Below are 72,089 nucleotides of genomic sequence, written 5' to 3' on the forward strand. Positions count from 1 at the left end.
ATTATCATATACGAGTGATGAATAATTGGTAGGAAACACAGAGTTGAAAAAGTAGTAAAAAATGAGCTGGTTAAAATATTGTGGAATTTCCAAATACAGACCTGATAAAGTCTTGCCTCGTAACACTCCAAATATAACTGTGATTGTAAAAAAAAAAAAAAAAAGAAGTCTGGATAATTGATGTGAAAATACCAGGGGATAATAGAATAGAACAAAGAATTGGAGTAGACCACAAAGTATGAAGATCCGAAAATTGAAATTGAAAGATTGTGGCATAAACCAGCTATTGTGGTCCCATTGGTTATTGGCACATTGAGTATCATACCAAACACTCTTGGAGGACACTTAGAAAATCTGCACATCGACAAAATTTCCATCTGTCGATTGCAAAACACCACACTACTTGGATCTGCACATCTACTACAGTGGTACATTATGTTGTTCTAGTTTCTTGAGAAGAACACAATGTGGATGACAGCCAACACTAGTTAAAGAACTGGCAGCTTGGCTTCACGTTGTTGTGATCATATAACAATAACAGATAATAACATGACTTGATAATGGCTAAGAGCAGGAATATTGAAGACAGAGTCTGAGGTGCTAATTCTGGCTGCACAAGTCCAAGTCTTAAGAACAAATGCATACGAAGCCAGAATTGACGCCACATTTTATAACAGTTTTGTGAGAAACTAGCATTTATTTCCATTTTTCAGCAAAATTGACTCATAGCAAACTATTGTTTTGCTTAATGGCTACAGCATTCACTTTATGATGTGGCATTTGCTTAATGACCATCTCAAAAAAGTTGTAAAATCAGTCAGTTAAGGCACCATGAGTACAATCCAGGGCTGGGCTGCTGGGGGTTTGCAGGGGTTCGGGAGAGCCCCTAGCTAAGATTCTGTGCAGTTCGGGGAACCCCCAAATCCCACTCCTGGCTGGCCCCACCCGCCCCTCCCTGGAGTCCCCATGCAGCCTATTTTGGATGCAGGGCACATGTGGAGGCTCAGGAAGGGCAAAAAATGGGCCTCCCAGAAGTTCAGGAAGGCGAGAAATGGACCTGTTTCCAGCTTCCAGAGAGCCTCTGGAGCCCGGGGAGGCTGTTTTTGCCCTCCCAAAGGCTCGAGTAAAGCCTTCAGAGCCCAGGGAGGGCAAACACACACACACACACCATCGTGGTGCAGGAGGCCGACTAGGCCATGCCCACCATGGCCACGCCCACTCAGCAACCGGGCAGGGAATCTTTTGCTAAAATTTTTGAAGCCCACCCCTGCTACAATCCCAAAATATCTGGAGTACCACTAAAACATGGTTGGTATTGACAGAATCACCATCAGCCAATTGCAAAGGGCAATTTTACTTGGAAGAACTGATGTCCTGTGAGGGTACCTTTAACACCATGAAACACCTGCCTGATAGGGAGATAAAAATGCCAAATCCAGTCCAAACGTCAGACTGAATGTGTGACCAACCATAAAAATTTATTGCTGGAATTAAAAAAAAAAAATCAACCCTACTACACCCTAAGATAGCATGGCCAAATTTAGGTGTTGCAGATTCTATTCTGTTCTATTTGTATGAAAATCTCTATATGAAAAGAAAAAAGAAAAGAACAATGTTGGGTGCTTCATCAAAACCTCTCCATCTAGTGCGCCCCAGAAAGAACTGTCCGCAGACACATGCCATAGGATTGCCCTCCAGTCCTGTTGGATGCAGAAATGGGTTTGATCAGTTCTCCACAATGAATATCGTATCACATCGAAGAATCTGTTGCACTCCAATTGTATGGAATTATGGCTGCTGTCAATCAGGCAGTTGTCTACTGCTTTGACTGCTGCCTTTGCTTTTATGGAGAAAAAAATGATAGCACATTAATAAATGAATATCTGTATGAATTCCGCGGAGTTGTGGAGATGACAATGCTGTTCTTTTTGCTTTCTCCTTCTCCCCTCCCACAATTCTGACCTGCTGTCTGACCCTTTTAAGTTATATGTGTTCTTGGTTTTACTTCTCTCTCTCTCTCTCTCTGTCTCTCTCTGTCTCTTTTTCTTTCTTCTTTCTTTCTTTCTTTCTTTCTTTCTTTCTTTCTTTCTTTCTTTCTTTCTTTCTTTCTTTCTTTCTTTCTTTCTTTCTCTCTCTCTCTCTCTCTGTGTCTCTCTCTCTGTGTGTGTCTCTCTCTGTGTCTCTCTCTGTGTCTGTCTCTGTCTCTGTCTCTGTCTCTCTCTCTCTCTCTCTCTGTCTCTGTGTGTCTCTCTGTCTCTGTGTCTCTCTCTGTCTCTCTCTCTTTCTTTCTTTCTCTCTCTCTCTCTGTGTGTCTCTCTCTCTCTGTCTCTCTCTGTGTCTCTCTCTTTGTCTCTCTCTCTGTCTCTCTCTCTCTCTCTCTCTCACACACACACACATAGCACAAGACTCCACAAGGTCCACATGACTGTGAAAGAATGCTTCCTTTGTTTCAATTTAAGGAATTTAAACAACATTACTTGCCTTGTATATATCTTCCATTCAAAAGCCCAGGACTGGATTTGGACTGGATTTGCCATATCGACTTGTTTATGGCTTACATTTAATAAAGTAGGTTAGTTTTAATTGTTGATATCTATTGTAAACTATGCTTGATTTATTTTGAAAGAAAAATAGGAAACAATATAGAAATAATTTAAATATATGAAGTCATCACTCTTTCATCATTAGGGAAAGAAAAAGATGGGTATTTTTTAAAAAAATATTTTCATGCACAGGTAGTCCTCAATTTATGGCCACATCTGAGCCCAAAATTTATGTTGTTAAGTGAAAAATTTGTCCAGTGAGTTTTGCCCCATTTTACAACTTTTCTTGCAGCATTTGTTAAGTGAATCTCTGAAGTTCTTAAATTAGTAACAACAAGGCTAAAGAATCTGGCTTCCCCATTAACTTTGCTTGTCGGAAAAGGTCACAGAAAGGGATCATATGACCTTGGGACACAGCAATGGTCATAAAAGTGAGTCCATTGGTGATCCAGCAGTGAAAGCAAGGAACCCTTAAGACAGAGATTGAAGCCAATTTAGTTGATTAAAGATTGACTGGTGTTTTGGACTTGTTCTGATAAATTTGGAGTTGATTTAGACTGATTATTTAGGAATTTGGAGTTTAACTTGATGGATTTGTGATTTGTAAAAGAAGAACAACAGTGGAAAAAAGTAAAGACAGGACTGAACCCAAGAATGGGAGTGACATTTTGAGACTATACAGAGAGAAGAGAAGCTGATGTAACAGACTGTTATTAAACAAAACGTGAACGGACAAGGAAAGGAAGGTGATTGAATATTACTGGACTTCTTTTCATAGAATATAACTAATGAAATGACATTTTGATTAAGGTTTGATTGAATTTATTAAGAATTTAAAAGTTTAAATGACATGAAATTGTGAAGACTGGTGAAATACTATTTTGATGTTTATTGATTGATTGATTGATTATTAACAACTAATGAAATAAATAAGGTTTTATATATATAAGTAGTGGAATATAGAATTGTTTAAAGGAAACTGAACTTTACAGTTAGATAAAGAATATAGTTGATATACCATAATATAGTAATATAAAATAGTTGTAGAACAATTTATAGCAAGTATATTTTAGGATATTATATTACACCCTCTCTCTCTTTTCTTTCTCATTTTGATATTATCCTTCCTGCCATCCCTTTTGCTCCTTCCCTTCTTTATCTTCTTTAATTTTGGTGATTCAGTTAGTTTCAGATTCTATAAAAGATTGAATCAAATCTGAATAATTTAGAATATCATAAGTTGGAAAAGATATTTATATTCTAAGGAAAACTACTGAATAGAATTAATAACAAAAGAAAAATTAAACAGTGAATGGTAAAGTGGGAAGATATCTACAATAAAGTTAGGAATATGACCAGTACTACAACAGTGAACTTGAAAGGGGAAAAAAAAACCGATGTCTGGTTCATCAATGTCTATTGCATCTCCAGCAGGCCAAAAAACAATAGAAGGAATGTTGAACACGGAAAAGATGAGCAACGCAGCCAACATGCAGACAATGCAAGCAAAATTAACAGCTATTCAGGAAACGATGCTTAAAATGCAGGAGACAATGGTAAATAACCATACAGATATGAAGATGGAAATGGGAGAAATGAAGGGTAAGATTCAAAATTTAGAGGAGAAGATGGGAACGATCCAACAGACACTGGAGAAGAATGAACAAAGAATAAAGAATATAGAAACCAAAGCTGAACAAACGGATAAGAGATTGGAAGGGATGGATAGGAAAGTAATAGAGATGAACAGAGATTTAGAAGATTTGATTATCCATCTTGAAATGGAACGTGCAGCATTCTATTTGAGGTTCCAAAATGTATTGGAATCCAAAGATGAAGACCTGGGAGACATAATGTCCCACTTAATAGCAGAGACATTGCAAAGGGACCAGCAGGAAACAGTGAAAGAATTAGATGAGGTCTACCGAATCCATACAAACTACGCCAGATGAAACAAGCTGCCTAGAGAGGTCCACATCAGGTTCGCCAGAAAAAAATGTAAGAGATATTGTATATAGAATCACAAAGGATGAGCCGATGGTGTATAAAGAAAAAGAGATCATGACCTTGAAACAAATTCCGAGGTGGGTAAGAGAGTTGAGGAAGGACTACAGATCTCTGGCAATACTCCTGAATAAACGAAACATCTGGTTCCAATGGCTGGTGTTGTGGCAAGAAAGAAGAGTAAAAATTGATAGTATTGAAAAGGCGCAAGAACTTTACGATCAGTTGATGGAAATAGAGGAAGAGGGGAGCAGCAAAAAAGAGTCAGAAAGCAAGAGTCAGGAGGACCAACAAGAAGATCAGCAACAGGGAATACAGGAAATGGACCAAGAAGAGAGAGGGGGGGGGAAAGAGAGAATACCCAAGGAGAGAAGGACTAAGAGTAAGACCCCAAAGAGAAGCAAGAACAAACAGAAGATTTAGGTAGACTCAGAATTAACAACGGAAGAAGAGTTTAAATTACTCTCAATAAACATCAATGGATTAAACTCCCAGATCAAGAGGAAGCAAATATCAGCCAAACTAACTAAACAAAATGTCGATATCATATGCCTATATGAGCTTCAAAAAGACCCCAAAATATGGAAGTTAAGAAAGAAATAGGGATGATTAGACATGAATAAATTTGATAGATATTGAGGAAAATGCATGTAACTTAAAAGCTCTTAAACATAATTTCTTTGAATCAGCAAATAAACCAGGAAGGTGGTTGTCCCATAAATTAAAAATAGAGAAAGAGAAAAGATTAATTCAGCAACTCAAGGATGAGGACGGGACAGTGTATTATCAGATGGAGGAGAAAAAGAGAATTGCGCAAAGGTATTTTGGCGAGCTTTATAAGCAAGAAGAAGTTATGGAAGAAAAACATTAGATACTACTTGGAGGGAAACGGTCTGAGCCCAATCTCAGAAGAAAACAGAGAAGTACTTAATAAAGAAATAACATTAACAGAGTTACAAAAGTCGATACAAAAACAAAAAAATAACAAAACACCAGGCCCGGATGGTTTACCAGGCGAACTATACAAAAATTTATCTGAAAGATTTGAACCAATATTACTGGAACTATATAATGAGGCATTAACGCAAGCTAGACTTCCAAGGTCCTGGTCCAAGGCATACATCTCCTTAATTGCAAAAGATGGCACCGATCAACAGCTAATTGCGAACTATAGGCCAATCTCGTTGCTAAATACGGATTATAAGATATTCACGACAATATTAGCAGAAAGAATGAAACCAATTTTGAGTGAACTTATACATATAGACCAGAATGGTTTCCTGCCAAATAGACAAATTAAAAACAATATTAGGACAGTACTAAATTCGATTGAATACTACGAAGCTCACCCAGAAAAACAGGCAGCTTTAATTTTTTTAGATGTGCAAAAAGCATTCAATAATCTCAATTGGAAATTCGTGCTATATCAAATTAAAAAGCTGAACTTTGGCACTAATATAGAAAAAACATTACAAGAAATATACTCAAGTCAAAAAGCAAGTGTATTATTAAGTGGAGATCGCACTGAAGATTTTGAAATTGCAAAAGGAATGGGACAAGGGTGTCCATTATCGCCTCTGTTATTTATCTTGTCTTTAGAAGTGTTGCTAGCTGCAAACCCAGAGATTCATGGAATTAAAATTAGAAATGAGGAATATAAAGTTCAGGCATTTGTCGATGATTTGGTATTTATAGTGGAAGATCCAATGAATTCGGGACCAATATTGTTGCAACAAATAGAAAAATTTGGGGAAGCGGCAGGATTTAAAATAAATAAAAATAAAACTAAGATGATAAAAACTGTACAACAAAACAGAAAGTAGAATTAGAAAACATAATATGACTGCAAATAGTAAAAAAGGTGAAATACCTGGGAATTTGGATATCACCCAGATGTTCATCATTAAAAGAGGACAATTGTGTTAAACTGATTAAGCAAATCAGAAATTGAAACTGTCTATATTAGAAAGAATAGCAACGTTGAAAATGAATACTTTACCAAAACTAATATATCTATTCCAAATGATTCCAATTAAATTAGGGAAATCTTTTTTTTACAGAACTAAATAAAATGACATCCAAGTTTGTCTGGTTGGGCAAGTGGCCATATATTAAAATGAAACTATTACAAGATAATAGGAGCAGAGGCGGTCTTGGACTACCAGAATGGGAGCTTTATTACCAGGCAGCGGTGTTGAGTTGGATTGGGTTAAATTAAGAGACAAGAGAATCTTAACATTAGAAAGACATGACCTCTTGATAGGTTGGCATGTATTTTTGTGGGAAAACAAAAGTAATATACATACCTATTTCACCTAATAAGAGACTCATTAATTACAATTTGGAAAAAAAATCAAAGGTAAACACTATATGGAAATCCCACAATGGCTGTCAACCATGGAAGCCATAATACATCCAAATAGATTAGACCTATGGAAAATGGTAAGCTATGAAGAATTATTAGAAAGTCAAGGGAAATTAAAATCAATCCAAGAACTGAAGGAAAATGGAATTATAATCGATTGGTGGCCATATTTGCAAATTCAAAATAAATATAAAAAAGACTGAAAAGATTTTGGATTTGACAAAGGGCAGAACCAATTAGATAAAATATTAATGGAACTGGAACAAAAACTTATAACTAAAATATATAAATATTTATTAGATTCCAAAATGGAAGAGGAAATAGTCAAAAGTACAATGATTGCATGGGCACAGAATTTTGGATACACTATAGAATTAGAAGAATAGGAGAAAATATGGAACATAAATTATAAGTTAAGGGTATCTGCAGCATACAAAGAAAACATATATAAAATGTTTTATATATGGTATTTAGCTCCAACGAGATTGGCAAAAATCTACTCCAACATGAGTCCCAAATGTTGGAAGTGCAAAAAAATTGATTGTACATTTTATCACATGTGGTGGATGTGCCCCGAGGCCAGGACTTCCTGAATTAAAAATTAAATTAAATTAAAAATTGGTTAAAAGAGATCACTGGCTATCAGATTGAGCTCAGACTGGAATCCTTCCTTTTAGGAATCATCAAAGAAAGATTACCGAAAGAAGTAAAATACTTACTGTTACATATTACAACAGCCGCCAGAATAGCCTTTGTGCAGGTATGGAAAATACCAAATATCCCCAATGAAGAACTAATAATACACAAAGTAACAGAAAGTGTTGAGATGAATATGCTAACAATGAAATTGAAAGAGAAAGACGACTCTGAGTTCTTTACAATTTGGAACAATTGGTATAAATGGCTAACAAACAGAACCAAGAAGTGAGACAAAATTGTTAATTGAAACAATCCTTAAGAAAGTAAAATAAAATTTTGTAAATTATATAAAGATATAAGAATAGTAATTAGAGCTAAAGATATTATTTAGTAGTAGACAAATGCAATATAATGTATTATGATAGTTAAGCCAAAATCCTGTATAGATAGATGCCAAGAACGTTGTTGATACCATGATGTTTTTTTTTTAAAAAAGTGAGTCCGTTGTCAAGCATCACGTGTAAATCATGTGACCATGAGGATGCTGCAAGTGTCATAAGTGGGAAAAATAGTCATAAGTCACTTTTTCAGTGCTGTTGTAACAAAAGAAGACCCAGATGATCAGCTGGGTCTCAGAAGGCAGAGAATAGATGGAGGTGGGGCCAGTCAGAGGTGGTATTTGCTGGTTTTCCGAATTACTCAAAATTTCCACTACTGGTTCTCCAGAATTGGTCAGAACCTGCTGAATACCATCTCTGGATTCATTTCTTCATATAAGGGAGTGGGGGAAATGAGAGGAAGGCAGGGTTTTGTGATTGATAACTCTCACTTCTAATTACCATAATTAGAGTCCATAAATGCTATATTTTTTTCTTGGCTCTTCAACATAGATGGAGGAAAAGTTTTGTGTGTGTGTGTGTGTGTATGTGTGTATGTGTGTGTATACAAGGAGTCCTTGAGTTATGACCACAATTGAGCCCAAAATTTATGTTGCTAAGTGGAACATTTGTTAAGTGAGTTTTGCTCCATTTTACGACTTTCTTGCCACAGTTGTTAAGTGAATCCTCACAGTTATTAAATCAATAACATGGTCGTTAAGTCAATCTGGGTTCCCCATTGGCTTTGCTTGTTGGAAGGTCACAAAAGCTGATCACGTGACCCCAGGATATTTTGTCAGAACAATTCATTGGGGAAGGGGAAAAATCAGTGGGACAGTAAAATGATAGGTCTAATTAAACGTTTTGCATGATTATATAGCTTGGTGAAGATAATTGTCCGCCTGTTTTATGAGTGTTGGGGTTAGCATTCCTTACAAAATGATAAATATAACATTGATCAGTCTGACCATATTATCTTCGCTCTGGGCACACGAGCTCTTCAGGGCCCACACATGAAATCATGTCCATTCCCTACCTACATGCTGTATGGAAGGGAAGAAAGAATTTGGCTTGACAGAGGGAAAGCAGATGTGTGCTCAAATCGGGGGGGAATAATATTCAGCTGTGTCCACTTTGGATCTAGCCACACCCATCACCACTTTTGCCCAGTGGCATACAACCTGAAGCCAATGACCCCTTAGAGAATGCATCCCATCTATTTGCTAAACTAGTCATTCAAAGCTCCTTATGGAAAAGAAATGGTTGTTTTCCTGGCTTCATTCTGGGAGATTTGCTACTACCATAGTTTCATTTTACTTAACATTAACACTGACCCTTACTATTGAAAAAACAATTTGTCATACCAATAAAGGAGAATATTTATAGCTCAGGGTTGAAATGAGGGCTCCTTAGTGCTCTCTCAGCCTTCTTGCTTTCTTGCAGATGTTTCATTACCCAAACTAGCACTGATGGTGTTAGCTAGTTTGGGTAATGAAACGTCTGCAAGAAAACAGCCAAGCCCAGAGAGCTCTGAGAAGTGGAATCCTAACTGAAATTTGGCTTTTCAAAAGAGACATCGTGGGATGTCCTGCCTAAATGGTAATGAATGTTTAGCCCAACCTGACCTTGTTGAGCCCTGATAAAAGAAGCAAATATTACCATCTACTGTAAATATGAGTTCTGTGTCAGTACAAGAATGGTGCTATCTTTGGAACTGACTTTTCCTGTTTGAATATCTTGTTAACAGCCATGCTTCCTCTTGAAGTGATCATACCTCGGAGGGCTTCTTCTGCTAAAGAAGGATTTGCCTAAGTGTTCTGGCCCAGTTCCAGCCTGGATAATTACATTCAGCCTAATTTATTAGTTTTATTAGGGTGTTTGTATTCTCCCCTTTGCATACCTCAATATTGTACCAGCCATGCCGCTAAAACACGGCATGCTGGTGGTGTAGAAGAGAGCAAAGGCAATTCCACTTAGATATACAAATAAGCCTTTAATGATCTCTGATTTGTGAAGCTGTTGTAAGCAGAGCAATTCTGGTGCCAGCATTGTTAGGAGATGAACTGAAACAGGAATAAAAGTGAATTTGTGCTTCCATTGAGGTTGCTCTTAAACATCAAAGCGGCCATAAATCAGGCTGCCCTGTTCCAGTGTGCTCAGCCATTATCCATTGGCATCTTTTTCAGTCTGATGGTGATGGTTTATCTGTGAAGTCTGATTACAGGGAGATAGGCCCAGAAATTGAGAGAGAAGGGAGAGTATCACAAAATATTGCACATGTGTATATGCCAAGCATAGGTCCTAAGTTCCCCATACTTAGAGCCAGAAACTTTCTTTGACTGAGATTTATATCTCAGAAGTACAAATTTGGCGGCTCCAGACAATTAAAAATCCCTTCCTTCAGATGTACCATAACCAGACAGGACATGAAGGCACTTTCTCTCTTTAGGAGATTTCCATTCTTCCTATGTTTACATGAAATCAAGTCTCCTTTAAACTGAGAGCAACGCCTGATGACTTCGTACAGCCTGTTTAGATCTATTTTCTTGGCAATAACATGGAACTGGTCTGCCACGGGAAACTGCTGGGTTTTGTTTGCTTTGTTTGTTTGTGCTATTTCAATTCAACTTAATTCAATTCAAAATTCAAACTAGGCCCAGCCCCTTGATTTCCAGATGATCTCCCATTCAAATAGTCTGACCCTTGCTTAGCTTTTCAAAATTAGCCAAGATCAGGGAAGTGGTGGAGCTGAGTTATACTCAACGTAATTTGTGGTAACAATGATATTTGGGGGCCAGCCATGTGGGAGGCATGTTGAATTTCTGCAAGTTGGAAAGGAACCCTCTTTAACATAAAATATGAAATTATATATAAAATCTTACAAAGTTGTTTTATTCACACAAGTGGTTCAGCACCAATCTCCATCTCTTTGAAGCGAGATAGTTGGGGTCCAGTATAATTTTGTTGATTCCCCGCATGCATTCTTTCTAAGCCAAAGGTAAAAGTGCATTAGCAGTTGATTATTTTAATTCACTGTGGTAATCCATTCTTACTACTTCCACCTAAATAACAAATATGGGTTATATTAGTGTATAGATATGTACGATGTGATCAATAGCTTTTGTCGGAGTCGTATGAATGTATGAATGTGCTTCTGAGCATTTTCTGCAAGTTGAGTTGGAAAATGTGCCTAGGCTTACTTTTAATAACTGGAATTTGATGAGGCTAGAAAAGATTGCATTCTTTGGGGACTAGAAGGGTATTTCAAGTATCTTATAAAGTATGAGAGAGATCTTTAAATCTTAAAGATGTGTTTCCTAAATAGTTAAGAAGGGAATAAACCAGGTTATACATAATGGTGATCCATAATTTTTATCTCATATTGTAGAATAGAGAATAAACTCTGCTTTATTTGACTTTTTTTCCTCCTGCTTGATTCTGATTTTCAGTGGAAGTGGCTCACCAAATTAGAAATAGCTTTTTTTAGTTTATTGATGGTTACAATCACAGTGAGATCTCTACTTTTTCATTAAGCAACAGTCTTAAACCAGGGATAAACTGTACCTTAAGATTCTGTTTTGTTGAAATAATAACAAATTGTGGATCTCTGTTTGATAGAATGGTTAAAAAAAGTACAGGTGAAACTCGAAAAATTAGAATATCGTGCAAAAGTTCATTTATTTCAATAAAGCAACTTAAAAGGTGAACCTAATATTTGAGATAGACTCATTACATGCAAAGCAAGATAGTTCAAGCTGTGATGTGTCATAATTGAGATGATTATGGTTTATAGCTCATGAAAACCCCAAATCCACAATCTCAGAAAATTAAAATATTGTGAAAAGGTTCAATATTCTAGGCTCAAAGTGTCCCACTCTAATCAGCTAATTCTAACACCTGCAAAGGGTTCCTGAGCCTTTAAATGGTCTCTCAGTCTGGTTCAGTAGGAAGCACAATCATGGGAAAGACTGCTGACCTGACAGTTGTGCAGAAAACCATCATTGACACCCTCCATAAGGAGGGAAAGCCTCAAAAGGTAATTGCAGAAGAAGTTGGATGTTCCCAAAGTGCTGTATCGAAGCACATTAATAGAAAGTTATGTGGAAGGGAAAAGTGTGGAAGAAAAAGGTGCACGAGCAGCAGAGATGACTGCAGCCTGGAGAGGATTGTCAGGAAAAGGCCATTCAAAAGTGTTGGGGACTTTCACAAGGAGCGGACTGAGGCTGGAGGTCAGTGCATCAAGAGCCACCACATGCAGACGGATCCTGGACATGGGCGTCAAATGTCGTATTCCTCTTGTCAAGCCGCTCCTAAACAACAAACAATGTCAGAAGCGTCTTATCAGAACTGGTCTGTTGCTCAGTGGACCCAGAGTCTGGAGGAAGAATGGAGAGGCACACACTGCAAGATGCTTGAAGTCCAGTGTGAAGTTTCCACAGTCTGTGTTGATTTGGGGAGCCATGTCATCTGCTGTTGTTGGTCCACTGTGCTTCATTAAGTCCAGGGTCAATGCAGCCATCTACAAGGAGATTTTGGAGCACTTCATGCTTCTTTCTGCAGACGAGCTTTATGGAGATGCTGACTTCATTTTCCAGCAGGACTTGGCACCTGCCCACACTGCCAAAAGCACCAAAACCTGGTTCAATGACTGTGGGATTACTGTGCTTGATTGGCCAGCAAACTCTCCTGACCTGAACCCCATGGAGAATCTATGGGGCATTGCCAGGAGAAAGATGAGAGACATGAGATCAAACAATGCAGAAGAGCTGAAGGCCGCTGTTGAAGCATCCTGGTCTTCCATAACACCTCAGCAGTGCCACAGGCTTATAGCTTCCATGCCACGCTGCATCGAGGCAGTAATTGCTGCAAAATGGGCCCAAACCAAGTACTGAGTACATATGCATGCTTATACATTTCAGAGGTCCGATATTGTTCTCTGTACAATCCTTGTTTTATTGATTACATTTAATATTCTAATTTTCTGAGATTGTGGATTTGGGGTTTTCATGAGCTGTCAGCCATAATCATCACAATTATGACAAATCACGGCTTGAACTATCTTGCTTTGCATTTAATGAGTCTATCTCATATATTAGGTTCACCTTTTAAGTTGCATTACTGAAATAAATGAACTTTTGCAAGATATTCTAATTTTTCGAGTTTCACCTGTAGATGTAGGGTGGCTGATTTGCTTAGTTACTCAAGCTTTTCTGAAGTATTAAACAGAAGTGATTAGCTATCATTCACCATAATGTTTGTTTGATCTCGATAAGCCAGGATTCTATAAAAAATGCCTTATAGTAATATCTTTGTTTTTAAACATTTAGTATCCAGCTAATCCCTTCAGTAAATGGTGAGAAGTATGTAAAAAGAAAAGTGGAAAAGAAAATTGAATTATGCTTGAACTCAAGGAAATTCCCATACTTATGATTGACCGGTCTACTTATTTCACCTGTCCATCATTTCAGAATGACACTCAGTAGGTGCTACTGAAATTCATGAAAATATTCTTGTAATCCATGATCATAAAACAGCATGTCGCTGCACTTATTGTTTCACCTTCAGGATAAGTATGTACAAATGTGTATAGGATTGTGTCCACATTGCAGGGAAGAACTTTGTTTAATTAATTTCAAGAGCCAGAACTCTTCAATGGGTTAATTCTTCTGTCAGCTGCTCAAAAGCGGGTCAATTAATAATCAATATCTCAGGCCAGATTTTAAAAAAATTAAGAAGAAAACAGACTGCACAACTAACAGTTTGGCACAAGGACGAAGAAAGAAGTGGTGCCAGATGACTGATGAGCATCCATAGTTTTTAATTAATTGGGTTGAAAAATGTTACGTGTCAGGTTGAATTTAGGAGCTCACTCAACTGTGATTTTTAGGAATGTCAGAAACACATATCCCTTTCCGTGTCTTACCAACATCCTGAAGACTGCCTTGAATATAACAGGTAGAAAAGAGACTGACCAGTCATAAAAATTATAATGGCCTAGAAATGTTAGCACTATAATGAAAATGTCATTTTCATTAATGGAAATGTGTTTTCCCCCTTAAAGTTTTAGTTGATTAACTTTTGTGGTTCTGAGGAGATAACTCAGCGAATTATCTAAATAAAGGGATAGTTAGGCCGAATATAGAGAGTGTAAACTTTTAATGCATCAGTTTTCTCACTTAAATTTGGACAATTGGAATCGCATTAAACTCACAGATTGAACAGGATGTGGATTGTTTGTATGCCGCTCATCAGCAACAATTTCCACTCTTGCTGTGCTGTGCCACACTCTTTACAGGAGAGAATTTGTAGAATATCTTTGTTTAAAACAAATGCCTGTTCCTGTCAACCTTCTGTTAATAGAATCGGTTCTGATATACTCTTTGTTCATGCCGTTTGGTGCTTCAGTTTGAAGAGGGCTTTGTATTAACTTTTTTAAAGTCACATTACAAAGGGACGTTGAGATTTCTCAACAGGACTTTTTTTATTTAAAGAGAAGCTTTTGATCTCAAACCTGCTGAGGCCCAGTGAAATCCCAACCAATTCTCCAGTTACTCCTCACTATTGGAATCTGAAAAGACCCACCTGAAGGATTTAACTCACTGTATGGCTTCTGCCGTTCTTTTTTTAGATCCTTCTATTCATGTGAACCTGGGGGAGTCTCGCTAGGGCACCCTTTCTGATCTGCTAAGTAGCCGAAGGTGCCCTTTCCATTTGCTGGATTCCCGAGGAAATAAAAAGCAGGGGGACACCAACCCATATACCTTATTTCCTGCTATCCTCACTTAAAGGGAAAAGGCAGGGGGTCTGCTTAAACATCCTTTGCTACCTAAATGCCTTTTGGATGTGGAAGCGCCATAAAAGACCTTCCATTGCATCTATTACCCTACTGCGGTGCATAGCAAATTAGATTTAAAAGCCTACTTTTTTTTCCCTTCCAGCTCTTCTGTCATTTCCTTTAAATTTTCAATTTAGTGTCTAGTGACAGAATGTTCCATAATGTTCTTTAGGACTATGTAACACCAATTATGCTAACTGTGAACATGATTTCAAAAGAATTAGAGTTGTATTAAGTTATAGACAAACCATTGGGGAAAAGGTCAGGTTGGAAGCAGGAAAAACTGAAAGAAAGAAAGGGGGGAAAAAGAAAATAGAAAACCAGGGCTAGAAACTTAGTGATGTACGAGTTTCTTTCAGCCCCCCCCCCCTTTCTCTTCCACACTCCTATATTTTGTCAAATGTGCACAGCATGGATTTCTTTTTTGAAATAGTGTTGGTTAATTAGATGAGAGTAAGCCATACTCCCTTGTTATTTCACATCTACGCATTTTTCCATTAAGAGCTACTGTTGACTATTACTGGTTGTGCCAAAACATTATTTTTAGTTTTGAGTCACTGAGTAGCACAAATGATTACCCAGATCTGCTTTGTAGATAAAAGATCAGTTACTGAACGCCTTGAAAGAGTATCGTAAACTGAAAATTAGGCTGGATCTTTTTACCAGGGAAGCGAGACTTTTGCGGTGTGGGCTATATATTATACCACCCTCATGCCCCTCCCCTCCCACCTTCACAGAGACAATCAAAAGCTGGACATCTTTTTAGAGCTGACATCTTTTTAAGGCAAAATTCAGCTGCAACACAAACATTCCACAAAGCACAACATGTCCTCTCTCTCTCTCTTTTCCTTTGTGCAGCACACACATCATCTGATACCATGGTGTAATTTGAGAAATTTAAAAACTTAGACATCGACATCCATGTGAATCGTAGATTGCTATCCACTCCATATAGCTTAGCTGTGATTTTCTTTTTTCTAAAAAAAAAAAAAAAAACACCCAAAAAACCCCAAACCTGCAATCAGTCTCTGTAACTTCTTCCCATAGTTTTTATTTTGCCTGCTTGTTTTTAAAACCGAAAAAAGCTGTCAGTTTCCTTTACTAGATCATATCACAAGAGGCAGCCACAGCTGTGTATTCAGTGGGGTTGGTAGAAATCCACCCTGGCTGTTCTTTGGAAGGACAGATAGTGAAGCTGAAGCTCAAATACTTTGGCCACCAAATGAGAAGGGAGGACTCATTGGAAAAGGCCGTGATGTTGAGAGAGATCGAAGGCAAAAGGAGAAGGGGACAACAGAGGATGATGAGAAAGTTACAGGGGTGGGCTGCTGGGGGTTCGCAGGGGTTCAGGAGAGCCCCTAGCTAAGATTCTGTGCAGTTCTGAGAACCCCCAAATCCCAATCCTGGCTGGCCCCACCCACCTGCCCCACCCCTTCCAGGACTCCCCACGCGGCCCATTTTGGATGCTAATAAGTGCACAGCATGTGCAGAGGGAAGGCAAAAAATGGGACTCCTGGAAGTTCAGGAAGACCAGAAACGGGCCCGTTTCCGGTTTACAGAGAGCCTCCAGAGCCCAGGGAGGCCGTTTTCGCCCCCCTGGAGGCTCGAGGAAAGCCTCTAGAGCTCAGGGAGGGCAAAAATGCCCCCCTGGCTGTGGTGCAGGAGGCTGACTAGCCACGCCCACCATGGCCACGCCCACCCAGCAACTGGGCAGAGAACCCCTTGCTAAAATTTTTGAAGGCCACCTCTGGATGGTTAGATAGTGTCATTGACACAACAAACATGAATTTGGGCGAACTCCAGGAGGCAGTGGAGGACAGAGGGGCCTGGCCTATTATGGTCTGGAGTCGCAAAGACTTAGCCACTACTGTAAACAACAAGATAGTTTCTAAGTTATAAACCAGGAGTGGACATTCTTTGAGTTGCTAGAGACCCCACTTAAATCTGCTTAAAAGCCACAATAGCTATAATGAAAACTAAGCAGCAGCAGCATCTCATATAGTTTGCTGAGTCAAGAATTTGGGGGCTTTTTGTTTTAAGTTTTACCATTTTAAAACAAAGATGATGTGCCTATGTTGTTGCTTCTATTACAGCAATGGCCCCCAACCTTTTTTGTACCACGGCCTGGTACAAAATCTACAAAATGATCTACGGACCAGTACCGGCATCAGCACGCACGACCAAGGCAAAGCGAGCCGAGCAACCAGCCAGCCAGATGTCCCCCGCTTCTCCCCACCTTCAACTCCTCCTTTGTACCTTCTCGCGGTCGATGGGCTTTTCGGGCTCTTTCTTAATCTCCTCCTGAGTAACGCGAGACTCCACTGCCATTGGGATGGCTCTTCATTCAAAGCCGCCGCCCCCTTTTCGATGAAACTAAGCACCCAAACACCGCTTTCCAACTGACGACCAACATGCTCACCCGGAAGCACTTTCTCAAGCGCCGTCGAAACAAGATGGCGGCGCCCAAGCAAAATAGGTGGCCTGGTACAAAATGATCCACGGACCGGTACCGGTCCGGGGCCTGGTGGTTGGGGACCCCTGTATTACGGTTTTGAAGTTTACTGCATCTCAACATGGGAAGGGGCAACACTGTAACTTTGAATGTAGCTTTTGGGGGGGGGGGAGTTTCTTTCTTGTAACTGTAAACTGTTGCTAAGCAATTGGTTATAAATTGAGGATTGCTTGTTATTCAGTTTCCAGGCTGGAATGTGATGGGAATGCACTCTCCACCATGTACTTCTATTCTACAATTTTCGGCAGTTGTCTTCCAATGGAGATCTGCTCTTTATGAAAAGGGATGACAGTAGCAGGAGCCAAACATACAATTTTCTTACACAGCATATATATCCTTCTCTCCACCCCCACCCCCACCCCAAAAGCACTTTCACAACATTCACATAGAAGGAATGGAAAACCCACAAATTTGGAAACATACTTGGAATGAAACCTACTAATCTAGCTAGTTTTCTAATGATGTCATTCTAAAGATTGATTGATTCTCCTATACAAAGATCATGCTAAATTCTTGTAACAATTTACTGCTTTAACTTTTTTTTTTGTTATTTATTTTATAATGAAAAAGAGTTGTGGTGGTACAATGGTTAGAATGCAGTGTTGCAGGCAAACTCTGCCTATTTCCTGGAATTCAGTCCTGACTGGCTCAAGGTTGACTAAGCCTTCCTTCCTACCAAGGTCAGTAAAATGAGAACCCAGATCGTTGGTATGTAAACCACTTATAGAGGGCTATAAAGCAATAGAAAGCAGAATATAAGTCTAAGTGCTATTGCTATTATTTTAGCTACCACTATCACTATCAGTAGCTGGGTGGCTGAGACGCTGAGCTTGTCGATGAGAAAGGTCAGCAGTTCAGTGGTTTGAATCCCTAGCACCACATAACAGAATGAGCTCCCATTACTTGTCCCAGCTTCTGCCAACCTAGCAGTTCAAAAGCATGTAAAACTGCAAGTAGAAAAATAGGGACCACTTTGGTGGGAAGGTAACAGTGTTCTGTGCACCTTCATCATTTAGTCATGCCGGCCACATGACCACGAAGATGTCTTTGGATAGTGCTGGCTCTTTGGCTTTGTAATGGAGATGAGCACCGCCCCCTAGAGCCAGAAACAACTAGCATCTATGTGTGAGGGGAACCTTTACCTTTAACTATCACCTTACAAGATTGGGAGCCATCATTAATTTAAGCTGCAGTGTGTTTTTACCTACTACCTTGTCAGTTAGTAAAAATGACCAAACATTAATAGACAAGTTGAGCTATTACTGTCATGTATACAGACAAATAGTGTACATAATCTTTGGCTAAAGATGCCACCTCTTGATCATTTTTGCCTTTTATTGCTTTTTATCTTTATATTTCAAGAAGGAAGACCCTGTATAGAAGATCCCAAAAAGGAAAAGCAAAGGAAATTCAGATGAGGGATAATTTAATGGTGTTAAGGAAATGGAATAGAAAGTATTTATAGCCCCAAGTGGAAAGACATTAAGTCCTGAAGTCTATCTGCTCCCTGGAGTAGTTCGGTTTCGAGACTAGATTGTGGTGGGAACCAATTCTATTCAATTCTATTAATTTAATTGGGGTAGAAAAGGCCATGTTTGATTCCAAAATCTTAGTGGAACACACTTCATCTCACAGAGATTGAGATCCTCTACTCCTCTTACCCCACTTGAATTTAAAAGGAAGCAAAGTTTGAACACAACAAACTTATCCCAATCTAGCAGCTCCCAGCCCTGTAAGTGAAAAGGTTATGGCAGCTGTAAACAATGGGAATGGTAATCAAACCATCTGGTACTCATCAGATTGGTAAAAGAGGTAGGACCTTTTTAAGGGTTTTGTTTTTCTGTTTTAATCTTTGGTGATACTTTATTATATGCAATCCTGAAATTGGGATCTAAACAGATATAAAGTTGCAAAATAATTGAATAACTAGCTATTTACTCACTATCCTCTAATGAATTTATAAGTAATAGTTGGTATGATTTAAGTATAAAAGTATAATCAAGTTAAGATGTATCAAGGGATGTAGTATTAAATTTATATATTTATATTCCAATAAACTACTTTTAAAGGCTACCATGTACTGCATAGTAGGCTGTATTTTCAGTTCAAAATGTTTTATAATTAACTCAAATCATAATATAATCATTTACTGGAAACACTGAGAATTGGGACATATTGTAAAACCTTATTCAACAATATCTTATATTTTAAACTTGAAAACAGGTACTCTTTAACTTGGATGATTGGTAAAGTTAATTGTGAAACCTATCTTACAATTATTCCTTTACTCCAGGAGTCTCCAAACTTGGCAACTTTAAAAGTTGTGCACTTCAACTCCCAGAATTCTGAGAGTTGAAACCCACAATTCTTAAAGTTGCCAAGTTTGGGGACTCCTGTTTTACTGTAGTATAGTATACCCTGCACTGTATCACACCACTCCGTGTGGCAGCTTCTCCATTGCTGATAATTGTGCAGGAGGGCAGAGAACATCTCCCAATTTCCAAAGAGCAAAAATGGTTCGCATTTTGTATTGTCCACAATGCAGAGCAAATCTTGATATGAGTCTGCCAAAGGAAAAAGAATACATCTCTGTTCCCAGCTTTCTGTTGCTAGAATTGCCTTCTGATCTTTAGTAGGAATTTCACTTTTGGTCCTTTGTAGCCTCAGAAAAGATGGAGCGATCATTCAACTTATCAATTGTGTATTCTATGTGTACCAAAAAAGATAATGATGCTTTCCTATCTACTGCTTGAGGGTTTTTAAGCACTTTAGGAAGGCAAGATGCATATATCAAAAGGTTTAAACATTGTATGGCAAACTGAAAGACTGTCTATCTACCTTCCAATTCCATTTAGCTCACTCCTGAATGCTAAGCATTTGAGGCTTATGGAATTAGTACATATTTTAGTGATTTATACAGCTATCCTTTCAGTAGTCCAAACATTTCCAGTCTGTAGCAGATTTTGAACTATCTGCTATCATTCAACGTGTAAAAAATTGATATGTGGAAGAAGAGAATTACACCTGGATTTGATATTTTTCCCCTTTCCAATCACAGCATATAAAATTAGCACACTTTGGAATGAGATTGTTGTCATTTGCATAAATAAAATTCACCCATGAAAGCATTTCTCACACAATTGATCTTTTTTTAGTTTCTGTGGAGAGTGGCTTTGTGAAAACTGTGCATCTTATTTGGTACCAAAATGAATTGTTTGTCTCAGCCAAGAAACAAAAAGGCAAGGATGGCAGCATTTCAGCTATGTTTTTTCCAGGCATAAACCTTTAAATCTTTTAGCCTTTGGCTATAAAGCAAATTCTAAGACAAATACTGAAACCTGTTAAAAGCCAGGGCATACCTCTTTGCCTTGTGTATGGTAGATTTTCCTGTGTTTTTTTTTTTTAAAAAGGATTCCTGTGCAGTTACAAAAATGAGATCTGTGCAAGAAATGTGATATATCACTGGGTTCCTTACCAAAACTTGGCTGGCTCTAAGGCTGGCACTTTCATTTCAAGGGGAAAAACCCACAAGAATAAAATGCAGGTCGTAATTCTGAAAACAAACCCTCATTCCAAAGGTCTGAGTTATTCTGAAAGGTAATCAAAGGCAGTCTTTATAATCAAGAGATTGTCAAGTAAACGGCCTCTGAGCAAACAAGTTAGCAAACATGTATGACTTCAGCCTCAGAGCAGCATCTGGGAAGGAAGAGCTTCATGCCAGCTTGTCTACTACCTAAAGTTTCACAGAATGTAGAGTTAAGTTTTTAAAAAGCCAATCCATTGGAGAATGAAAGTGAATATATGTGTCCCAGGATAAGATTGCAGGATCCAATCTGTTTCAGTCACTGGAACCAGAGGTTTGTCTTCTGAGCTTTTGGAATCATCCTTGGGGGACTTCTCTCTCACCAGAATGTGTCTCTCTAATTGGGGTGGTTATGGTGAGAGAATTCCCTGAGAATGACTCCAGCACGAGTCCAAAAGCTCAGAAAACAAAACTTCTGGTCCCATATTTTGGGCTAAAATTCCACACGTGGTTGGAAAAAATGACAAAAAAGCATATAGATTTGAAACCAGAGATATTTTAATTGGGAATTTTACCTGAAATATATAGTAAAGAACTGAAATACCTGATTGTAAATGTATTAACAGCGGCTAGGATTGTATTTGCTAAAAATTGGGAAAATGAGAAAATACCATCACAGGGGGAAATCATTAAGAAAATATTGGAATGTGCTGAAATGAGTAGATTGACATTTGAAATCAGAGAACAAGATGATAAACAATTTTATAAAATTTGGGATCTATTCTATCAATGGTTAGACAATAAAATATAGTAATGAATTATGTAGATTCTTAGAAAATAATAAATATATAAAGATGTATTCTTTTCTTATTATATCTACAAAATGATTCTAGGATAGATTTGAGATGATAATATGAACTGTCATAAAACAAATTAAGTAAAATATGATTATTTCGTAAAACATGAATGAATAAAAATATAGTCAAATGATTGATTAATAATGATATAAATCTATTTAATACTTGATTGAAAATATGAGAATATATACAATGTAATTGTAATTGAAGACTACGAAATGGAAGCACAAAACAATTTGTAAACCAACGGCACACTGTATGTATATATATGGAAGATGGATGATTTTTTATGTTTTGTTTGTTTATGTTTGTTTTAAAAACCAATGAATAAATAATAATTTTAATAATAAAAAAGTTAATAACAATAACAATAACAATAAAAACTTCTGGTCCCGGTGACTGACCCAGATTGGATCCTGCAATATATTGGAGAGTCAGTTTCGGGGTTGTGTGAAGGTCCTGCCCTAGAAACTGGGAGATGGTGAGTTCTAGTTTCATCTTAGTCACGAAAGCCAACCGGGTGACTTTGGGCCAGTCATTCTTGTTCAGCCCAACCTACCTTACAGGGTTGTTGCTGTGGGGAAAATAGAAGGAGTGTTCATCACCTTGTGTTACTTATAAAGTAATAACAGCAGGATAAAAATCGAATAAATAAATAATGAAATATATGCCCCAATGCTGGGTTGATTCCATCCAGAATATCGTAAGATTCATTCCTACTGATTTCCTTGAGGTCATTGGAGTGATGGCCAGAAAGCTCACTTTATATCCTCCCACTGTGATGGGGATTCATCTGACTTTGATAACATTTTCTTTTGATATGATCCCAAGAAATAGTATGACTTCTTTGCCAAAACAATAGTTGATTTTGATATAAACAAGGCACTCCAGTGGGGTGTGGAATTGCAAGTGTGTATTATTAAGTCATGCAGGAATTGTTCACATGACCAAATCAACACTGCAGCCATATCAGACATAGCTTGTATCCCCTTGGTCCACATTCTTCTTTGTCTCATGATGCAAATTGGCCCTGTCTATAGGATCTGACAGAGTCAAGGACGGTGAACTGAGAAATGCAGGGAGTTCTCTGCTGAATCCCTATTCCCTCATTGATCCTTTAGGATTGTTATGAGGAAGTGCGGTATTCACTGCTGAGATTCCTCATTAAGTTGTCAGGAAACTGCCTGCTTGTTAACCATGGCCACCCTTTCGCCTCATTTTTCAAAACATGGTTGAGGTTAAACGTTAAATGTCTTCAGTGAAGGACACCTGTATTTGCTAGTCCCTTTATGTGACTGAGGAATGGGGGGGAGAAAGCTTTATAGCTGTATAAATTAGCATAATTAAATCCACATCCATTTGAAAAATAAAAGAAACCCTCTCAATCACCTCTTTCCCCTTCACATGCAGATAGTGGCATTTATCCAAGGTGCTGAGACACAAAGGGACTTTTCTAACTGTTGAAGACCTTGCTGGAAGAAAGAGCAATAGGATTGGATATTGGCCCTTGCTTCATCTTTTAAACTAATGAAAAGGATTAGGGGCTTTTCTCTGCCTCAAAAAGGGATGGGCCTCCGAGAAGGGAATTCCTCTGTTTCTCTTTGCGGTTTACTCCAACACCTATGTGGGTGTGTGTGGGTGTGTGTGTAAGGGAGGGTGTAAACAAAGGCTGACATTATGATTTCCTCTCTTTCACCAATCCATTGTCCTGACAACAACTATCACCATGATTTCCTCCTCCTCCTCCTCCTCCTCCTCCTCCTCCTCCTCCTCCTCCTCCTCCTCCCCCCCCCCTTCTTTTAGTTTTACAGGGGAACCCTTATGACCCCAGAAATGCCACCAGGCTGCTCTCTATGGCCTTTGCCAAAGAGAATTCCTCCAGATAAAAACTGACATGGGGTTCAGGGGTTAATTTCTGGAACTGGCACATTTGCATACAAATGAAAAATGATGGAATTTTGCTTCTCCTAAATTTTCAATGTCATCAGCATCAAACAGCAGTCAAGCGGCTCCCTTGCTGTTTGAAGAATATTCATTACTTCAGAAGAAGGGGCACCTTGTTTGTATTAATCTCCTCTGCAGGTCAATGACTTAATTTGCTAAACTTCATCTGAAGAGCCTTTCACTTTTGGTCTTCTCGGTTATTCTTTGTTATTTTTTTCCGTAACTGGCTCTTAAGGCTTTTCTTTTTAAAAATAAAAGTATAACCTTTCCCAGTGAAGCCTAAAAGAGGGAAGGATGGATTTAAAACAAAATAATCAAACTGATGAACTGTCCATCACCTTTTCAAATGAACTCTCATGCTAATCGTTTTCTACTCTCTCTGGGTATTCATCCCCAAATATGCGTGACCTAGATATGATCCGTACAATGCACATATATGTATGGATATGTATTGTGCATGTCTGTGTACACATGCATACATCAATATAAAAGCTATTTTAATTTTAGTCGGATCTCTTAAATATAAATAAAAATGCATTCGATCCACTATCCTGTTTACTCAAATATCTATTTAAAATGTATCTTAAAAAAAAAAAAAAGATTAACAAAATTACATTTTTTGTCAAGGGCTAGAAAATGTGTGATTAACAAGGTGTAACAACAGTAGATGGTGAGTGATCCTTAAAGACAATCTCAGTGTCCATTTGAGCTTCTTCTGGAAAGTCTTATCTAAAAAAGGCTATAAGATTTTTTTCAAATCTGGGATGCTACATCTTTATTTCTAGAAAGAATCTTCAGCCTCTGAACGTGCCTGAAGTCAAATAAATTGCTTAGAACCAGTTTTCCAAACTTTGCAACTTTAAGACTTATGGATTTCAACTTCCAGAATTCCTCAGCCAGCCATGGCAACAGAGGAATTCTGGGAGTTGAAGTCCACAAGCCTTAAAGTTGCCAAGTTTGGAGACCCCTGGCCTAGAAGACTTCTTACAGTAATTTAGGTTGAACTGTCAGTCAGGGAGTCAGACTTTGTATTAGTGGCCAAGTGATGGAGCAGTAGTGGTGATAGTGGTACTGCTATAGTTGGCATGTCACATAAATGCCCACAGTATAAATCAGGACATACCAGGGTACCTCTATTTGTTTGGTTCTGAACTTTCTTCTAGGAAACAAAGCAACGCCAATAAGTCCAGAAACTAGAAGAATGAAATAAGGAAAAGAATATGACTGGGATACTCTAACCTGAATAGTTACTTGCATTATCAAAGCATAAGAAATCTTGAAAAGCACTTTTATCACCAGGCGAATGTTGTCAGAATCCTGAGAATTTGGACTACTGAAGCCTTTTGAGCGGGGGTTTACTTTTGAGTCAGTTTTGACACCTGGTGACTGCCTGGAGAAATCTTTGTATTTTCCAGAGCAAGATTTCAGATACGGTTTCCCCTTGCCTACTTCCTGGAGCTGAGAGAAACTGATTGGCCCATGATCACCTACCTGGCTTTGGTGGCATTAGAATTCACTGCCTCCTGGTTTCTAGCCTGAGACCATTAACCACTACACTAAATTGGCTCTTTTATTGAAATATACCATTCTGTATAGTATTTCCATATCTTTAATCCAGTGGCAATAGCAAATGTTTGATTTTTAAATCTGAATATCACTGACAAATGTCAAATTCAGGCCTTGTGTTACCTTTGAAAACCTCAGGTATTCTTCCCCAGCTATTCCTCAGAGTTGAAACAAACAAATTGTTGGTTTTTAACATTTTAACTTTTGATGCTCAATGTTTTAATGCTTTTCACATTCTAATTGTTTTATATTGTTATGTTGTGATGTTGTAAGCTGCCCCGAGTTGTCTGATAGTGAGATGGCAGCATATAAGTAAAATAAAATTGTGTGTGCATGTGTGTATGCGTGTGTGTGCGTGTATATATATATATATATATATATATATATATATATATATATATATATATATATATTCTTAAGTTTTCGGTACTTACATGTATGGCATTCAGCTTTGTTCGGGTGTCATTGTAGTTGTGCTTTTAAAGTTGTAGCAGTTTCAGCAGAATCTCATCTGCCATCATCAGGCTTCTGTATGATGAACACTATACAGAAGCCTGATGATGGCAGATGAGATTCTGCTGAAACATTGCTACAACTTTAAAAGCACAACTACAATGACGATACAAACTGAATCTACATCATACATACATACATACATACATACATACGTGTGTGTGTGTGTGTGTGTATGTATGTATGTATGCATGTATGTATATGTATATAATAAAATAAACTAATATAGTAGTGTGATGTGATGCGATTAAAATAAAATATAAAATCTATCTTCTTTATATATATATAAGAAGGGATTAAGAAGGAATTTTTTTTAAAGGTCCATCAGAGCATTAGTCTTTCGTATATTATTATTAACACGCTCTGATGGCTAAGGAGTTCTACTCCCCCTCCCCACCTGAAAAGAAATCTGTTCCAAATGCAAAACACAAGCAGAGGAGTTTCAGTTTCAGTTTTGTTTCACAGCAGCAACCAGCTTTAGTACAGAACAGTTGAGCTAAGCCATGCCCAGGCTCCTCATTGTCTCCTTCTTGCTCACACAGCAAATACTGTTTCACTTTCCAAACAGCCCTAAACTCTCCCACACACTGATAGGACGTTAGCCAGATGAATACTGATGGATACTAGTAGGCAGAGGCAAAAGTTTTTCCCCTTATTTTCCTCCCCAGAAACTAAGCCCGAGCACATTGTTTCATAGCGAAGCATGGGTATAGAGCTATAAAATAATAAAATAAACTAATAAAAATAAAATAAATTAGAATAATAAAATAAAATATAATAATAAAATAAAATATAATAATAAAATAACAAAATAAATGAAATAAAATAAATAAAATGCTGGTTGCTATGTACATTCTGCCTCTCCAGCAGCCAAAACAGAGGTAGCTTTGGAGGCAAAGAGACCCCTGGTCAGATGAGAGGGATCATCCTGTAGTGCAGTGGTCCCCAACCTTTTTATGCCGCGGCCCGGTACCAGCATCAGCTGGGCGCCGCCATCTTGTTTGATGAAAAAGTACTTCCGGTGAGCTCACCGGAAGCACTTTTCATCAAAACAAGATGGCGGTGCCCAGCAAACCAGCGCCCGGTAGGATTTGTTCCACGGACCGGTACCGGTCCGCGGACCAGTGGTTGGGGACCCCTGCTATAGTGGATACACCACAGACAATACTGCTACCCTTCAAAAAGACCTTGACTATGTATCAGAATGGTCAAACAAATGGCAACTTCAAATCTCAACAAATAAATGTTTTGTCTTACATATTGGCAAAAAAAATCAGAAAATAAAATACAGGCTGAATAGTCAAGACCTTGTTGATGATCCAAACTCTGTCAAGGACCTTGGAGTACTCATCTCAAATGATCTAAGTGCTAGAGCCCACTGTAACTACATAGCCAAAAAGGCGTTAAGAGTTGTTAACCTAATCCTACGTAGCTTTTTCTCTGGTAATATCACACTACTAACGAGAGCGTACAAAACATTTGCTAGAGCAATACTTGAATACAGCTCATCAGTCTGGAACCCACATTACGTATCTGATATTAACACAGTTGAGAAAGTCCAGAAATATTTCATAAGAAGAGTTCTCCACTCCTCTACTCGTTGCAGAATACCTTATGCCACCAGACTTGAAATTCTAGACCTAGAAAACCAAGAACTACGCCACCTTCAGTCCAATCTAAGTATAGTATATAAAATCATACATTGCAATGTCCTACCTGTCAATGAATACTTCAGCTTCAACCATAACAATACAAGAGCACACAATAGATACAAAACTCAAGGTAAACCGCACCAAACTTGATTTCAGGAAATACGACTTCAGTAACAGAGTGGTCAATGTCTGGAATACTTCCCCAAACCCCAAAGACTTTAACCTTAGATTGTCTACTATTGACCTCACCCCTTTCCTAAGAGGTCTGTAGTGTCTACCATCCCTGTCCTATTGTTTCTTTTTTATTTTTATTTCTTTTATTTTTCTTATACGTATCCATTTCATGTATCCATAACTATGTTTATACTTATACCTGTTATCTTATAATTGCTTGACAAAATAAATAAATAAATAAATAAAAATAAATAAATAATAAATAATAAATAAATAAATAAAAATAAGTGGGCCAATTGGAATGTGGCAGTGGTGGGATTCAAATTGTTTTGCCTTGTGTTTGGTGGATATGGCTTGGTGGGCATGCTTTGCCTAACGCTGGCGTGCAGCTTTCCCCACACCAGCTAAGACCTGAAGCTGAGAAGATAATGAAGAGAAAATTGCAGGGGCAGGTGGGAGGGCCGATTCTGTGCTTTTCTCTTCCTCTTCTCAGCTGAGGAAGCTTTTTTTCCTCCACTCAGGTGATCATGGGAGGCTTTGATGACTACCGGTTTGGCTGAACCGGTCCGAACCGAGAGCATAACACCACTGAACCGTGGTGTCATTTAGGAGCCTTTTATGTACAACACAAAATGTCTGCCCACATGTGATTGGTTAATGTTCTGATGGGGGGAGGGGGAAAATCTTTCTAGGCTCAAATTATCATACTTCAATACATTAAGTGAAGACCCAACTTTCTGAAAAGGGTTCTAATGGTGGGAAAGATAGAAGGAAAGAGAAGAGGATGACCAGCAGAGAAGTGGATGGACTCAGTTTCAAGGGTCCTGCGTGTATTACTGAAAAATTTGAAAGAACAGGTTAGGGATAAATCATCATAAATCTATCTGTGTGGTTGCTAAAAGTTGAAAATCACTTGATGGCACAAAGTCAATCAATTAACATAAAAACAATATTAACAATACCATATAACCTCAAATTCATTAATAGTATTAGAAGAAAAAGGGTAGAAAAGCCTAAAAGTGATATTTTCATTAGAAAATTCCAACATATTAAACAATAATGCCTAGAGGGGTTTTCTTTTTATTATTATTTTGACAAACAAAAAACAACAACCCTCCCATCTCACCCAGTAGACCCCAATTCAAACCCTGGCAAACACCACATACTCTCTTGCTGCAAATCGCATCTATCTTTCTTCTAGTCTGGTTTAATTCTTCTCGCTTGCTAGTTCCCATGCCTGAAAAGTTGACGATTCTTGAGGTCTTGATATATTCCAAATACAAAGGGTTTACAGCCAGAAGAACATATGCATCTCCAACACACAGTGGTCTCTCCAGAATCTTATGAATAGGCCTATTGGGTTGAGCCCAAATCTGGCAAGAGGACAGAGGAATTAATGTCCCAGCCTATCCAAAGATCATAATGTGATTACGAATATAGCAGTAATTCATTTTATTAATTATGTGTGCATACTAAACTTATTTTTCTCAGGCCCAATAAGATTTAATATTCAGGGTGTGGGGGGAATAAGGCATAACCATCTTCCCTGCAAAAGGTTTCAGATGGGAGACAGATCTATTACAAGCACCTCAAGCTGGCACTCTTTGAATATAGCATTGTGGACTACCCTCTCTCTTAGGTTAACAAATATCAGCCAGCATCTAGGAATTCTGGAGGTACTACAGAATTTGAAGGCATCTAGTTGCAGGATGCGGTGGCTCAGTGGCTAAGACGCAGAAAGGTTGGCAGTTTGGCGGTTCGAATCTCTAGCACTGCATAATGGAGTGAGCTCCCGTTACATGTCCCAGCTTCTGCCAACCTAGCAGTTCGAAAGCATGTAAAAATGCAAGTAGAAAAATAGGGACCACTTTGGTGGGAAAGTAACAGCATTCCGTGCGCCTTCAGCATTTAGTCATGCCGGCCACATGACCAGGGAGACGTCTTTGGACAGAGCTGGCTCTTCAGCTTTTGTAATGGAGATGAGCACCACCCCCTAGAGCCGGAAACTACTAGCACGTATGTGCAAAGGGAACCTTTACCTTTAGTTGCCGAAAGCAATCAGTAAGAAAGCTTCATAAAAACCAGACTGATGTAAAACATTGTCCTTCCTAATTTGCAGAGGATTAACTGAATTATCACCAGAGGAAAAAACTTGTCGGATGATGAATTCTGAGGCACGTTTAGGAATTTTTGTTGTGCCCCCAAATCTTCAAATTGGCAAAGCCGGCAGAAACTTTATCAAGTTTTAACAGTTTTAGACCTTCTGGTGTTTTCCTTTTTTAAAATAAAAAATAAACCAAACTCAAATGCCCTAAATATTATATTTCAAAGGCCAGGTATTCTGTTTGGTCAAGAAGTGTTGCAGTAATTAGAATCTGCTTTTTTACCTCAAACATTGTGTAGTAAATATTGCAACAGCCTAATTAGAAAATTGGGTACAATATTTAGCCCTAATCCCTATGTGCCAGAATTGTTTAACTGTGGAGGAATTGGAGCTTGCTTGCTCCCAGTGTGTTCAAAAATTCAAACTTCAAAGGAAATTTCTATCTCCCAATTCCAGCTCATGAGCACATTGGAAGTATAATACGGAAAAGCTTAACAATCCCTGCTGAGGGAAGGGCAATTTGACACCAAGACTACTGTGAAAACTGCTATTGCAATACTGGTAGGCAGAAAGTGCTTATTAGATAAATACCGCTCAGGTCCTGGAGCAAAATGTACCAGAGTTTTCTGGAAAAAATCTGAGTTGGGTAAAGCCAAAGATAATGGAACAGATTTTAAAAGTATAGCAAAGAACTTTGCATTTCTCCTTCATTGATTTTCCTGGTTGCTTTTGGGTTTGTTTTTTTTAAACCCAGATATTCAGCCACGCAAAACTTCCAGAAAGTTTAATTTTAAGGTCCAACAAAATCTCTTGACTGTATTTTCATTTAATGGCAAGCCATGCAGCTTTTCCAGAGTTGGTTGGTATAAACTGGCATGCCTTTTGACATTTTACAGCAAGTTCGCAAGATGTGGTTAGCATTCTCACAATGACACCATCGATCGCTTGATCTCCTTCCACCAAAGTATGTTTCAGGTAGTCCTCAACTTATGACCACAATTAGAAACATTTTTTTTGTTGCTAAGCAAGGCAGTTGTTAAGTGAACCATGTCTGATTTTACACAGTTCTTTGCAACGGATGTTCAGAGAGGCACTGCAGTTGGTAAATGAATTTCACAATCCTTAAGCGAACCCAGCTTCCCACCATTTGACTTTACTTGACTGGGAAGGTTGCCAATGACAGTCACATGACTCTAGAGCATTGCAACTGTTGTAAATACATGCTGGTTGCCAAGTTCCAGAATGTTGATCACATGGCCATGAGGATGCAGTGATGGTTGTAAGTGTGAGGACCAGTTATATCATTGTTTTTCAATGCCATTGTAACTTTGAATGATTGCTAAATAAATGGCTGTAAGCAGTGGTGGGATTCAAACTTTTTTAATACTGGTTCTGTGGGCGTGGCTTGGTGGGCATGGCTTGGTGGGCGTGGCAGGGGAAGGATACTGTAAAATCTCCATTCCCACTCCACTCCTGGGGGAAGGGTACTGCAAAATCCCATTCCCTCCCCACCCCACTAACCTGTTTTCCAGCTCTGTTCTGTGCAGGGCAACTAAAGAAGACCCAGCCAATCAGCTGGGACTTGAGGCAGGGAATAGATGGGTGTGGGGCCAGTCAGAGGTGGCATTTGCTGGTTCTCCGAACTACTAAAAATTTCCGCTACCAGTTCTCCAGAACTGGTCAGAACCTGCTGAATACCACTTCTGGTTGTAAGTCAAGGATTACCTGTATAGTCATCTAAAGTGACCTCTCCTACACCAAATCAAAATGGTGTACTAGTTCAAACAGAGAAGAAAGGTGGAGGACAAAACACATACATTTCTGCAATTTTGTTTTCAATAATAATAATGTAGTCATTTCTTAATAAATGTAAAACTTGTTCTATTTAAAAGCTTTGAACCTTGCATTTCTTGAACATGGCAAAGTCACACGTAGTTATTAACTCTCAGCTTTAGATGGCATGTTATACCAAGTGTCTGTCAAGATGAGGTAAAGCATAAACTCCAGATTATTTCCTTTTATTTTGACTCCATGGGGCTTAGATACAGGAAGGGAAATGTAAGATGTTTGAAAAGCAAAAACAAAACAAAACAAAAAAAATTCTGCTGATTTTAAGTCTTAGCCTCTCAGTGGTATAGCACAGAAAGGGGATTTTGACTTGCAAAATCTTGTAAGCAGCCACACTTAGGAGAATGTATGTATACAATTGTTTAAGGAACACGGGGTTACTGACACAGATGCCAATTTGGTAGGGCATATGGAACATTTACACTTGCCTTTTCATTCTTTCTTGCTACAGCTGGTGCTGATTTAGTATGTGAAATTTTACTAGCAGGAGTGCTAATCAAGGCAGAGATTCTGTGAGGATTTAGTCATTTATGTAAAGAGGAAACTATGGGGATCATTAAAAAGTAGGCGATTCTCTATGGGAGGAACATTATCATTATCAACCTCATTTTTAAACTAAAGAGGGAGAGAGAGAATGGCCTTGTAAGTATCATTTGAAGAAGGAAAAACTGGAGTCTTCTGATGCTGGCAGATAATTATCGAGGAAAGTTTGGAGGTGAAGGGAATTGTAGACAGATTCTGACTTTGGGAAGTCGAGGGAAGGATTGTAGGAGTTTCTGGTGAGCGTTCCTTCTTTTTGCTGAAAATTTCTGCGACAGGAGGGAGATGCCCAGCAGGTTCAGATAAAGACCAAGTCATGTTCTCTTTTATGAAAGCTGCAGCCCTGTTCGTTGAGGCCAGTGGGAAATGCTTGTGTTTAAATAAGAGAGCAGCATACAGACAGCAGCACTGTTGCCTCTGCAGTGTTGTTAGAAGATACTTCTGTTGTTCAAAACTTAATATGAGATCCTTTCACCTCCTGAACGCTGTTCTCAAACCAAATATGTCAGTCAGCTTTATATGCTCCTAATATTTCCTCACCTCAAATAGGGGATTCTACTTCAAAAGAAGAAGAAAGGGGGAAAAAAAACCCAATGTTCTATCTGTCTGCCTTCCCTCTTGGGATGTTTGATGCTGAACGTGAACATGACCGTACTGTATATTTTTGCAGAGTTGCTGACCGTTCTGTCATTGTTTAAGAAAACAAAGCCAGTCTCAATGTCATAAACGAAGACAGCTTGGCGTTGCTCAGAAACCCCAGTTGGTTCTAGTTTAAGAGGCTGGATCGCAAAGACCAGAGCTTCAGGGAGACCCCAACTTTTATTATGGCAAAAACCCTAAAGAAGATATTGCTAAGGTTGACGTACCCTTCCGTTGCTCCTTTCCTGGCAGAATTACTTTCAGCCTCAATAGGCATTCTATTGTGCTCAAACGGCAATCAAGATCACTGCTGTATGTTAAATGAGGTACACAGGTGGCTTAAGGAGGACCAGAGGGCTGAAAACAAGGCAGCATCTGGTGCCCGAGGTGACTGGCTGCATCCCTCAAAATGGTATCTTTGATTCCCCTACAGGACAGCTGCCAGCTGCCTCTGTGTCTACAATTATATTCAAGGATAAACTAGCTAGTGATTTGGGACCGAGAAAGATCCACACAGCTTCTCTGCTTAGATTTTTGTACAATTTATGGACTGCGGAGAGGACTTGGAATGGTGAGAGGAACTCACTTGATGGCAGCAATGCTGGAAAATACACTCTCAACTGCCTGTCACCAACAAATACATAAAATCTTGGCCTTTAACGATATTAGAAGTAATTTTAGCATAGCATTGGGCACTTGGTTTCATAGCAAGGTTCTTGAAGAATTTGTAGATTTCCAAGTTTTGCCTAAGGAGCCTCCAATTCCTTAGAGGAAAGGAAAGAAACATTGCAATGAATGGAGAAACGATTAGAAAACTGTTTCAATTAGCCAAGACAGGAGGAATTAGCTGGGAAAAGATGTCTTCTCCTGTTTTTTTTTTTTTGTTTACCTCCACATGGCAATAGGGGTAAAATCAACTCTTATTACTGAATTAGCATGTGGACTTGTCAAGCTAAAACAGTTGGACACCATTTAATAATATGAGATGTAATGATAAATGGCACTGATTTTTTGGCATAGATGCATGGGAAGTGTACAACTATAGGACTTTAATATTTCTTTTGGCAAAAAAAAAAAAGGTTGGCTATTCGTGATAAGAGCTAAAGTCCACCACATCTGGAGAGAAGTAAATGGGACTTAGATTTAAGGTTGGATTAAATTAAAGGACATCCTTTCCCCCAGATAAACCCCTAGATAATGAGCCACATAGGAATTCTTAATCTCAGCGGGAACAACCAGAAGAGAACTGTCTTTGTGTTATGCAGACTCACACGTCTGTTTCTTCAAAAGTAGCCCCAGTGAGTTTAATAGGGCCTGTAAGCATTCTATAATGCCTTCACCACACATCTCTAGCAGATAAAAACCAAGGGATGATATCAATCAATAAAAGTTCTTAAAAAGTTCTGAATAAGTTAAAGGAAGCAGATCTTAGAGAATGAGTGTAAATCCTTCTTCCAATTTATTTAAATAGTATCTCTCTCGTTGCGTTCTCACAGTCTTCTTGGCCACGATATGCAAGTCATTTCCCATTACACTCTTCTGGGACTTTTTTTTTTTTTTAATATTGTCCAGGCTAACTTTCACCTCAGATATTTCCTGCTAATCTCCCATCCACATATTAACCAGATCCAACCCTACTTCACTTCTAATGCCAGGCAAGTTCAACCAGGTACTTTTACTATTTAAACCTCACTGTTTACCTTCCTCCATTGTGGAAATTGACAATTTATTCCAGGATCTTGGTTGTAGAAACTATTCTTTTTTTGTTATTATAATGTAGGTATTCTATCTGTTGCTTTGCATCTTTTAAAATTGTAATTTATTCTTTTTTTTTCATTATCTTACTATACCTCATCTCATTCAATTGTTGAATGGAAGGGCACTTCAAAAATGCATCAGTTAATCAAATAAACGGATAAAACAAATTTAGGACAGCTTCATACATGCATGCAAGAACCACTTTTTCCTCTGAGCCCTTCACTGGCATGAACTTAGCCTGCAATTCTGTTTCTAACAACACCTGTCAGCCTATACTATCATACCTGTCCTGTTGAACTGGTGATGCAAATGTTGCTTACATTTGTTCTGCTCTGAGATAACTTAGAGTGGTTAGCAGCATGGATGAAATCTATTCTTGCTTCAATTAAACATTATCCCACTTGAGTAGGTGAGTCAGGTTCTTAACCATGTAGGTATTTTTAAATGATGATTAAGCCGGAGCTCTGCTATTTCTCTTTTCAAACTCTATCAGCGCAAATGCCTGATGAGTGAATTTTGAAATAGTGCAGAGTTCCTGGAGAACAGGGAAAGGCTTGGATAATGGGGAAGGAAGTGGTGAGAATTTTGGAGCCTGACAGAAGAAGGAGAGCAGATGTGGGTGAGAAAACAAAACACCTTTTGTTGACAGTTATGCTCTAAGCAACGCGCCTTTGCATGCCAAATTAAGAGCATTGCTTTTGTGTACAGAGTGAAAGGGGAGGTAGAATCTGAGGAGAAATTAACTAAGAAAGGAAAACTTCTCTTTTCTAATGTGAAGTGCTTAGACTCTCAGACATTAGATGACAAACCTCCATATTTAGAGACAATAGACCTTCAAATATTAATAGATGAATACCTTGCTTGTGGGCTTCTTTGAGAACATCTGACTGTGGGAAGCAGGATATGAGGACAAGATTGGAGGTCTGAGCCAGCACGACTTTCCTAAAGTTCTTCATTGTTTGTTCTTACTGGTTCATTAGTTGTTTTTCCCCAGTGATCTGAGTAAAGCTACCCTTGAAGCTTGAGTATTCTTTTTCTACCACCACCGAGAGTATGAGGTTGTCGTCAATGTCGTGTAAAAACTGCCCTGCAGTTTCTGAGATGTTTTCTTTCTTCTTGTGTTTCTGAAGGAAGCTTGCCTGTGTCTTCTTTGTTCTCAAGATCCTGGCGATTGCTTTTCATTGGTTGAGCTTTGGAATATACAACCCATGTAGTTTTCCCATCTTCTGTGTAGAAATATGCTACTGTTGCCATCATCCCGGAAGTGCAGATTTGAGAGTGCGGATAGTCTCGCGTCCGAGGTCTAGCCCCTGCTTATCTTTCATGTTAATACCATGCAGGTAGTCCTCGATTTATGATCACAACTGAGCCCAAAATTCCTGAGCTAAGTCAGACAGTTTTGCCCCATTTTACACTGCTGTTAACGTAGTAACATGGTTGTTAAGTAAATCTGACTTCCCCATTGACTTTGCTTAAGTTGAATCTAGCTTCTCCATTGAAAGTCTCGAAAGGTGAGCACAGGAGCCCGGGACACGAGTCAGTGGCCAAGTGCCTGAATTTCGATCATGTGACTGTGAGAATTCTTCAATGGCTGTAAGTGTGAATAAAGGTCATGAGTCACTTCTTTCAGTGTTGTAACTTCAAGCCATTCCTAAATGAATGGTTGTAAGTCGAGGGCTCCTTATATGTGTTATGGGAGTTATCAGAAGGTATGACAGAGTTACTCGTTTCTTATCTACCTTTTTTCCAGCACCCCCCTGGTTGCCCCCAATTTGGGTTGCCCTCTGAAATTAAGAATGGAAAACCGGAATGCTGACGAGAGGATTAGACCACAAGACACAAGCATTCACACACATGTGTTGGCCATTTCCACCCTAGTCTGACCATAAGAGTTTCATCAATATCCTCTTTAAAAAAATTGAAAGCAAACTCAAATTAAAAGAATACAAAAATTCAGACGAATTCGTCAGCAAGAGACTCTTTGTCTTTATTGCGGCAAATCCACAGAAACTACCGAGGCAGGGTTGCTAAGGCAGATGCAATACTAGATGTAGTTAGCAGAGTATGTTCAGCTTCAATCAGAATAGAGCTGGAAGGGACCTTGGGAGGTCTTCTAGTCCAACCCCCTGCTCAAACAGGAGACCTTATACCATTTCAGATAGGTGGCTCTCCCATCTTTTCTTAAAAACCTCCAGTAATGGAGGGTGTTGTATATAGACATTTACATACCCGTAATACAACGTTCCAATTGGACAATCACTGCTGCCTAGCGATTGGTAGTTAACGAACTATGATTGGCCACCTAAACGGCGGGAGGTTTAAAATGATGCCATTGGTTGCGAGCCGTGAGCAGCCGCTATAAAAGAGGCTGCCGCGGCTCGAGTTTAGTTGAAGTTACTGACAGTTAAATAAAGAGCTGAATTCAACTCCTGTCTCAAGTCTGCTTTGTTCTGGCAATAGAACAGAGTGCCCACGATTTCTGGAGGCAAGCTGTTCCACTGGTTAATTGTCCTCACTGTTAGGAAGTTGCTCCTTAATTCCACGTTGCTTCTCTCCTTGATTAGCTTCCATCCATTGTTTCTTGTTTTGCCTTCTGGTGCTTTGGAAAAGAAGTTGACCCTTTCTTTTCTGTGGCAGCCCCTCAAATACTGCAAGACTGTTATCATGTCACCCCAGTCCTTCTTTTATCTAGACTAGCCCATACCCAATTCCCGCAACTGTTCTTCATATGTTTTAGTCCCCAGGCCTTTAATCATCTTAATTGCTCTTCTTTGCACTTTTTCCAAAGTCTCAACATCTTTTTTATAACGTGGTGACCAAAACTGGATGCAGTATTCCAAGTGTGGTCTTACTAAGGTTTTATAAAGCGGTGCTAGTACTTCACATGATTCTGATTCTGGGCCTCTGTTTATGCAACTGAGGATTGTATTAGCTTTTTTTGGCTGCTGCCACACACTGCTGCCTCATATTTAAGTGATTGTCCACTAGGACTTCAAGAACCCTCTCACAGTTACTGGTTTTGAGCCAGTAATTGTGCCTTTGGTTTTTTCTGCCTAGGCGTAAAACCTTGCTTTTCTCTACATTCAACTTCATTTTGTTGGATACGGCCCATTGTTCAAGTCTGTCAATATCTTTTTTTGTTTTCTGGAGTGTTTAGCTCATTGAAACCTTTCTCAGCAGCTGTCCACGTTGGTTGGAAATTCTGGATATCGCAGTACAAGTCGTCAAGAGGACAGCAGCTAAGGAAGGTTAACTTTGCAAGTTGCAAGGAGGGCAGGCCTGTTCAAAAGAGCACAACAACACATAGGAACGGGGCAAATATTCCCCGGTTGCTAGATGGGCTTTCACAAGAAAGTAAAGTGTAGGCAGGTCACACTTTGAGATTTTTTTGACATCCAAAATGCACCGAAAATTAGGCTAGGTGGCCATTTTTCATCATGCCCATCAAGTAAAGCAGGCTTGTCAAACTGGCACCACGCACAGGCCACTCCCACTCTGGCTCTGCAAAGGCCGAAAAAATGTTGAGATATGTCACGATATGGCACGATTGAGTTTGACACCCGTGAGGTAAAATGTCAAGCAACAGGTATCCTCCAAGGATCCCTTCTCCTGCTCAGTCTTCTCCATTCATAGGGAAGTGTTTGAAGGCCAGCCAGATTCTTCAGATATTTATCCTGAAAAGTATCATCCAGGCAGAAATGCACATTGTTAGCTAATTTGGCGATGTGAAGATTGCAATCTTTTAAGCCTTGCCATTTTTATTTGCCCATCTTTGGCTAAGTGTCATTGAGGAAATTATAATGTTCTGAATTCACTGCTGATGACCCATCCTTATCCGCTTGACTCATAACATGAAGCAAAAGAATTGCCAGCCAATCCCCTCAGACGGAACACGCATTTGCACTGGAGTTAATTTAATTTAATTTGAGAGTTAATTTCTCCTTGAATTTTACTTTAATATGTCTAATAACAGGCATAATCCTTTTATTCCATTTGCCCACAACTGAATAATTCCAAACAATTCGTCTTTAAACCAGGACATCTTGTTTGTTTAGTTCATTGCTTTTGTTCTTAAAAAAAAAAATAGTTTGCTTTGATCCACATTTTACTACCAGAATTTAAAGACTGGATTTAAAATGATTCCTGTTGTTCTTTTTGTTCCGTCTTTCTTTCTTTGGAGGCAAAGTTGTCAGTTTTTTTTAACTCCCTGAATTCAGTTTGATTATTCAGACATCCTGCTAACAGTTTGTGGGCCCTGACACATGGTTGCTACATCTACTGATTTAATCCAAGAAGAAAAATAGATCAGGCTAAAAAGGATTTTGTATGAACACAGCAAGCAGCTCAGACCAAGGCTGGAAAAGCTGAAGAGTGGAAATAGTTAACAGTAGAAATTCAGTATGCCTAAATGCATATGAGCTGATGTTCACACAGGAATTATTCACACAGGGCCTGGTAAGACCCCCCCCAACCTATCCTCCTACAAAAAAAGAGATGGCAGAGAGACTGGGTGACATGGCTATTGTTTGAACACAAGAAGAAAAGAACCATAACAGGGGCCCCAAATTCAACCAAAACTTGAAAATGTTCAGTTTGATCACCTCCCAGCAGGGCCTGTGAAGAGCAGGACAAAAGAAGAGGTGGGTGGGGGGTGGGGGGCATCTTCTACTATGGGGAATCTTTCTCAGAATTTGTCCAGAGTGCACCAGTCATAGCTTAACCGCAAGTCTTCTTGGGAATGTATAACCCATGCAGCTTTCCTGGCTTCTGTATAGAAATAAGCTGCTATTGCCATCAACCCGGAGGTGCAGATTTGAGAATCTGGATCGTCTCGTGTCTGAGCTTTAGCCTCTGGTTAGCTTTCATGTTAATATCATACAGGTAGTCCTCAACTCGTGACCACAACTCAGCCCAACATTTCTTTTGTTAAGTGAGCATTGTCCCACTTTACGACCTGTCTTGCCACAGGTGTTAAGTGAATCACTGTGGTTGTTAAGTTAGTAACACGGTTGTTAAGCGAATCTGTGCATGCCAGAAGGTCTCAAAAGGGGATCACATGACCCCAGGACACTGCAACCATCATAAATACAAGACAAGTTGCCAAACGTCCAAATTTTGATCACATGACCATGGGGACACTGCAATGATTGTAAGTGTGAAAAATGGTCATAAGTCCAATTTTTTCCAGTGTCGTCGTAACTGTGAATGGTCATGAAATGAATGCTTGCAAGTCCAGGATGCGTGTAGTTTTTAGAACACTACAGAGCCTTGAATTTAGAATAGAATAGAATAGAATAGAATAGAATAGAATAGAATAGAATAGAATAGAATAGAATAGAATTAGAATAGAATAGAATAGAATAGAATAGAATTCTTTATTGGCCAAGTGTGGTTGGAAACACAAGGAATTTGTCTTGGTGCAAATACTCTCAGTATACATAAAAGAAAAGATACATTCATCAAGAGTCAAGAATCATAAGGTAAACACTTAATAATAGTCATAGGGTACAATAGCAATCAAATCATACCAGGAAACAGTCAATATAAATCATAAGGATGCAAACAACAAAGTTACAGTCATACAGTCACAAGTGGGAGGGGATGGGTGATAAGGAGCGATGAGAAGATTAACAGTAATAGTAGTGTACACTTTGTAAATAGTTGGACAGTGTTGAAGGAATTATTTGTTTAGCAGAGTGATGGCGTTCGGGGAAAAAAACTGTCCTTGTGTCTAGTTGTGTCTGGTGTGCAGTGCTCTATAGCGTGGTCTTGATGGAAGGAGTTGAAACAGTTTATGTCCTGGATGTGAGGGGTCTGTAAATATTTTCATAGCCCTCTTTTTGACTCGTGCAGTGTACAGGTCCTCGATTGAAGGCAGGTTGGTAGTAATTGTTTTTTTTCTGCAGTCCTAATTATCCTCTGAAGTCTGAGTCTATCTTGTTGGGTTGTAGAACCAAACCCGACAGTTATAGAGGTGCAGAATTTCAGATAAAGCCGTTGCTACAATTTTCCTCGATCTTCAAAGGTCCTATTTTTCTTTTTTTAATTCCAACATTTCATTCTTAGACACAGAAAACCCAGGCTTTCTGAAATCGCTCATGTGTGTACGTTAAGCGGTGGGGGGGGGATGGAGGGAAGGGGTGAAAGTGAAAGAAACACATCTTGAAATCCTGCCATGGATCACATCTGCCTTTCTTTACACCTCGAAGGGTGAAGTCAAACAGCAAGGTGGTGAAACAGAGTGAACCTATCAATTAAAGTTGGGAGGGCCACCTTCTTTCTTTCTGACAATGACTAGGTGCCCTGGAGGATGGGGGAAAGATGTGGGGTGGGGGTGGAGAAACTCACACAATCTACTTACTGGTTGTCTAGCTGGCAAAAGCAGCCTGCAACACCTGTGCAATAGATAATACACAGCTGTATGATCCCAGCTGTTGGTCCATCTGTAGATGGCACTGCAGAGATGCCTGTCTGAAAAGGTAGGAAGGAGAACAGATTTATGAAGCGCACCGTTGAGAGGTTTGGTTTCTCCCCTTCCTCGTTATTCTTCCTTTTTTTACGCCGGCTCCCTTTTAACCTTTGCAGGTTGGGGAGGTTGGGAACTGTAGTCTCATACATCTGGAGGTTGGGAAAGGCTGACCTGGGAAATCACTGCCAAGGCAAATGATTAACAAGGTAAGCTTTAAAAAAATGTTGTTTTTAATCTCCTGAATACTGTGTGGCATTCTTGAGCATTTCATGCTGGCCCTTCATAAAATTATATCTGGTTTTTGGTTATTTTATTTTAAAAATACCGTACATGGGAAAGTCCTTGATATGGTTCACAACTCTACATCTCTGTTCTGCACGGGATACATTGGTGGTATAAGTTTCTGCAAACAGCTTCTATTATCGTTTGCAACACTATGTTTGTTTGAAACAACAAAGGCAATAATTATAGTCTGAAGATGCTATTGCGTTTCAAATAAACCTGTAGTGGAGACATAAGAAAGAAAGAAAAAAAAGCAAAATCTTTAGTTTTCCTACCACTTCTACCCTGTCTAAAGACATCCCAATTACACAGTGCATTTTAGAAGAGGAAAGTCTATCCTTAAACAGAAACAGTCCCCCCCTCCCCGAAGCCTCTTAGAAGTCTCCTTAAAAGAAAAGAAAAACAATTCTTCTGTGAATAAAAATGCCAAAGAAACAAAGGAGTCTGGCTTTGTGAAATAGGTAATTTTTGTATTTGAGATGATGGGGAGGGAGAAATAGACACGATGAGGAGGATAAATTTATGTCATTTAAAACCTCTTATGTACATCTGTGGCTTGTCAACTTGTGATCTTCTGATCCTTGAATATTTGGCAACCCTGTGATTTGCGATAATGGAATTACTAGAAAAAAGTTTATCAACAAAGGCATAATATTATAAATGGGAATTGCAGGGCTTCAGATGTTTTAGAGATGAATAGATGGAATGATAGTGGGGGTGAAGGAAGGGAGGGAAGGAAGGGAATGCTGCAGACTTTTTGCATAGGTCTTTTCATATATGGGTGGCATATAAATTTCATGAGTCAGATATTAAGCTTTCAATGAGGTCAGTGGATATGTATGTAGGTAGTTCTTGACTTATAACCATTCATTTAGTGACCCTTCCAAATTACAACAGCACTAAAAAAAAGGGACATGACTGTTTTTCACACTTGCAACTGTTGCATAATCCCTGTGGTCACATGATTAAAATTCAGATGCTTGGCAACTGGCTTCTATTTATGACGGCTGCAGTGTTCCGGGATCATGTGGTCATGTTTTGAAAACTTCTGACAGGCAAAGTCAATGGGGAAGCCAGATTCACCTAATTTATTTTATATATTTATTTTTATTATAATTATTATGTTATTAACTTAACAATGGTAGTAATTCACTTGGCTACTGTGGCAAGAAAGTTGGTAAAATGGACTCACTTAACAAATGACTCATTTAGCAAATCAAACTTTTGAGCTCAATTGTGGTCATAAGTTGAGGAATATCTATACCTTTGAGCAAGAGGCTGCTGAACTTTCATACAGCAAAAAGTTTCAGTCTATCTCTGAAAGTCTCAGCAAACACAATAGTTTTTTTTTTAGATGTTCTAATGATAAAGTACTTGTAATCTGTCTCCCTTGTAACTGCATCTATCTAACCACCTTCTGTTCCTACCCTCATCTTTTAAAAAAAATTGTTACTGAAAGTTTTACAAGCAGCTTAAAAATGAATAAAGAGAAGAGAGAAAAGAAGAAAAGACAAAAGCACAGAAAGAAGGAAAAAAATTAGAAAGAAAAAGCTGCCAATTTTCTTTGCAGCAAATATAAGTACAATTACAAAGTTATCTTTTTACTCTAGGATTACAGAAGAAAGCTCACTCTTTTCTATTCATTGTTTTTCTAATTATTGGAACTGCAAATTATAAGTTCATTTTTCCATTTTATGCAAGAAGACTATAAGAGTTTTCCATAAAAACATAAATGTAGATATCGCTTGTTCTCTCTGCCATGAAGTTAACTTAGCCATCTCTGCAATCTCATCATCTTCACCAACCATTTGTCCACTGTGAGCATTATCAAATTTTTCCATGCCTCATCCTAGTTTAAATCTTACATCAACCAAAGCATTCTATGTATCAGTTGAAGTAAGCTGCACTTCACCAAAGTTAATACTTGTTTAATAATTTATTTATTTACTTATTTGGAAAATTTATATTGCTGCCTACTCCTCAAGATGACTCAAGGTGGCTTACAGGAAATAAAAACACAATATAAAAGAAGTAAAAACAATAACAAAATAATAAAAAAAAACCATCCCAGTGACAATACACACTCATACAAGTCATTTAATGGGCTCCATTATATTCAGGGTTCCCCAGGCCCACTGGCAGAACTACATCTTCAGAGCCTTCTGAAAGAGAATTGGGGCCAGTCTAATTTCTGGAGGGATGATATTCCAAAGGGAGGTAGTTACCACTTCTTCTGGGTTCTGTCAGATGTATCTCCTTAGGGGACAGGACCCACAACATTCCTTGTCTTCCTGCTATAGTTGGTCAGGTAGGTTTGGCCAGCAAGAAACAGTCCCTCAGATAACCTGGTCCCAAGCCATGAAAGACTTTAAAGGTGACAACCAGCACCTTGAACCTGGAAGCAATTAGGCAACCAATGCAGCTCCTATAGCTGAGGTGATGTGTACACACTGAGGTCTGCACAAAACAATGTGGGTTGCTAAATTTTGTACCAACTGGAACTTCCAGAAGCTTTTCAAGGGCAGCCCCATGTTGCAATAGTCAAAACAGGAGGTGACTAGACGATGAGTGACTGTGAGTAGGGATTGTTGGTCCAGGAAAGGGTGTAACTGGTGTACAAACCCCAGCTGCACATAGGCACTCCTGGCCATGACTGCCACTTGCTCTTCGAGCAGGATTCGTGATTCCAGGAGAACTGCCAGATTACCACCTTGGGTCTGTTTGGGGGCAATGCCACTCCATTCAAGAACAAAGGTGGCAATTCTCCATGGACCAAAGTACCCCAAACCCAGACAACTCATTCTTGCCAGGGTTCAGTTCAGGGGTGGGATTCTACCAGTTTGCACTAATTCGCTAGAACCGGTTGTTAACATTCTAAGCAGTTTGGAGAACCGGTTGTTAGAATAAATTACTGGCTTAACCCTGTAAGGAAGGCAGGAAGGAAACATTATGGTGTTGCTTACAGAAACTGCCTCTCTGTTAACTCTTATTACATTCTTGGCAGGACTAGACTTCTTGTCTCTGGAACTTCTCTGGAGTTTTTTTTCCTCCTTTGCTGGTACTTTGCTTGTGTGGAGTGACCATTTAAAGTTACAATGGCACTGAAAAAAGTGACTAATGACCATTTTTCACACTTACGATTGTTGCAGCATCCCCACAGCCATGAGTGGCCAGGCGAGAAGATGCATGCCTCGATGTGAGTGATATTGAGTTGGCCACGCCCAGCCAGTCACATGAATACCAAGTCATGCCCACCAACTTAGCCATGCCCACAGAACCGATTATTACAAAATTTGAATCCTACCCCTGGTTCAGTTTCAACCTGTTGCTCCCCATCCAGCCCCTAACAGCCTCCAGGCACTCCAAGAGGGAAGTCACGGCATCATTTAACTCACCACAGGCTGATATGTCTGGAGACTATCTTCTGATAATGTTTCTGATTGTCAACTGACATCTGGTTATCTAACTTCAAATAAGCTTAGTAGATGATTTACTGTGCAAGAAGGGGTTACTGTTATCTTGTCCAACCAAGTTTCTTCTTTTATTTTTCTTTGTTGTGTTAACAATAAAACGGAATGTAAGATGCGTCTGAAGGTTCTCCTTTTCATAAAAAGTTCCAACTTTATCAGGGTACCCTAATAAACTGCTCTTAAATGAGTTTCCAACTTTGTTGCTTATTAAGAAGGTAAACTAAGGCAGAACTTAGGGCCAGATTTGGCTATAAGAATCATCAGTGTGCTATCTCAGATACTATCTCAGTCCATAGTGACAGATGATCTCACCCAACAGCTTCATGTAGATGTTGCATGGGAGCAGAGAGAGTACTGAGCCCTGTTGTGGGCGAGGGCTGGATCTCTCACCTCCTATTAACTCCAACTGAGAGAGGTCACAGAGGAAGGAAGTGAACCAGGATAGCACAAAGCCCACCATCTCCAACTCCCAAAGTCGCTCCAGAAGGATACCATGTTTGGAAATATTGAGAAAAAATGCTTGATTTTTAAACAACCTTGAGGAAGAGAATAGCCTCCAAAACTCAATGGAACAATCAGACAACCAACCAAAGAGTAATAGTCATTGATAGCGCAATGACTTTTGCATTTGAGTACATGCAGTACTAGGGAGATAAGTAAAGCAAGATTTAAACTTGATCCTGATTCAAAGATTTTGCACGGATTTACATTCACTTTTAAGCACTTTAGCTTCTGCCTCTGCAACATAGACTTGAAATCAAACAACCTCTGTGGGCATGAAATACTTAGTTAATCAGATATCAGGAATTTTTAATCTACAATAATTCCTTGTAGATAAAACACTCTTACTGAAAATTAAAAGCACTCAGACAAAAAGGTTCCCTTTCTTTTATGATAAGGAGAGAAACAATTATCTATCATATGGTCATAACAATATGGGAATTGTGGATCACCAAAATCAGAAAAGGGTACAGTAAGTTTTCCATCTTTCAAAATGTGTATAATCTTTACCAAGGTTAATGTCCATCATTGACAGTGAGATATTATTTCAGGGGATCCAACTATACTTATCACATTTATACCCATTGCTATCAAAATAGAGCGCCTGTGAAATAAATGTGTTTTTGAAGTCCATAACTGAGGTTCTCCTCACTCCTTTCCTTTTAATTAGAAGCAACCTCAGGGTAATGAATTGGAGATTATGGATTATTATCAGACACATGATTCAAATGCATTCACAGAATAGGTGATTCATATAGAAGCATAGGAAAGGATCCCATCCTCCCATTGCTGTTTATACTCAAAAATGCTCCCCCTACCCATTACATAATGCTACTAAAGTAGCAAAATGACACATTTGCAACAAATAGCATCTTATGTCATATAGTGATCTTCTGTGACATTAGGTTTGCAGTTTGCAAAATTGCCATGTCTTACATCTCGTAAAACCTGAATGTCCTAGTCACCTATCAAAATTGGATGGTGGAAGAATTGCACCAGGCAGTAAGATGTACTTTTGTTTTTGCACAGTTCATAAGTCGTGTACAAATATTGCTAGTTAGGATGTTATGAAATACACTACAGCAGATGGCTTTGATACAGATTTAGATCTTCTCACAATGGGTGAGTTGTATCAGTGACATGCAAGAACTGAGGCTGTGTACCCCTTAAAAGTATTTTTTGGGGAAACCAGATCATTGTGTCTTAGTGGGTTTTCCAGCGGCATCAGTGTGGCATTTGATGTAATCCGTCAAGATTTGGCCTGAGTTTTCCCCAGCTGTGCTCAAGTCATCTCCTTCTCTTTCTTCTTTGTGTCAGATGTATGATTGCCAAGGAAGATACATAGCTCCCACAGTGGTGGATGAGATTCATAATGATGATAAAAATCAAATTCATTTCAATTCACACACTAAATATCCAGCTAGTCGTGGGATCTGATTTCTGTTCAAAGCAAATCCAAGCAATAGCAGAGAATGATTTGTGCGTGTGCATATTGATGATGACTACAGTGGGTGGCCAGTTTCCCAGTTCAACAAACACATCTTACTTGAAGGCATTATCAACTGATCTGCTGGTGGAACTTGCTTCCTGTGGCTCCAATCAGTGGTTGAGCTGAACACATTAGTCAGGATCCTGAACTCTGAGTTGAACTTCAATTTTGGTTCTCCCACAAGAGCATCAGCTCTCCGTCTCTCCTACCCCCATTATTGCTAACTTAGTTGCTACTTCTAAACTACTTCTTTTTTTTAAAAAAAAGAAAACAGTTATTTTAGTTATTTCAACTTTAGAAAAGTTAAAGTGTTGAGCAGTTGCTCTTAAGAAGATGCTTTTATTAGACTCAAAGCTTTGCTTGTCCTCAAGAGTGGGGACCTATATGTTGATAAAGCCACAGATAATGTAGCTGTTAGCCTTTTTCTGGTGCTGCTGGTGGAGTTGAGAACATTTAAAACCATTGCTCATCACTCAGATAATTCTGTCTACTTTATACTGTGGAACTGCATCTTTTGTAGAACTACAAAATGACAGCATGGGCATATGAAGAGCAGAAAGTCTGAACCAACACTTGAAGTGCCATTGAGGCAGATCATTGTCTGGCAATTGTCAAAGATCAGGGATTTGACAGAATGGGGGGCATGTTTCACAAAAGGTGAAGAGGGATCCCCTTTGTTCCTTCTATTCAACTTGGAAGGATTTTTGGCTAACAACAGAGCACCCTCCTCTGGCAGCTTGCCCTCAATGAGATTTAGAGACAGGAAGCCTCCTTGCCAATTAATTCTTTGCAATTTGACCCAGCAGCTTTGTTTGAATGGACCAGTGTCACATACTTAGTAATCACATCATCACGGTGCACAGGAGGAAAGACTCGCATCTGGCTTGAAGAGCATTGAGTTCTATAAACACTCTTCAGGTAGCCCCCTTAAGCTTAAAGTGTTTGGTTGCAACAGTGTTTGCACGTCTCGCCATGATAGAAGTGAAACCAGGGATATCACAAGCTCCGTTGTCTCTTTCCATGTCAACATCCTATAGTGAGACTAAGGCCTCTGAAGAATCTCCTTCTCCATCAGCTGAAAACAAGACAAGACCAAGTTTCCACAAAGCTTTCCATCGCCCACCATCCATTTAATTATTTCTCTTTGCGGTGCGATTCCTTACCAACGGATAAAAAAGAGAACCAATTTGATCTAGTGGTTAAGGTATCAGGCTAGAAATCGGGAATCTGTGAGTTCAAATCCTGGCTGACCTCGGGCCAGTCACTCTCTCTCAGCCCAATCCATCTCTCAGGGTTGTTGCTGTGGGGAAAGTAGAGGGAGGAAGGAGAATTAGGTATGGTTTGCTGCCTTGTGTTATTTGTAAAAATAATAAAGGCAAAATAACAAATAACAAATAAATAAACTAAATGAAATGAAATTAAACTAAAATAATAAAATAAAATATTTCCCTGCCTGTAAAATGGAGCTAAAAACTAATAGGAAAAATATTTAACTTACATTTACCTTGGAGTGTTGGGATCACATAAATTATCAAACTGTGGGAAAGAGTACGTGAAATAGCCAAATCAAGCTAAACTGCAGTTATTTTTCATCAAATCAGGGAGTTTAAGGATTGTTTATCCTTGTTTGCAGATGCATTTTATTGTACAATATTTAATATTCTATGCTAAAACACAGCCTCTTCCTACTGAAAAATTTTGAGCATTCTGTACAACTATATAAATTAATAAAAAAATGGTTTTTTTGGTCCTGATTTATTTTTCCTCACAGGAAAACGCAAAGAATTACACATCACAAAGTAATCTTAAGATATCACCAGCCACTGCTGCTTGCTTTTAAGTTTATTGTCATTACTATGAAGGGTAGAAATCTGCACTTTATAATCAAATAAATTTCTCAATGTTCCAAGTCTGGTTTTGGCATTGCGCAACTGAAGAATCAAGAAAGATACATATTTATAGTAATGCTGTCAGCAGAATAAAATTTGGATCATGACAGGAAGCAAGCACAATTTATAACTTGTAAAAGCAGGAAATGCGAAGATAAGAGGAGACTATGTTGAAAAGTTATTAGTACAGAGCTGCCAGAATGTAGTTTCTTCTATGGTTGAGAAACAAGTACAAAATAAAGTCATAGAAATATGCAGATAAGAAAACTTGGACACATTGTTTAAACGTTTAACAGAGGTTCAGCATTTGTACGTAGCACCTCCATTAGTAGAAAAGGGAACTCAAAATAAGCTTATTTCATTTTTATGGCATTGTACATAGATGCACAACTTGGCACATTTAATGGACAATAGTAAACTACAAGCGGTGCTCAACAACTGCAAATATACAATGGCAAATAAACAAATGCCTATTATTCTTTTAAAAAAAAACCATTCGTGGGAACTTGATTTCATTGCCAGTTCTAAGCACAAAGGAACTGAGATAATAACACACACAGGCATGTTTCACATTTGATTTCTTTCTTTTTAATAACTGGGAGAGTCCCCAAACTCTCATACCTGGCAAACTTTTACAGCTTTTCTTTAAAAAGTTTGAAGAAAGATAGTATAAGCATTTCCATTCAAGTAATCCTAAATGTCTATGGAGATTTTCAGTCATCCAGGTCCATGGTTGTCCCAAAGGTGCTTCTTCAAGAGGCAACTGGACTTTCTGAAAGTCCAGTTGCCTCTTGAAAAAGCACTTTTGGGATAATCCTAAACAAAGGGAAGTAACAGCTTCTTCTTGGTGTGCTTAATTTGCTTGGCTTACTTCAGGTTAGGGATACCTATAATAGGTTTCCTCCATATCAGGGGTGTAAAAACTCAATTTAATTGAGGGCCGCATCAGCGTTTGACCCCAGGGTAGGTGCTGAATGGGCATGGTTGGGGGGTGTGTGTGGTCAGGGTGGGTGTGGCCTTCTCAACATCACTCATTTTGGGGGCACTTGTGGTGGCCTGGGTGGAGCTGGAGGGATCCTCCTGCAGCCCTCTACCAGTGAAAACGGAGCTTGTGGGGGCCGTGCATGGCTCTCCCAAGCTCCGTTTTCACTGGCACAGAGCTGCAGGAGGCCATCACAACCAAAAATGGAGCCCGAGAGAGCCATGTGCGGCCCTCCTGAGCTCTGTTTTTGCTGCCAGAGGCACCACATTATTTCCAAGGCAGCCCCATGGGCCAGAGCTAAGCACTCCATTGGCCAATCCAGCTCGTGAGCCTTGAGTTTGACACCCCTGCTCCATACCATCAGAAACGGTGAGGGTTTGAATTGCCATTTTAATAATGGGCAGTATGAGAAATAATCCGCCTTCTAGCCAGCTCAGCTGTTTTGCACTACAGTTCCCATTAAACTCAACTATTGAGCAGATCAGCTTGGTCTGATCGCAAATGCAATCCGAAGCATTTGGAATTTGTCACATTGTCCATGGCTTCCCATTCAAGGCCATTTCTCTTTCACTTCCTTCCTGCAAAACAATTTGGAATCCTGAGACCTCCATTCTGGAACTTGATGGGTTTCTTTGAGATGAGGCAAATGGTAACTTTTAGGAATCAATACTAATAGAAATAACAATTAGACTTATATCCTGCTTCACAGTACTTTACAGCCCTCTCTAAGCAGTTTACAGAGTCAGCCTATTGCCCCCAACAATCTGGGTCCTCATTTTACCCACCTCGGAAGGATGGAAGACCAAGTCAAACTTGAGCCAGTGAGACTCAAACTGCCAAACTGCTGGCAGCCGGTGATCAGCAGAAGTAGCCTGCAGTACTGCATTCTAACCACTGTACCACCACGGGTCATCAATCAATATGTCAATGAAGATTCTCAGTCACCCAGGAAGAGTTGTCTGGGAGTTCAGAGACTGAACAAGCTACTCGGATAAGCAGTGAAATGTTTCAAACCAGAAAGAAAAGAAGTTCAATTACCATGACTCAACTTCCAGACTTTTAGGAATCAAGTTCAATCTGATTCTCTCTTTTACTCTGTTCCTCATTCCTTCTCTCTCTCGAATGTACTTTTATCCATATCAAATGGCCCATGCTGGATGAAGTGTGCCTCGCCGGAACATTAAGGAGAAAGTTGTTCCCATTGCTCTTCCAAAATGTTCATCTTCACAGAGCTTTGGTGCGCAAAACCCCTTGCTAATCTACGCATCCCATCTATGCATCAATGGACCAGGAGCCTCACCATGTGTTGAGAGGCTGGTTTTTTCCCTCCCCGTTGTGTCCTAGTCTCAAAATGAAGGCAGCTCTAGGCTTTGTCCTAAAACTCCATGAGGCCTGGGCAGCCCTGGGGCATTCTCTTTGATTAGTGCTGCTTTAATAAACAAATGGGAAGATTGGATAGCAATAACAGCCTAAGCAACAGACCAAAGAGTAAATGACTGCAGTGGCAGGCTACTTTGCTAAGCCATATCCTGTCCAAGGCGCTTTTGTCATCAGGGATGACCCAAAACATTTGGTCCATAAAAAGAGTTAAGAGTCGCAGAGACTCCTGGCAGTAAAAAAGCAGAAAAAAAGAACAACAAACAACTTCAGACATGGCATTAAATGGGCAAGAACAACCCAGGAAATTCTCTATAAAACAAGATTCACTCCAGCCATCTATGCACAGAGGCACCATTTTAAGGCAGGAATGAGCACGTGTCTTTGGCATCATCAGGCAATTGGGCACATAGGACACCTTTGAGTCTAGAAAAAGATGCTTTGGAAAGGATGGAATACCGAAGGAAGGAAGAGTCCTGGGGACATAAGGTTTAGAATGTATCACTCTCATTATTTGTGGACATGCCTGCTGCCCCAATCTGAGTAGCATCTATATGTGAATTTTATCTTTAAAAGAAAATATTATCCAACCGATATTACTGCTCAGGCACTAATGGAGGGCTGCGTGGTAGTTTGATAAATCAGATTCACTTTGTGTTAATTAATTTGGATATATTAGCAGTGGCATGATCCAATATTAAAAGGACACTCGCCAACTTCCTGTCATTTTCAAATCATCCCATTAATTTTTTCTCTGATGATGTTTGCAACTTGACAAAGTAGCCTAACTGACTGCACATACTTCACTGTGGTGGTTTCCCATTTCAAATCATTCAATGCATGAATGGCTTTGCAAAGACAGCCATTCATGTGTGGGTTAGGGGAGAATATGGGAGCGAGTAAAAGGAAGCTCACTGAATTTTAGGAGATATATACGTAATCAAGGCATTCTCCCAGATTTCTAAAAATGTCTTTTCAACACTTTTATCCTAATTCTACATTTCCTTTTAAAAACTGGAGTGAACTTCCTTTTGTTTGAAGTTTATAAATTCATGGAAGACATACTGAATTTGGTTAGGCAGCATCATTTAGTGGTGTTGATTTTGGGATTGCTGTTCTCTCAGATAGCTGAGATGTTCATGGAAGGTTCAACCAAGCCAGGATTGGGAGCAAATAAAAAAATTCATGTCAGCAGCAAAATACAATGTGCTGCAGGTGTTTCTTTATTCAAAAGGAGTAGAAATGGTACAGGCTTTTATTATCACTGGTAAAGTGTGAAGACAAGAAGGCCAGGTAGAACTACTAGAACACAATAAATGGTATAAATATTAGAAATATCACAAATGGTCTTCTGGCCATTCACTAACTCAATTTTATGAATTGTTGTTGTGATTAGAAGTAAAAAGAATGTGTGCACCACAATGAATTTCTTGCAGAAAAAGTGGTAAAATTGGAAACTTGGTTTATTATTTAAATGTTTGGGGGCACAGTTTTCTTCGTGCATAAAAACAAGTGGCTGACAACATCTTGCATTAATACATTTTCATTGGGCATGTTTAATCCTTGCATGTGATTACCTTTTTTCCTGGAAGATCAGTTCACTATATTTGTTATCCAATAAATGTTTTGCAGGTCAAGTTCTTGTGGCTTAGGTGTACTTTTAATCATTCTAATGTCACCTAACCAGGAGACCAATGATAGTCATTCACACATTCATACAGATGCCTTCATGTCAACAAGCAATTCTGCATAGATTATGCAACAGAAGACCCAACTATAACATTAACAAGTAACTAAAATTAAATTTATTGATTTGGTTTGGAACTTGGTGTCTGTGACTGTTGTGTTTCATCCTTCTTCAAGTTTCCTCTCCCATTGTCATATACATTCTTTTAGATATCTAAACATTTGTCTCTATCACGTTAAAGGGAAATTTCTCATTTAAATTTTCCTCCTATCCAAGACTGAATGGTGGCACAGCTACTCCTTGTGTTCTTAGGGTTTTCTTAAGTTTTGCTAAGACCTTTGGGTAGGAAAATGTCCAAAATGTTTTTATTTTCACCTTTTTCTTTACAGTTGAGCAGGGTCTTGGAAGAGGGACTTACAATCCCCAGCTAAATATATTAAAAAGTATTCTAGGAAGTATTCTAGGAGGTAGACCACCATAATTCTTTTTGAAGGCACTTAGCAATGACAAGCACCATTAGCACAAAGCATAATATTGATTTGTCTTCTGAATGTTAGGTGTGGTATTCTCCAACCTCTTTCATTTCCCACAAAATGTCTACATGGATTCTATCAGGTGTTCTTTTTAGAGATGTAATTTGTCTGCCTTGATTAACAGAATAACAGAGTTAGAAAGAACCTTGGAAGTCTTCTAATTCAACTCCATGCTCAAGCAGGAGATCCTATACCATATCAGACAAATGGCTGTCCAATCTCTCCTTAAAAACCTCCAGCATTGGAACACTCACAGCAGGCAGTCCCTCAAATATTGGAACACTGCTATCATGTCAACCCTAGTCTTTCTTTTCACTAGGCTAGACGTACCCAAGTCCTGAAACTGTTCTTCATATATTTTAGCCTCCAGTACTCTAAACATCTTTGTTGCTCTTCTCTGCACTCTTTCTAAAATCTCAACATCTTTTTTATATCATGGTGACCAAAACTGTATGCAATATTCCAATATTACCAAGGTATTATAAAACAGTACTAACAGTTCATGTGGTCTTGATTCTATCCCTCTGTTAAGTTGACCTTTTTGGCAGCTGCAGCACACCGCTGGCTCATATTTTAAAGATTGTCCACTAGGACCTCAAGAACACTGTTGCGGTTACTGCTATTGAGCCAGGTATTACCTTTTCTATACTTGTGCATTTGGTTTTTCTTGCCTAAGTGTAAAAACTTCCTTTTCTCTTCACTGAGTTTCATTTTGTTAGATGGGGCCCCGAGTTCAAGGCTGTCGAGATCCTCCTGGATCTTGAGACTATCTTTTGGGGGTGTTGCTATTCCTGTCAGCTTGTTGTCATTTGAAAATCTGATAAATTCTCCTTCTATTCTCTCATCTAAATTGTTTATGAATATATTGAAGAGTACTGGGCCTGATAGAAACTTGGAGTACCCCACTGCTTACTTCCCTCCATGTAGATGTAGTTCCACTGAGGATTACATGTTGAGCTAGTCAGTTACGAATCCATCTGATAGTGATGCTGTCTATCCCACATTTTTTAACTTAACAAGAAGTAGGTTGTAGTCTACTTTGTCAAATGCCTTACTGAAATCTGAGTATGTTATGAGCATTTATTGTTTCTGTGGTTGTAGCATTTACTAAGTTAATTTTTAAAAACTTTGAAAATCAGTTTAAGGGTCCATGATTGCTGATAAATCTTAAACCAGATTCTTTAGACCTGGATTTTTCATTCATTTTGCTAAAATAGGATAATATGCTATTTCAGTTTTTTCTTATAGACTTGTTTTTTTTAAACAAAACAAAACCTATGGCGAAATTACATCTAAACTGGTGAATACCCTTCACATTTGTTGAACTGCTGTTTGATGTTGGCTTTAGATCTGAATTGGTAAACGGATATTGAACTATATTACTCAGTTTCATTGCAAGGATTAACTGATTAATAATGGTTAAAGCACCAAGTTAAAAAACAGGAGACTATGAGTTCAAGTCCTACCTTAGCCATGAAAGTCAGCTGGATGACTCTGGGCCAGTCACACTCTCTCAATCCAACCCACCTCACAGGGTTGTTGTTGTAGGGAAAATACTTATATTCTAATGACCTGCTCTATTAGTGTTGTTGGGGAGTGGTCCTGGAGGTTCTTTTCTTCTTCTTCCTCCATGCCTGCAATCAACACCCAAATGAACATAAATTAGCACCAAGATTAACATCAGGCCAACAATCAAGAAATAAATAATACTCAATCATGGGATTGCCAAAAAAGATAACAGTAAATAGTCCAAACAAACAAACTTCAAGACTAGTGCCACCAACACAGACAGGGGAAATCATTACAATATAAATTGAGAGCAAATCCCATTCCTTACTAGCACAGGAGATATTTTATTTATTTATTTATTTATTTTATTTATTTGATTTGTCAATTGTTTACAAGATAATAAGTACAAGTGTATACATAGTTGTGAATATATGAAATGGGTACATATAAGAAAAATAAAAGAATAAGAGAAACAATAGGACAGGGACGGTAGGCACGTTGGTGCGCTTATGCACGCCCCTACAGACCTCTTAGGAAAGGGGTGAGGTCAATAGTAGACAGTCTAAGGTTAAAGTTTTTGGGGTTTGGGGAAGAGACTACAGAGTCGGGTAGAGTATTCCAGACATTGACCACTCTATTGCTGAAGTCGTATTTCCTGCAATCAAGTTTGGTGCGGTTTACTTTGAGTTTGTATCTGTTGTGTGCTCTTGTGTTGTTATGGTTAAAGCTGAAGTATTCATTGACAGGTAGGACATTGCAATGTATGATTTTATATACCATGCTTAAGTCGGACCGAAGACGGCGTAATTCGAGGTTTTCTAGTTTTAGAATTTCGAGTCTGGTGGCATAAGGTATTCTACAACGGGTAGAAGAGTGGAGAACTCTTCTTGTGAAATACTTTTGGACTTTCTCAATTGTGTTAATATCACATACGTAATAAGGATTCCAGACTGATGAACTGTATTCGAGTATTGGTCTAGCAAATGTTTTGTATGCTCTGGTTAGTAGTGAGATATTACCAGAGAAAAAGCAACGTAGGATTAGGTTAACAACTCTTAATGCCTTTTTGGCTATGTAGTTGCAGTGGGCTCTAGCACTTAGATCATTAGAGGTGAGTATTCCCAGGTCCTTTACAGAGCTTGGGTCATCAACAAGATCTTGACTATTCAGCTTGTATTTTATTTTCTGATTTTTTTTACCAATATGTAAGACAGAGCATTTATTTGTTGAGATTTGAAGTTGCCATATGTTAGACCATTCAGATACATAGTCTAGGTCTTTTTGTAGGGTAGTAGTATTGTCTGTGGTATTGAACAGCTTTACATCATCAGCGAAGAGAACGCAATTGCTCTTGATATGATCACAAAGGTCGTTTATGTAGATTATGAAGAGAGTTGGTCCTAGAACACTGCCTTGGGGAACACCACTATTGACAGGTACTGGATTTGATAGGGCGTTCCCGATTTTGACCATTTGTTGTCTGTTTGACAGGAATGCTTCTATCCAGTTATTCAGTTGTCCAGAGATACCATAAGATTTTATTTTTAGGAGTAGTTTGTCGTGTACCACTGAATCAAAGGCTTTGCAGAAGTCTATGTAGATTGCGTCTATTGCTTTGCCCTGGTCGAGTTGTGTAGTCCATATGTTTTTGCAGTGTAAGAGTTGCAGATTACAGGATAGTTTTTTTCTGAAACCAAATTGTTTATTGGAGAGTAGGTTGTTTGTCTCTAAATGGAGGATGATGGATTGGTTAATAATTGATTCCATGACTTTACAGGTGACGCAGCATAAGGAGATTGGTCTGTAATTTTCAACTAGGCTTGGGTCTCCCTTTTTGAAGATAGGGATGACTGTGGCTTGTAACCATAGGTTAGGCAAGGAGCTGGTCCTGAAAGATTTTTCAAAGATTATGCTTAGAGGTTTGGCTATGGCAGTGGATAGCTTTCTTAAGAAGTAGGCACATATTCCATCCGGTCCAATAGATAGAGATGGTTTTAGGTTGCGTAGTGCTTTTTCAACGTTGTCTACTGTAAAATCGATATGTATTAGATCATTGTTGTTATCTGTGGTACGGCTAGGAAACATTGGGCATGATCCATTACTGTTTACAAACACTGAGCCGAAGAATGTGTTAAAGATGTTGGCTTTAATGGTGTCGTCGCTGCAGTCTTTACCATCGGGTCCTATCAAGGGAGGGATGGACCTTGAGTCTTTTAGTTTGTTGTTTACAAAATTGTAAAAAGCACGGGTGGAATTGGTGCTTAGAAGGTTTTCCTCTTGTTTAATGTGATAATTGGTGCATTCGGTCTTTATCTGGTGGCATAAATTTTTGTATCGGTTTTTGAAATTAGCAACGTGACCAGATTTGTTTTTCCGCCAGAGTGATCTCTTTTTGGATTGAAGTTTCCTTATTGATATGGGTAATCTGCTTTTTTGTTTTGTTTTTGGAGTTGTTGTTGGAACATATAGTTTGATGACTCTTTTGACTTCAAGTAAAAAAATGTTGTAATGGTCTTCAACAGTATTGCATCCAGTGAATAGAGATTGCCAATCGAGGGATGAGAGATCGTTATCTATAAGATCATAGTTGCCTTTTTTGAAGTTACAATTAGGGATGACATCATTGTGGTGATTTTTGTGTGGACGTATGTTGAGGCAAAAGTCAATCATATTGTGGTCACTACTGGAAAAGGGTTCTTTGGTTTGTATTCCGTAAATTAAATTCAAACTATTGCAGAAGATGAGATCGAGGCAGTTGTTCAGTCTAGTGTTGTTGGTTACTAGTTGTTCAAGACCTAGATTTGTAATAGCATTGTAATAGCATTGTAGGAATATTATCTGACTTGAGAGATTACTACAATAGATTGTTTGATATTGTTTGATGTAATATTGACTATATAGATTACCCTAAATTGTTCATTTAATTAATTCAATCAACGTACTATTTTACCAATATTACCATGCCAAAAAGAAAATCCTACCTCAAACCACAACTCAATGAGAAGACAATCCCCACCAATGAACTACAAGACTCCTGCACCAATGAACTTCAAGACTCCTGCACATGCCTTAAATGCTGCAAAAATCTAAAGGATAATAAATACTCCATCAAATGTTCTCTGTGTAAAAAATACACTCACCATGACTGCTTGGGATTACCTGAGCAAATGATTCGATACCTAGAATCATCCAATGAGTTTCCATATTTCTGCAAATTATGCATATCCAAACTAGATCTGTCTAAAAGAGATGATACCGCCGAAACCATCAAAACATCCCCAAACATTGAAACCATTGAAACATCCTCAACCATCGAAACCATTAAAACATCCCTCAACACCATATTAGCATCCCTGGACGCCGTAAAAGAAAGAATAACCAACCTTGAAAAAAAGACACAACACAAAAACCTGAACATCAAATAGCCACAAACCACATCTCCACCCAACAACCACAATCCAATCCAAAACCCAATCCACAAATAAACGCAACCCAGACAAATATTGATATCCCAATCCTCATCAGAGAAGCTGTTGAGCGTGAACGGAAACGTCCAAACGCCATCTTATTTGGACTAGAAGAGAGCATTGTCAATGATGACATCACAACTGTCCGAAACATCATCAGAGATTACCAAGCATCAACCATCTCCGGTGATGAAATACTTGACATTTCCCGCATTGACCGAGAGCCTACTTTGGGTAATGAAATGTCTGCAAGAAAACAACCAACCTCAGAGACCACCAAGGACCCCTGAAAACCAACCAAGTATCTCTAAATGTATAACTTGCTGTAAATTCAAAAATCTGGGGAGATCTCATAGCTGTGGTTAGTTCAACTGGCTAGCTTTTTTTATGACAAAAGTCATGGGACTGCTAATGGCATCTGTTTCAGAGTGTTTCCTTCAAACAGAAGCTCAATGGAAACCCACCACTGGAAGAAGAAGACTTTTCTGGTGTATATTCAATCCAAACTTTCCCCAAGTGAAGTTATCTCTTCAATAGGAGCCCAGTATCTTTCCATTCAATTTGGGGAAAAACTTCCCCCAGTTAAGGAAAGGGATGGCCAAGCTTTCATTATCCCTGGTCATGGGTTTCATTCAGTGACCATCCTCTTGAAATGTCCTTACAACTTGAACTTGGCCACCCATCCTTGTTTTCATCAACTCATCTGCTGTGATCTTGCAATAATAAATAGGGAAGGATGCTCATGTTGACCTCAGATGTCTGTTCAAAGTCATCGCGTGCTATTATTTGAGTAGCTTGAGGTGAAATAATGTTCAGCTCAGCTTCCTGGAGCTGCATCTGAAATGCAATTAATTGACTGCTGTTAGTTGTCAATTAACATTCATTATCAATTAGTTCATCAAATTGATTAGTTGGCAGGACCTTAAAGCTTAAATGCACTCCTTTCCATTATAAATATGTCTATAAGGGTAAAAGCAACTGGCTAATTGATGTCGAACTTGAAATTGCTAATATTGGTCATGATACAGAGGAAGAGACTGCATTTAATAACCAGATTCTACTAATTTTGTAAAAATAATGCATTTTTAAATGATGGTGCAATTTATCTCTCTGTATGCATATGTGTGTGTGTGTGTGTGTATGCCCGTACGTACCTTTGCATTTATGTTTCTCTTTTTAATCTCTAGCTGCATAAAATAGATAAGTATTTTCCTTTCTTTATGTGTTTGTGTTCCCTATAAATGTGTATACAAATCTGATACATATGCAACAAGCTACTGCCATGGTCACGTATAATTCAGGATACCTTTATCAACAAGGTAACCGCTAGCTCCATACAGCCTTGATGGCAAACATCTAAATTTCGGCATTTTCAGAATAAGTTAGGACCGTAAACCCCAGAGTTCCTAGCCACTAATTGTCACATGTGATGAAAATTTTGAGTATTGTGATATCAGTACATCTGGAGGATACCACTGGTAGTTGTATGATGTGAGAAATGATTCTTTGACTGCCTGAACTGCCTTACCTCCTAAATGAATTGGGTTTCCCTGCTATATGAAGGAACACGCTCCTTCTGCCTCCACACTACGAGCAGATTTGGCCTTCTTAGTTTGTTCTTATTAGCAATAGCACTTAGACTTATGTACCACTTCAAAGTGCTTTACAGCCCTCTCTAAGTAGTTTACAGAGTCAGCCTATTGCCCCCAACAATCTGGGTCCTCATTTTACTGACCTCGGAAGGATAAGTCAACCTTGAACCCCGTCAAGATTGAACTGCTAGCAGTGGGTAGAGCCTGCAATACTACATTCAAATTCACTGTGCCACCATTGCTCTTATTCCTCCTCTTATTCCCCAGTACATATTACATCATGTTTTACTCTGCAATTAAGTCGATTTGATTATTTCCAGAACTCCCATTCAAAGTTTTTTCTTAAGAACAGTTTTCAATTCCTGGATTCAAAGGTGAAGGATGTGACTTGACTGCTGCAAAGATAGCCAATCTGTAGTAGATATAACCTAGCAGGGTTATGTTATAACCCTGTTTCAGACTTTCTTCATTTATCTTCCAATATGAACATTCAGTCTGTGCCTTTTCCTTACCAGTTTGATTTTACACATGTACGGACACACACACTTGTCTGCATCTTTGTAGAAAGATATTTTTTTCTTTGAAAGTTTGCATTTTCAAAATATATCTTTCTGTACCTCCCCCACCCCCACCCCGGTTGCTATCTGGATTCCTGGCAATCACGTTGCAGGAATTGGGTCCTTTCATTTTTCTTGGCAAGATTTTTTTTGGACATGATTTGCCATTGCCTCCTCCTTCCTTGGGTGACAAGGAATGAATGGCCCAAGGTCAACCACCTGGTTTTGTGCCTAAGCCAGAGCTAGAACTCAGTCACATACTGAAAGCTAGCTCACTACTTTTATCCCCTTCACCAATCTGTCACTCATATAATATAGACTTTAATATGCTTTTATTTTAAAAATCCTTCTCTCTCTCTCTCTCTCTCTCTCTCTCTCTCTCTCTCTCTCTCTCTCTCTCCATGTGTGTGTGTGTGATCTCTCTGTCTCTCCCTCTCTTCTCAGCCTTATGGGTGGGTGGTCTGTGTCTTCCTCAATCTCATGTCCTCTACCAGGGGCCTGGGAATTTGAGAGTTCTGCACAGGATATTATCTATTCCTAGCACTGGACTTTTCTGGACAGAAAGCTCTGATACTGTTCCTGAGATCTGTGGGAGCCACTGTCCCAGCTTAGGACTCATAGCCCTAAATGGTCCTACCACTACCGAGACCATTTGGGCCTTTATTTTCCATATTCTTTCTGATTCATATTTTAAGCCATGGCACTTCTACAGCTTTTCATACCCCTTCTTCCTGTTGTTGCTGCCACTTGGCATCATTGTCTTCTAGTCCTTGTCTACTACCACAATATCTGCTTGACTGGTTGGTAACTGCCTGTCTGTCTGGATCTGAAAGTCCCACAGGACCTTAGCTTTATTATTCTCCATGACTTTCTGTGGAATTTCCCCAATGGACTTGGGAAGATCTAATCCATACACAGTGCAGATGTTCCTATACACAATGGCGGTACTTGGCTGTGGTGTTCTGTATATGCTGCTCCTGCCTTCATCTTACAACCTGACACTATGTGTTTGAGGCCTCCCTGCAAAAACTGCAACTTGGGCCAGTGGTGGGATTCAAAAATTTTTTTTTACTACCGGTTCTGTGGCCGTAGCTTGGTGGGCATGGCTTGGCTTGGTGGGTGTGGCTTGATGGGCATGGTAGGAGAAGGATATTGCAAAATCTCCATTCCCACCCCACTCGAGGGGAATGATACTGTAAAATCTCCATTCCCTCCCCACCCCACTAACCTGCTTTCCAGCTCCGTTCTCCTGTGCAGGGCAACAAAAGAAGACCCAGCCAATCAGCTGGGACTCGGGAGGCAGAGAATAGATGGGGGTGGGGCCAGTCAGAGGTGCTATTTGCTGGTTTTCCAAACTACTCAAAATTTCCGCTACCAGTTCTCCAGAACTGGTCAGTACCTGCTGAATACCATCTCTGCTTTGGGCCCTGTGTAGTGTGGAGATTCCTACTTCTATGGCTGTGGTGCTTAGTGCCTGTTCTTGTGCTGCTATGATCTTTGTCTCAGTGCTGTCTTTTAGCCCAGTCCTTTCCAGCCACCAATAGGATATCCCAATGCCTGCCAATTGAGCTATCTTTTGATGTCAGATGCCATGAAGGGTCTTGTCTTGACATGGCACTTTGCCTGCAGTGCATATGTATGCAGACATATCCTCTTTATGTAGTCCTTGCTTGGCAGCCAATCGCTTAGTGACCAAAGCTACAATAGGCCCCAAAATAGGAACTTGTGACCTGGATTCAAACATTTGCTGCCTGTCTTCCCCTTCCACACTCATGTGATTGTGTTTCAGGTACTCAGCAACCAGCCTGCACTTACAGCCATTTGCAGCATCCCATGGTGATGTTACTGTGATTTATTATGGGCTTATTTATTTATTTTTGCTGGAAACCAGTGTTTACTTCTGGTTTTTGACAAAAGAACATTCATTGTAAACAATGGGTTTACTTAATAATTGTTGCATTCATTTAATGACCACTGCAGAAAACTGTTCTAAAACCAGATTGGTCATATGATGCTCTATCTAATAACTGGCATGACTTACAACTGTAATTCTTGGTTAAATTCCTGCCTATCAGTGTATGGGGTATTTGTGGGTACACACATCCACACACGTACCAGTTGCTTACAAAATTTGTAGAATTACTATCTTTCATTTTGAAGGATAATAGAGATTTCCATTTTCTATGTTTGGAAATGTGAAATGTGAATGAACACAATTCTTCTTTTCCAGAAACACAATCTTCCACGATCAGGTGATTTCAGCCCAGTTTAAAAAAAAAAAAAAGGAATTCTACCTCTGCCTGAAATATAATAAAAACTTTAAAATTTGAGCACGTGTAATTTTTCTTCTTCTTCTTCAGAACTTTGGGCCAAAGATTGAGTAAAAGCATCAAAAGGGTATCACATTTTCTCTATTTTTCCCCATCGAGTCACTTAGGGTTTCAGTCAGGGAATATGAGCTGGGAGAAGCCCAATGCAAGAGATGTTGACGAGCATTCAGCATTTGTGGCTCTTCACATTTCTGCAGGGATCATTAAAACGAGAGAGTGAAACCGAGCACTTCATGCTCTCAGAGAGGCTCATTGGATAGCAAAGGGAGCCGTTTACCTCACGTGGATCATAAATACCTGAGTTAAAAGTGTTCTGTCTTTTCTTTGCCTTTGTGAAAAGCTAGAATGGTCTTGCCTGCCCCACTCTCCCCCCACCACCCAAAAAAAGAGGAGAAAAAAAGGGGGGGAGGGAGCTGAACACCCTGTGACCTAAATATGGCTGAAAGAAACAATATGTGACCCGCTTCGTGCTGCCTCTCATGGCCTGGAGCCACAGCAGGAACTCTATTAGAGGGAACAGCACAGATGCTAGCAGATGGCCAACATATTGTCCAGAGATGACCCATGTATAATTGCAGAAAAGTTCAATACATTCAGGTTTTGAATTTAATTGCATTGACCACCTTAGCTTCTGTGCTGCTGTCTGATGAAATGCACTTAAGGTGGAGGCTCACTCGCTCGCTCTGGACATTTATCGGAAGAGAATCCCAAGCCTTGCTTTTTTATCCATTTGTCCTGTTCCATGCAAGTTGAATACCTGGGTAAAAAGATGAAAGGAAGGCTAGGCTGTCAGAATAGTAGGGATATTTCTCCTTCGCTCCACTCTTCTTCCCCCAACATTGCTTAGGATAGTAAAACTTTCTGCTTTATGGGAGGATGGGAAAAAATAAATAAACCCAAGACAGTGGTCAGCTCATGTTAGATCTTGGTAGAACATTACATTCAGCCTACCTAACTTCTCAGCAAATGGTTATTCAGCCAGGTCTCTAGGAAAGTGATTGAAGATATGAATTACATATCTTTTCTGCTTTGGAAAATGCCTTTTAAGATAGAAATAATGCTTCTGTGTATGCTATTGAATTTGAACATTTGTCCTACTTCCTACCATAATCCCTTTTAACTCAGACGCCTAAATGTCAGGTTAGTAGAGAGTAAGCCATGTCTTCTTCTTTTCTTCTTCATCCACATTCACAAGTGTGAGACTGTTGGTTGAGCTTGTCCAAGTTCTTATCAAGGTGTATACTTTCTACAACTAGCTCCATTTTATTTAATCACCGCGGATATTGTTAACGATATTGTCCTTATTCCTTAAATAAGGAATAACCAGTCTACCAGTAGATGGGCAGAGCCCTCTAATTTTCTATCTATGCTCCTTCTTTCTTTCACACTCAAAAGTGAGGCAGTGAGTTAATTTAGTCAATCAGTTTGTCGTACATAGTTTTCCACTGCCAGAGATAGCAATTGTTGGGAATATTTAAGAGAAATATACCCTTGAATGGCATGGCTGTCACCTTAAAATTTATGTAATTGTACAATTTGTGTAATTTATCCTTTACACTAATCTGAAACTCTTTTCAAAATCATGGAGTGGATTCACTGCATACTATATGTGCAAAAGAATTGGGATCTAATCAGACTGAGCTTCAGGACATTGATATAAATATAGTAGTGTGGTAGTAAAACTGTGTTAAGCAAAATCAGGAAAACTTTTCTTAATATCTGCCGGTCACCTTTTATATGCTACATCCAAATCTATTTGCTCAGTGCCTCTTGAAAGAATTGGGCCTCATGCCTACTATATATTGTGTTGGGGAACATCTATTAATTAATTAAACAAATGTATACAGTCTGAGACATAGTGATTCCAGGCAGCTTACAACTGTCGTCCCCCATCTTTTGGGCACCAGTGACTGGTTCCACGGAGAGAGTTTTTTTCAGACTGGAAAGGGTGTGGTTTTGCATGGTGTCCGCATCGCACAGATGGGGTTTCACTTTTTTGCACAGCCCAGTTTCTGGTATGTAGTGGCTCGGTGCCGGGGCATGGACTGGGGGTTGGGGATCCCAACTTATAAAGATTATAAAAATGTAGAAGTTTGTTTATTAAAAAAAAAAAAGACAATGCCACTAATTATATATTTTTCTTTTTTCCATGTAGCTAAAGCTGGTTACTAAAAAAAAATTATAACTGTGCCTATCCAGCTCTAACACTGTTCTGGTCTCTAATTCAATCCCAGTTCCACTTAGTTTTATTAGTTCTGGAGCGTGAAACGCTAGGACAACATAGGTTACTTTTGCAACATGACTCAATCTAGAAGGTTAAAAAAAAGGCTTGTCATGACAATTTCCTCGATTTTGAAGAACGTTGATACTTTTGAACTTTGATGTTAAAGAAGACTCATGAGACTACCACGGAAAGCCAAAAAAATAAACTTATGGATCCTTAAACAAATCAACCCAGGGTTTTTACTCAAGGCCCAAATGTCCAGCCTCTAATTATCCTACTTTGGACTCTATGAAGAGGGCTCTAATGCTGGGAAAGAGAAGAAGAGGACAACCAGCTTCAAGGCAGATGGACTCCGTTTCAATGGCAATGGAGGCATCATTGGAAGAGCTAAAGGAACAGATGGGGATCAGGTCCTCCTAGAGAAATTCTGTGTGCTTGCTAAGACTTTACATCGACTTGATGGCACATAATGAATCAATCAAATCATGTCAATGATTGAATCAGAACAATGAGAAATCTACAAATGCAGCAGACAGATTCCATGCACCTCTGCCATTGAGAAATAAGGAGAAGAAAAACAAAAAGGGGAAAATGTTTACAATTATAGCTTTCCCACTAGATTTAGTTGCTGCAGAACAGCCTGGTAAATACAATTTGCTTTGTGTTGCTTTTATTTTGTTTTAACTTGCTATATTTATATTCCACCTTCCCCCCCCCCCGGAGCAAAAGGCACCCTACATAGCATTTTGTTCTCTGATTTTGTTGACCCTACTATAATCTGGAAGGCGGATAAGGTTATGAAAGACTGGCTGGCTGATAAGCCTGTGACCCGGCCAATTTCCATGGTTAAGGATGAATTTGAATCCAGGTCTTTTCTCCTTCCAGTCCCACACTTTCAGCCTACACTATGAAAGATCTGCTGCATTTGTACTCAGATTCTCAGTAAAAAAAACTTCAATGACAATGCTATTTTTCTGAATTACTATTTTTTTTTTGAAGCAGAAAATATATGGTTGTTCATTCAATTATTTGTCACTGCAGCAAATATGATTTTATGGGGCCTTTTAAAAATGGCAGATGGCTGCGCAAGGCTGTTCCAGCATGCTGTATAAACCTTCTCCCCTCTCTTTGAAGTGGTCCACCTTAATTTCAAATGGGCACCTCTGGCAATTATGTCAGCTATTCAAATTTATTTGCAGGCAGTCAATTCATATTGATCATAATTTGACTTTACGGTGACCTTGACCAAAGGTACTTTGCAACTCTTATAGATATTGTGATCAATACTGGTGAGTAACTGGCTATACCTAGTTATTGATAAATGAATTTTTGAAAAAGAGGTGGAGTGGGGGGGGGGAACCATATGCCGTTTTCAGCAAGAAAGATAATAATGGCTCATTTAGTCAACATTGGAAAAGGTTTCGTCTTGCTTTGCCTGACAACAGTGCTTAGCCAGGGCTTACAAAAGTTCTAGAGAGAGAATTGTCGCTTTCCAGAACTTTAAAAAGCAAACTTTGATAATGTTTGCCACTCTGAGAGCTAAACAAAAAGGAAAACAAAACCCACCCACCCCTTTTCTTATTTAGCTGTGCTGGTTGGGCCCAATTAGCATCAATGAGCGTTCCTTTCCTCTACCCACAAAGCAAACCTGGTGAAAATAACGGGATGCATTATGATCACTAAACATAGTTGCCCATCTTTTACTTCTGTGCGTGGTTGCCTGTGAGTGCCTGAATGGCAATGCATGGCCCCAGGGAGATCCCATTGTAATCATGAGACAGAGTATTGATCGCTCCTGGCACATCTGCTCCATGTGGATACCTTCCCTGTTTCCTGCTGCAAGTTCCAAAGTGAGGCAGTTCAAGATACACACACACACACACACACACACACACACACACACACACACACCACTGTCCCTGGCTGCTGCTTTTGCTTTGCTCACACCGCCACTGGGCCATGTGCTGGCAAGGGAAGCCCCAGCACAAGTGGGCAGAAATCATTGCCGGTTCAGCTGCTAATTTGAGCATCCAAACACAAGAGCTGACCTCTTGCTACCCTGAGCTCTCCAAGCTACCCCGTTTCGTCTGGGGAGCGATTATGTTCAATAAGGTAGGTTTGCTTCTCCTCCAGAGCTCTTGGGCAAATCGTTCTTGCTGAGGATGGAACAAAATTGCTGAAATGCACAGTCAAACTCACCTCCACTCTGCCACTGCAGGCAGAGAGAGAAGAAAAGGGTGAACGAATGGACTTTTTGTGATGCTCCCTGAGCAACAAGGGAGCCTGACAGCCCTGGAGGAATCTTTAACAGTTTGCTCTCCATGGAGCTGAATAAAGAAAGTCAAAGGAAATACACTAGCCTGGTTACAGGCATGTAAGCTACCCAGCCAGCTGCTACATTTTGAGGAGTGGTCTGGGGCAGGAGGTTGAAGATCCAGGGCTGCATTAAGACCCTTGTACAACCTAGATTCATTTACCTTTATAGGCTGTTGTGGTAATAATCAGATGCTTACTGTTATAAAGCTATTTGCTGGACCTGTATTCTTCCAGAAATTGCAGGGAATAGGGCACAATAGCCCCATATTTCAGAAGTCCAAACAGGAGGTGGACATAAGTGTGAAAAACTCTCCTCTTCCTTAAATGTATTTAATTTTAGTACATAAAACCTAAGGGATTGGAGAGATGGGCCACCATTCTGCAGTGTTTCTTCTCCTTTCTAAAAGGAAGTTTAGTTGGAGGGAGAGGAGACTTCTGTCTGAAGACCATTTCTCTGGACCAGTGGTGGGATTCAAAATTTTACTACCGGTTCTGTGGGCGTGGCTTGGTGGGCGTGGCAGGGGAAGGATACTGTAAAATCTCCAGTCAGAGGTGGTATTTGCCGGTTCTCCAAATCCACAAAATTTCTGCTACCGGTTCTCCAGAACTGGTCAGAATCTGCTGAATACTACCAGTGCTCTGGACAGTGACTCAGGGGCTCTAGCATTGCCTCAGTTCTCTTTAATATCTCCATGAAACTGCTGAGGGAGGTTATGGTGTCACCTGCATGCTGATGATAACCCTGCTATACCTCTCAGCCCTGAGCCAAATAGGTGATGCAGTAGAAGTACTAGCCTAGTGCTTGGAAGCTGTCAGGATCTGGATGGGTTTGCTGAGCTAACTCCAGAGAAATTCCATATTTGATTATGAATGCTTTTCCATTCTCTGCTTGGAATGGTGTGCAATTCGGAGTTCTCCTGGACTCATAACTTCTGCTTAAGGAGCAGGTGGCGTCTATGGGTAAGAGAACTTTTGGAATGTTAATCTTAATATTGTAAGATTAGAGAGTTATTATCAATGTAATGAATATTGTAAACTTTTATTGTAATTGCACAGAGACATTTGTACCCAGATGACACACTGTTTAATGGAAGATGATATGTTCAAGATATGTGTGTGTGTGTGTGTGTGTGTGTGTGTGTGTGTGTGTGTGTGATCAGGTCTTTTCCCATGTAAGATTAAGAGTATCTTGGCGCCGTTTCGGCGAGGTCCCACTTGCCATCCTCAGGCTGGTGCTTTCGGCTTCATGCCAGTGCACTGGCACGAAGGATGGCGAGTGGGACCTCACCAAAACATCACCAAGATACTCTTAATCTTACACGGGAAAAGACCCGAACACACCTAGACCTACATATCTGTACCCACCCTACATAAGAGGTACTACAGACAAAATCAGCAAGATACTACACAGGCATCACATCAAGACTGCCTTCAAAACAGACAGAAAAATAGCAGCCATCCTAAAAAAACCCAAAGATAAAGTTGACCTGGAAAACCAAGGCATATATGAAGTCCCCTGCGCATCATGCCCTGCCACATACATTGGACAGACCAATAGAAGAATAAGTACCCGCCTGGATGAACACAAAAATGCAGTAAAAAAGCTGGAACACACTTCCTCACTAGTCCAACACATGAAAGCCACAGGTCATAGCATCAACTTCAATGGCACCAAAACCCTAGCCACTATAGAAAACCCCAGCTACAGAATTATCAGAGAAGCCACGTGGGAAAATACCCGAACTATATGTATTGAATTTTCCTAGATTGAGATAACTTAATTGTCCATTTAGTCCACAATTTACAACCATTTGTTTAGTGACTGTTCAAAGTTACCACTGCACTGAAAACAGTGATTTATGACTGTTTTTCACACTTATGATTGTTGCACATCCTCATGGTCATGTGATGAAAATTCAGACACTTGGTAAATGGCTGATATTTATAATGGTTGCAGGGTCCCAGGGTCCTATGAACTTTACGACCTTCTGACAAGCAAAGTCAATGGGAAGCCAGAGTTCACTTTACAACCATGTTACTAACTTAACAACTGCAGGGATTCACTTAACAACTGAGGCAAGAAAGCTGATAAAATGGGGGCAAAACTTAGCAACTGTCTTACTTAGCAATGGAAAATTGAGGTCAATTGTGGGCTACCTATACTCATTTCTGTCTTAGGCACCTCCTGTTTGGATTTCTAAAATGTGGGGCTGCTCTAGAATGACATTTGGAAGATACAAAGGATCCAGAATGTGGCAGTCTGGACAACGATGGACATTTCCAGTAAACCCTGGTGACTTTATTGCTCCATAATCTTAGAAGCCAGAAACCTGGCTTCTAAGTGCAATTTATGGTTCTGGACACCGCTATTAAGGCTTTACATGCTTCAAACCTAGTTATCTGGATGACAACTTTGTCCCATATTAGTCTATCAATCTGATTCAAATAGGGCGAACTCTCTCCATGTTCCATCCTGTCCCTTTTGGAGTTGCCCTCTGATGGAGCTTTGGAAGGAGGTGTTTTTAAATATTTGTCCTATCTTTGGAACATTGTTCCCTCAGAAACAGTTTTCCCTCAGAAAAGCTGTTGTTGTTGTTTTAGAAAAAAAAAACAGCTTTTTAAAGGAAAACTGTCCTTTATCTGTTCTATCACACCTTTATTGTAGCTGTGGAGATTCTCAATCATTCAAGACATGGTTGTTCCAAAGGTGCTTTTCCAAGAGGCAACTGGGCTTCCTTGTTTTTTTCTTTCTTTGAAAATATTTAGCTTCTCATCCAAGAAGCTTCCGAAGAACTGAAGAAGCTTCTTCAATGAGAAGTGAAACATTTTCAAAGAAAAAAAAAAACCCAAGAAAGTCCAGTTGTGCCCAATTGTCTTTTGGAAAAGCATCTTCAAGATATCTTTATTGTGCCTGGTTTTTGGGGTGTGTGGGTGTGTGTATATATATTTGTGGTTGTTTCTTTTTTGTGGTTGTATTTAGTTGCTTATAGATTGTTAGCTACTAAGAGCCCCTGGACTTGGGTGGCAGACCAATGAAATAAATAAAAGTAAACAAATTAATTGGATGCCTCTCATAGTCCATTATGCCAGGATTTCAGTTTTGCCCCTATCAGCTTAATGCTTTTGTTGAAGTTTGTCACTAGCTCCTTCCCTAAGCTACTCACTCTGGCATCTGTCTTCTGCTTGTATTGATTGCATCACTCACAGCCCATCTTGCCCGTTGTTTATTAATCAGTTGATGTAATGAATCAGTTGCTAGCATAACATATCTATCACGGGCCAGCCACCCTGGGGCTCTTATATCACTTCTCCTCAAGTATAATTATTTTCAATGGAAGCTATTTGCGTGTGCGTTTATTGGTCTCAGTGCCTTGTTGAGGAGTGCTACTTTATACAAAGCCAATCTGAAGATCTCCTCTCCTTGCCAATGGGAAATTAAACCTGGGGATTTTGATCCATCCAGGCAGGATTAGTAGCCAATCATTACATTAGCAAGGGAAAATTTGCACATTGTAAAACAGGAATGCATTACCAAGAGCATGTTCAGATCACCTTCCATCCCTCAAGAGAAACATTTGTTTTGGGATGGCACACAAACACATAACTGTAAGTCAACTGTAAATCCATGCCGATCTATGCATAGATGGGGAAACCAGACATTGTTAAAGTACTTCTTGATTCTAGATGTTAGAGGTAACAGAGAATAGTAAGGTTTTGGGGTTGCAATGTGGTTTCAATATACTTGCAAATATCTCTATTAAATTCTGGGAAATTTATTTTGGATAAAATATACATAGGATCTTCTTGCAAGTTTCATAATCACCCTCAGTATAATGAGTCAGTTTTTTTTTTTTTTTTTAGTAGTATGCTCTAATTTTGACAATGACAGCATTTTTATTGTTTTTGCAATAGCTCTTTATTTTACGTTGTTTATCATTATATTCATACTGTATTGATTGCAATAGCTCTCTGATAATAATTAATTTAGCATGCTAGGTGTGTCATATGTACTTATATAAAAATTCTGCAGTCGTTTAGGATTAATTAATACGGTGAAGCAATATTATATTTGTCATTTCACCATATTTTAATACATCTCCTTCCCCCTCCCCCATCCCAGATTAGAAACCACTCATATAATTTGTTCACTCTGGGAATTTCTTCATTCATAGAGAAAATATTTCCAAGAGTAACTAAAATCTACTGTGTCACCCACTTGGGTTTCAGAATATATATGTGGCAATGAAATATTTTCTAATAATCTGGGAATGCCAAGGGATATACAGTCAGCAAAGAGAAATATAGAAGTCACTGGATAGGTTTTCCCACCTGCTTCTGGAGTTTGATGTTAACAAAGGCAATTTAAAACTGTCCATTCTCAGTATTCTCCGTAATCAAACACGGAGATATCTGTGCTGATGGAGATATGGGCTGAAATTACCTGCTGGTTCACCTTCACTGCAGAAGTGTCATAGTACAGTTAGAGCTGACTGAGCATTGGCTGAAAGCAGGTATTTCATTGGACTTCTTATCTAGTTGGGTCAATTGTATATGCCGTTGTATCAGTTGTAGATGTGTCCATTGTGTTGTATGAAACATGACGCTATCTGATATCATCTTAATGACTGGAGAGAGTGAGGTGGACATCAAGTGCTGAAAAAATGGCATAGGTTTTTGGTTCTTGAAAATGTTAGAAATTTGTTTTAGATCAATGATTCTCAAAAGATGGATTTGGCGGATCTTATATTATGGAAAAGCAATGAATTAAAGGATAGGTTCTCAATCTTATGGTTCTTGCAGGTGAAATATCCTTAAGAATTTCCTGGGAATGAAATAATTGGTGAAGAGTTGTTGCCCAAAAAGACAGTGGTCTCTGAACTGTTTTGTTTTTTTTAAAGAATATTGACACCCTTCAACATGTTGGTAATATATCTGTTTACTTTTGCTTTCTCTGGCAGACCTAACTTTGCTATCAAAACTATACACATAAAAATAACTTTCAACACATCACGCAATAAAAAT

Source organism: Notechis scutatus, chromosome 1 (assembly GCF_049901735.1).
Source record: "Notechis scutatus isolate UNSWTSFEM ecotype Mainland chromosome 1, rNotScu1.2, whole genome shotgun sequence".
Lineage (NCBI taxonomy): Eukaryota > Metazoa > Chordata > Lepidosauria > Squamata > Elapidae > Notechis > Notechis scutatus.